Source organism: Conger conger, chromosome 10 (assembly GCF_963514075.1).
Source record: "Conger conger chromosome 10, fConCon1.1, whole genome shotgun sequence".
Classification (NCBI taxonomy): domain Eukaryota; kingdom Metazoa; phylum Chordata; class Actinopteri; order Anguilliformes; family Congridae; genus Conger; species Conger conger.
This window is the reverse complement of record NC_083769.1, coordinates 13,593,208-13,665,296: the sequence shown is the minus strand read 5'-3', so window position 1 is coordinate 13,665,296 and position 72,089 is coordinate 13,593,208. Positions and strand designations below refer to the sequence as shown.

Sequence of the window (72,089 nt, the reverse complement as noted above, 5' to 3'; positions counted from 1 at the left end):
TGTGGGCACAAACAGGTCTATGCATTTCACATAAAGGCACAACAGAACAGAGCAACATATCACACTACGTGCATGTGATTTTTCCAACTGGAGTGAAATATATTGATAATAAATTGATAATAAGTAACAATTTATAGTATCAAGCCAAAAATGTACTGTGCCAGATTATGGAATGCGTAATAATTATTTATTTATTTTTAAATGAGAAAGATGGTTAGTGTACCTTCAATGACTTCTGCAAACATTCACAGTTTTCGAGCCACTGTAAGACTGACACAGTCTCTACTCATTTAGGAATGGTCAGCGACTGAGCCAGTATGGAAAAACATATCAATATTATATAATAATATTATAAATAATAATAATAATAATACTTATTATTTTTGTTGTTATTGTTTACAAAAGTTGGCCAAAATGTCTGCTCCCATCAGTGTTAAAATAGCATAGGGGCTAATATTCTTTTCTCATTATTATTGAAAATCTGTATAAAAGTGTAGAAATGCCGCAGCGTGGCCTGATTTCTGCGCTGGTTTGGGAGGAAATCCTGTGAAGCACACGTCCCTAGGCCCACACTGCATTTTCCACATGGCTGTCTGACCGCGCTGCGTAGTGGAGGAATGTGTGGCTGCCAATAACTCATCCTCTACTGAGTGAGCGCAGACGATACTGTGTCTCACACACTCCTGTGGAAACCATGATGAATGCACCAGTGATCAGTGACCTGGGCCACAACCGCAATAATCCTTTCCCCTTTTCACTCGCTTCCTCTGAGTAACGTGACTCAAGGAAATTCACCCCCACCCCCCCCCCCCCCCGTGTCTTTCTCTCTCTCTCCGTCTCTCTCTCTCTCTCCCTCTCTCTCCCCGTCAGTCCCTCTCTCTCTCTCACCCAGTCAGTCTCTCTCTCTCTTTCTCTCTCTCCGTCTCTTTCTCTCTCTCTGTCCCTCCCTCTCTCTCTCCGTCAGTCCCTCTCTCTCTCTCTCCGTCTCTCTCTGTGTGAAGAAGGTGTTATGTGAACCTGCTGCTTTGGGGGAGCCTTGTGTTCGTGTACAGAGTGAGCTAAAGCGCGTTGCTGGATGGTGAGTCTGTATTAGAGCTCATAAGATACAGGATGGTGCTGGTGTGGAATCCCAATCCATTATCATAGAGTCCCTCTAATGCTGACTCTTTAGAGAGGGACCTCTCTCTCCCTCTTTCTATCTCTCTTCCCCTCTCTCTCCCTCTTTCTATCTCTCTCTTTCCCTCTCTCTCCCTCTTTCTATCTCTCTCTCTCCTCTTGCCAGGAGCTTGAAGATAGCTCAGGTGACTGGTGGACTGTAGATAATAACAATAATAATTAGTACACTACAGTACAAACTAATGCTAATGAAAATGAATGAAATAATAACAAATAAAAAATGACATCCAATCTATTAACAGCGGTTCTTATCTCTTCCTCTAGTCTAGGGCAGTTACCCAATGCCTGTAGTTCACACACGCACACACACACACACACACACACAAACATACACACACACACACACATACACATGCATCACACACACACACACACACACACACATGACAGACTCAGAACACACACGCATCACACACACACACACACACACACACGCACACATGCACACACACACTGCCGTGGAGATATGAGCAGGAATGGTTCTCCAGAGAGAGGCCAGGCAGCCTCACAGCGTCCCCACACCTGCTGCTGCACCCGCCTGCGTTTGGCAGAGAGTCAGTGTGTCTGTGTGTGACCGTGACTGCTGATATATGCTGATATAAGTGCTGACAGATTTTCCAGCGTTCACCACAAGCCGAGCCACAGACATAACATCTAACCACATGTTAACACATAACACATAGGTGTTTTATTACGAGTGGTGATAAAGTGCTTGTAAGACAAGTACAAGGCTGTGTGCCATCAACCACTATTTTTACCAAGCGCACAATGCGCCGTCGCCCCCGTGTGGACATATCGCGCAGTGAAACCTCAACGCTCAGTAACCACCAGCGATTCCGCAGCCACTGCCATAACGGCACATGAGAGCCCGAGACCGCAGCTCGTCTCAACGTGACAGACAGCAGATCCACAACATGAACTTGTATCGCGGAAACGCGGCGTTACTGTCCATGTTCAGTATTCCGTTCCGAATTTCGCATGGAAAATAAAATGGTAATCCATCAACCATGATGTCAGTGTTATCGCTTCACTCCTTCCTGAGTGTTTGTGGCATGGCTCTCAAGAGAATCAAAGCCCACATTCCAGTAAATCCCAGTTACCGTCGGCTTAGAGAACCTCCACGAACTAGTTAATGCATCCCACACTATCGCCTGACGCTGCCAGTCCTCTAGCCACTGTCATGCCAAGCGTATCGCGCGAGGGCAGCAGTCATCGCACGGTGTTTAATGTCGATAACGCCTTAGCTCCATCACATCCGTAATTAATTCGGGTAATTAACACACTCTGCGTGCTCACAAACCCAATTAGCATGCAGATTTACTGATCTCATTTACATAACCGTGCGGCGTGAGCGAAGAGCACATTTACCTTTCTGCTCAAAGACTGTCCAATATTGTTTCAATTACGAATGTGCAAAATTGGTTAGGCAGTTTGCCGATTTAAGTATTTTCTCATTACATTAAAAATTCCAAATAAGCCCATTGTCATTACTAGGCTACTTGTAGTTTCCACGATTTCTGTACTCTAGTGATTAGGCCCTATTCAGCTCTTTAGTGGTCTCATTTACGCTACCCCCGCACGACGTTTGTCAGTGGTAGTGTGATTGTTATTTGAGATTTTTATTAAGATTATGGTGTAAATTAGTATTTTACAAGCTGACCTGATGAATTATTAAAACGAATTCAAAAGAATTGAACCTAAACAGGCTAACGTGGCGGGCTAGGACACAGATGAAAGAGCGAATGATTAGAGGAGTACATATACCCACCACCAGAGGGCAGGGCGGCCACTAATTCTACTAACTCAATCGGTTCAGGGCCAGTTCAGTTATTTACATCGAATGGCTGGGCACAGGCTTCGCAAAAAAAAATTGTAATTACTTTTTTTTTTAAAGGTTTATTAAAAAGTATGCCTAAAGTATACCTTTTCTGAAATAAATCCCAGGTAGTGTAGGTCTAGCCTACTTAAAGTGCACTTTCACTTTGCTTTCCGGAAATAAAATTATATAGACTAAACGTTTTAAGTAGCTATAGCCTACCTATACTTTAAAATGTAGGCTAGTACCTTTTTGTAAGGGCAAGTACAGCTCACCTGCGACTGTGTGGAGAAAGCACCTTTACCTACTGGTATATAGAATTTACAGCGTGCGTCCTAGGGGAGGTGCAGTTGCATAGGTGCATAGGTGTCTTCCGGCCTGGTGTTTAATTGGAAGCAGAAACAGACTTTCCCAGCTATAGAGAATTTTAAACACGCGATAATTCAGAATCAAAACTCACACATTTAGGCCTACTTACGCTCAATAGTCAGACTCTGCATTTTAACTTTTCGAAGTAGGCTAAGGCTACCTTTGTTTACCTTCTTGATGCCCACCGTCTGTTTTTTTACCCTGTTCTGGCCAATGACCTTCAAGCTGATGAAATGGGCTCGACCTCAGGTACATTGCCACCATGTTATTTTTAAATTGCAAAGCGTTTGTGCGCGACGGCGCAGTTCGGTTCAGACCTGACGGTGCTCTAATCCACCCTGGACAATGAATCGCATGTATGGCCTCGAAACGGGCACTGATCGATTCTCCAGGCCCGTACAGGCTAATCACTTACTTTCTTGTATTATAAGTGGTCATTAAAAAACGCTTTGTTTACTTCATTTTTTACATTCATAACATACATTTCCCTTCCGCTGTTGTACGATAAACGGGAGTCCCGTGTACACGTTCTGTATGGATACTAGTCAAGATCATACAAATTAATTGTGCCTGAATGGTCAAAATATAAATGCCATTATATTATATCCAAATAACCACTACAAAACCCCCCTGTTGTGTACAGCAAAATGCCCAGTGTTAATTTAACTCAGAGTTTATATGAGTCGAATAAGGATAACTTAACTGTAAGAGTTGATTTAACACTGAACCTTTGAATGTGTGAGCAGTATAAGAATGTTGGTTTGTTTCAGAATAAAATAAAATAAAATTCTCTGCAATTTAAAATGTATACAATTAAACCATTTTAAATAATTCTATAAAATAATATAATATCATTGCATACTTGTGTTGTGGATCCAGCCGTTATTATGACCCAGATGCTTTTGGGAATCAAGAGCAGGAGCACAGCAGTAGACGTCGTACATATTAATGAAAAAAACAGGCTAGCTTTTCATTGTCGTTTCGTTTCCAATTACAAATAACTCCGTACTGCACAGCCTGTTTGCCATGCAACTTGGGGGAATTAGATGATTGCCTCCTATATTTTCATTACAGCACACGCACTTAAGTACACAATCAGTCAAATTACACCATTTTTTTTTTTAATTATTATTTTTTTGCTTTCAAATATCAAATTGTTTGATCACCGGTATAATTGCCTTAGGCATTACCACGAAAGCAGGCGGTTGCAGCTGGAGTTCCACATTCCATCCCTCTGTACTGTTCTAGCGCGTAAAGAGGCCACAGTCCGTTATCCAATCAGAACTGTACTAGTGTTGGCCAGCAGCCCAATCAGGGTGACGCAAACTTGGCGCAAGTGTGGCTCGTGTTGGAGCCTATTTGCCGACTACTGAGTACATGAGTTCAGTACACAGGATGAAAAGGTTGTGAAGTAGGTGTAATTCTCTCTAATTTTCTCTTTTAAGTCTCACTTAGTGTACTTAAAATCCCTAGGTGATATAATTATTTCAGAGGCTTTACTGGTTGTATGTGAGAGCACACTTTTCAGGAAGATAAGAGTCCAGGCATAGATATGATGCATAAACACGTGAGCATGGCCACATTAATGACACTTCCACAGAACGACTGGAAAATAGAATGGAAGATATTTTTTTATAATATAGCATAGTATGCAAGCTCAACAGTAGGCAGTATGCTGAGTAGGCAGTCCATTTTTTGAGGAGACAGTCGTTTGGAAGCTGTTTCGGATACAGGCCAGGATTACAGAATTTCACCGTTCAGTGCTGACCCCTGCTGGCTTGCCTGTGTAACCACATGAATGGTCTTCCTCCGACTCCTCACTGACCTGCAAGGTGTGGCGCGATGGGAAGTGGTGGCTGAGGTCACATGATGCAGGAGAGCGCGTGGCCGTCTGCGGTTACTGCAGCGGGCGCTGATACACGCCACTAGGGGGAGAACAGGGGGAAAAGCTATTATGGGGCCAAAATGTGCTTTTACTACAGGCCTGAGAGGAGAGCTAGCCCAGACTCTGCTGGACCTGGCCTGATTCAGCGCTGGAACGTGCCTCCAGCATCCGTGGGGGTGGGGGGGTGGGGGGGGGGATTTATGCAGTGGAACACAAAGCAGCAGGTGCTGCAAATCTAAGGAGCAGGAGAAGCTGGCAGGCAGCCGCAGCCCAGTGGAGAGGTAAGAGGCCACCGCGGGCAGTCTGTCATTTCATTTGATACACTCACACTCACACACACACTCATACACACACTCATACACACACTCACACACACACTCATACACACATTCATACACACACTCATACACACATTCATACACCACACACACACACTCAAAACAGCATATAAAAAAGGAAACAATAACAACAATAAAACAACCAACATGATAAGATACACATGGACACACACATACGCACAGTCTCTCTCTCTCTCTCTCTCTCTCTCACACACACACTCACACACACACACACACACACACACACACACCAGATGGGCTGTTTATTGAGAGTTAGGTCTTTATTGCCCTTCCAGTTGTCAGGGCAACACGTGTGACATGCATTCTTTTTAGAGAGAGAATGAGTGTGAAACTGAGAGAAAGGGAGAGAGAAAGAGAGGGTGAAAGAGAGAGAGAGAGATAGAAAGAGGGAGAGAGAGGTCCCTCTTTAAAGAGTCAGCATTAGAGGGACTCAATGATAATGGATTGGGATTCCACACCAGCACCATCCTGTATCTTATGAGCTCTAATCCAGACTCACCATCCAGCAACGCACTTTAGCTCACTCTGTACACGAACACAAGGCTCCCCCAAAGCAGCAGGTTCACATAACACCTTCTCCTTCACCATCCAGTAACACGCAAGACAGCTTTACGGCGTTTCACTGCTAAATCACATCGCCGTAGCGCAGCACGTATCTCTAAGGATTAAGGGCCGAGCGCTCTGTAATGTCTGACTGCCAAACACAGCGCTTTTATCGCGGGCGGCGCTTTGTTCTCTGCACACGGCGCCGTATTTTAACGTGCGCGGTACCTCGCGCCACCGATAAACCGGCAAATCAAAGCCCGGCTCCCGCCAGGCTCTGGGGCCAGCCGGGACTGCTCTCCGTCGCTTTCGGGATCGCGTTTCAGGTCTCCACTCCCGCAACTTAAACACTTAAACCCCTCCGCCGCCTCCCTCCGATACAGTCCACGTTTTAGCGGCCAGCTCAGAAAGACCAGGTGACGGTAGCAATAGGCAGCGCTCAGAAGGTCAAAGATGGAAGCAACCCCGCCCACCCACAGGGCTCAGCCAATCAAAGGCAATGTTCAAACCTGATAGACCACCTGGTAGATGTTTAAAAGGCATTCAAATAACAATGATGCCACCCGTTCATCCTGAATCTCTTGAGTTTGGAGACGAGGTGAGAAATGTAAGGAGAACATACTGGCGGATATTTGCACCCGTCGGGGAAAACCTGGTGGGACAGCCAGAATGCGAGTGAGTGAGTGAGCAAATTAAAGAGGGTATTGGGGTGTTGGGGAGAGAGAGTGAAAATTTTGGATGTAAAAAGGGAGGGGAGAGAAAGGGAGGAGAGGAGAGAGGGATACTGGAACATCAGGTAAACCATCTGTTCAGTGTGGGCTCCGAATTCTCTCACGGTTTCTAGAATCCCACCTGGTGTGTATTTCTGTCCATCCGAGGGGAGGAAGGAAAACCACTGTCGCACTGAAGTGTGTATGCGCGTGTGTGTGTGTGTGTGTGTGTGTGAGAGAGAGAGAGAGAGAGAGAAACAGGAGTTGTGGGGAAAACAGCTGTGGCACTGAAGCAGTGTGTGAGAGAGACCTGCTGTGAGACCTGCTTAGGGACCTGCTCAGTTCTGTTATAATCTTCAGGTCCTTAAGGGCAGCACCTTCTCATCCCATTATTTCATCACACAAAAATATATCATTGAACGTTCTACTCCACAGTTTTCCGAGCGGCCGTTTTATCTTCCAACTCAGGCCCAAAAATACGAAAAGGGGGTCGCACTGCTCCCGTGTCCCGCCTCCGAACGGCCGACAGAGCGGCCTCCCCCCGCCCAACCCCGCCTCCCCCGCCTTGCTGACACGCCTGTTTTTAGCACCTTCATTACCGCCACCTGATTTATCCTCAGACTCCATTACGGGAGTAACCTGAGCTTCACTAATGCGCATTCCGCGTTCCCGCGGTCGCGGCAGGCGGGCGAGCGGCGGGGGTCAGGCCCGCTCTGAGCAGGGTTTAACGGCGCCCCGCGCCCTCAGGGGCTAATTGGACAGGGGACTGCGCTCACAGATTAACATGAATCAAGGCGCATTCTGAGGTGCGGGGGGTGGTTGGTGGAAGGCTTCAACCTGCATGTTGTAAATAAGAATCAGTGTGGGGTAATTGAACCCCGCCTCTACGTGTGCGGTAATTAAACTCCGTCTCTAAGTGGGCGGTAATTGAAAGATAATTGGTTGATGGGAGGGACCTCTTCCATTCTAACAAGCTGCAGGCACAGAGGTGTTGGGAAAGGATGCCTCAGTGTTTCGCTCTTTGAACACTGTGTGTGTGTGTGTGTGTGTGTGTGTGTGTGTGTGTGTGTGTGTGTGTGTGTGTGTGTGTGTGTGTGTGTGACATGACCGTGTTCAGCAGCAGTAGCACCCAGACCTAATTGAGGAACATGGTGCTTGCTTTTGCAGTGGGGAGGAACAGGCAACCTTTGCAAAAAGTGGTCATGATGCTCAGTGACAACCACTGCCAGCCAGGTGACTGTAATCGGTCTTACCGGAGAAGTAAAAAAAGGCGACGTCACATTGCATGTTCATCATACTTATTGCTAATTCTTTTTCATTCCACATTTATGGGCTCCCAGGGCTCCAGGTTACACACACACCTGGAAGCCTGTGCTAGCTTCCGTTAGCATAATAGATGGTACATTTTTCTACTTCATACAGTTATTGCTGGTGTTCTTGTAAGTCATTTCCATAAGTTACTGGAGTGGTTGTTTTAAATTTCTTTTCCGGCTCAAGGTAGCTTTGACTAGTCTGGGAACCTTCCACACAAACCCGATATGGGTGATGTGAAGTATATAACACGGGTTGGGATGTTAGCTTTTCTCTGGCAGAATAATTCGGTTGGAAAGTGGCATTGGAATTCAGTGGACCCAGTGCCACTTAGGAGAGAAATGAGTCTAGATAAATATGTCCAAGTATTAAACACCAGACTGTGACAGAGACGCTTATGTGAAAATCCCATTCATTTTTTCCATAGAGAAATTGTACTTTTATCTGGAAATCCATAGATGGGCAAATGTTTTGTTCTTGCTTATGTCAGACTTCCAAGGCCTATTGGGCAACCAGACGGACAACACTACAGCCAATCACGCTGTAATACCTCTGGGCCCCACCCAGATCCAACCCCTCCCACAGCCCCCATTACTGAGCTAAACATTACTGTTACCATGCCATTAAACTACCAGCAGCATTACATCATCTTATAATTAGAAACAGCCCACTCCAGCCTGCCAGTAACGTACACTAGACCAGACAAAGGATCAGACAATTAAATCATTAAAGTATCTGACCATAAGAATGCTACATCAGGATCTTGGAAGGAACCGACCTCAGATGTTTAATAATAATCTGAAAAAAATGAAAGAAGAAATCTATTTTTTGTAATCTCTCCAAATCGGAGGGCTTAATGGCTCTGGAAGCTGTAATTCACAGAAGCCGTTAATTTTCCTGACTGAAGGTGTGAGTGAATGCAGGCGCGTTTGAACCAGTCGCTCATTACTTACACCGAGAGAGTGCCACTCTCAATCTCAGTGCGCAGGACTAAAGAAACTAATAACCGGCTCCATTATGAAAATATTTAATCTCAGGACCCACCGTTCATTTGAATTTCAAATGAATGGAAATATGTAGCAGAACATTTTTCTAATCAAACCAAACTAGGACAAAAAATATATTTGTTAGACCTGGTGAGTGATGTTTGTGCTTTGAAGGTATTAAAGTGTTGGTAATGGGAGAGCTTTCATTTCCAAGCCTTTTTCCTCAGATTCAGCGCTTCAGTGAATATTCTGGTTGGTGATTTCAGCAACTGAAAACTGAGCATGTATGTAATTAAAATATCTAATTTTATCTGTGATGTCTGGCTACCATGTGGAAGGCAGGCAGACAAGAGGACAGGCCCAGGTACATTTTACTGCTCCTACCTCTCACCTCTCCTCCATCTTTCCTCTCTCTCCTCCTCTGCCTCTTTCTGAAGCCGCAATCACCAGTCTTTATGTATATTGGCCTGGACATCTTAATTATTGTGCCAAATAAAGTATATATCCACCAAGCACCCTCAAAACAGGAACAATAACATATTTTATTAGTAATACCAGTTGTGGTATTAATATTATGAATGGTTGAAGTTTTACTACCAAAGGACTGCTTTTCACCACTCCCTCTACAGGTAGACGAGAAATTGCACACTCTAGGAAGAGAAACTACCGCAACATGAACCTTTCGTTTCCAATTATCATATAAAAAACCAGTAATAAATTACGCCACACCTCCATAGTGTTTTATTCGACTGCCACGTTACTCCACAAGACCTCATACATTTATTTTTATTCAACTTTTCGGTTCCTCACATCAAAAAAAGTGTTGGAATGACAAGCACTATATAGCAACTGCGGTTGGCCATGAGATACGGTTTTGTTTTGTTGTATTTTCTGGCGACTGGGAGCTGTTTCCTGGGAGAAATGAGTGCGTATGAGAAGGGAAAGATGCTGGCCTTTGGTCAGTTGAACACGGATGTGACGGGTGACAGCTGTGCGTGCTTGTTTACGTGTTCACTCGCCGCCTGTCTGTGCATATACGGACAAGAATGAACAGACCTGCTATTATACACCATGGATATGTTCTAAACCGCATACTAGCACACTACTCATACTAGCACACTACTCATACTAAAATTGAGGCTGATTTTCTAGTACGAGTAGTATGCCAAGTATGCAGTTTGGAAGACAGCCCATACGGTTGACAGCTTCAGCAGCTATGGAAAAGGGTCACAATTCACCTGGCTATATCCATGTGATTGACCACATGTTTTGGATGTCAACTACCACACACTCTGGACCCATAGGTATTCAGTTGTGAACAGACATCCAGCGTGTAGGATGTCAGAAACACGTGGTTGCAGGTGCCCTTAGAGTGTGGTGTCAGGTTAGGAGACATCCAAAATGTGTGGTCAAGCACACAGATATAGCCTGGCGAATTGTGACCCTTTTTGCCATTCCATAAGCAGCTGTTAGTGGTTAGCGTGTGTCAGTCAGAGAAAACTGACCAGCACTACAGGCAAAAGTGACACAGTAGACTGACTCAAAACCAGATACATATGAAGCACCTGCAGAATTCTGTGTCCTTCTTTTATTTCACCTGAAGAAAATATGCATTGAAATATATAGACCTATAGAGCAAGCGAGAGGCAGGCAGAGAGGGAGAGAGAGACAGGCAGAGAGGGAGAGAGAGATGGAGAGACAGGCAGAGAGGGAGAGAGAGAGAGAAAGAAAGAGACTACAATAACTTTGATCTTGTGTTCATAAAATATTCCTCCAGGAGTTTATGTTTTAGAATTGGCAGAGAAAGCACATGCACCTTAGAGGGCAGAATTTAAATCCTAATAAAAAACATATGACCAAACTATAAAATCAAACATTTCATAAATTATCCATTATTCAACACAGTTCGTAAAAAAAAAAGCTCAAGTGTTTAAATTAATTAAAAAATGTAAACTAGTGATCTCACCTCTTCCAAGAAGAGAGCACTATTAGCTTCACTTGATAAGCCTTTTATCCATCTTTCCCCCTCGTTCTTTCTTCTCCGCAAATTAATTTACGGTCTAATTACAGCTCTTGGACAAGTCACAGAATTATGATGGAACACAAATTATCCCTGGTTTGTAGAAGGTGGGAAATGGCGCAGGGGAATTGAAAACTAGCAGCTGGATCAATATTTAGAAGCCCCAGAAGGGTTAGACCAAGGGTGACAGCAATACGCTCTGGAAAAATATCACACGTTTAATTTAAGGCTAGTCATTACTCTTTTTTATTATTTTTTAAACTGGAGAGCTAACTGGGTTGATGAGATAAAAAAGAAAAACAAAACAAGTTTGAAAAAAAGAACTGGGCGAACGCCTGTGTGGCTGTGGAGTGCTTCTGCCTGACGGGTAAGCTCCAGTGAGAGACCAACGGAGCACCGCGCCCAAAATACCATGTCAAACCACCCAGCACCATTTTACCTCCCACTCCAGAGAGTGCCATCACTGTCGACAACCAGGTCATTGCACACAGCCACCGAACACCCCGCCCGTTTAAAGTTTCTTCTACCACATAATAAAAAACAAAAACGTAACATTTCCCCTTTATGTTTTGAAAAGTCATTTTTAAAGCAATTCTACAAAAAATAAAATCGTGAAAAACGACTTTCATCGGTGCGATCGTCTTTGAAGCAGATGCTTGTCGCTTCCTGGCTCGGCTTTCATCTGACGTCTGAAACATTATTTTGAGTAAATGTTTCATGCAACATCCCATAAATATTTGGGTGGTATTTATGGCTGCTGTTGTAGTTGTTGAGCGTTTGCCAGACGTTCTCAAGTCTTGGGGTGAAGCAATGCGCCCCTGGGCATATGGCATATGGTTTGGTGCTGCTGTTTGCCAATCCCAGGCGTAGGGATTCTGCACCCCCCCAACCCCCCCTACATTACGGTCCACCCCGGACCACCTCCCATACCTAACCGCCCCCACCTCCTGTCTGTAAAAAATGATATCAGCTCAAATTGAGGGCTAGCATTAGCATTTGCATTTTATTGCAGGCAAAGAGATTTAGAGCAAAGGATATATCAGCACTGAGCAGGCAGAATTAGTTAACAATGCATTATCCCGCTTTTATGGCAGCCATAAGTCTTCCCTGTGGTCGGCAGAGTGAGGGGAAGAGAGGGAGAGGGAGAGGGAGGGCGGGAGGGATTGAGGGAATGACAGAGGGAGGAGGGAGAGAGGGAAGGAAGGAATGAACAAGGTAGGAGGGAGAGATGGCCGAAGGATGCCCACCCTCAGAGTCCTGAAAAAGAGAAAAGAAAATCAACCTCAATTACATTACATTACATTATTGGCATTCATCCAGAGCGACACACAGTTGATTAGACTAAGCAGGAGACAATCCTCCCCTGGAGCAATGCAGGGTTAAGGGCCTTGCTCAAGGGCCCAATGGCTGTGCGGATCTTATTGTGGCTACACCGGGATTAGAACCACCGACCTTGCGTGTCCCAGTCATACACCTTAACCACTACACTACAGGCCACCCCTGTATCTAACCTGTGTGTGGATCCACTCTACCAAACCAGAGTGACCATGGCCCTGTCTCTAACCTGTGTGTGGATCCACTCTACCAAACCAGAGCTACCATGGCCCTGTCTCTAACCCTGTCTTTTTTGGTTCTGGCTCCATTGGAGCCCATTTTGGATTTCAGGAAGTTCACAGCTCATATAGAACCACTCAACAAGGCCTCAGGAACAACCTTCTGGCTAATGTCAGGAAAACAAGGAGATGTGAGTGCATGAGTGTGTCCATGTGTGTCTCTATGCATGTACTGTGTACTTAATGCATCTGTGTGATGTGTGTTTGTGTATGTACATGTATACACTCTGTGAGCACATTACTAGCTATTTATTAAACAGATTCTTTCAACTTATCAAGTCTTCTGCTGCTGTAGTCTATCCACCTAGAGTTATGATGTGTCGTGTGTTCTTCTGAGATGCTCTTCTGCATACCACTGTTGTAATGTGTGGTTATTTGCGTTACTGTCACCTTCCTGTCAGCTTTGACCAGCTTTCTAGCCCTTCTCTTCTGACGTCTCACATTAACAAAGCATTTCTGTCTGCAGAACTGCTACTCACTGGATGTTTTTTGTTTTTCACACCATTCTCTGCAAACTCTAGAGACTATTGTGCATGAAAATCCCCGGAGATAAGCAGTTCCTGAGATACTCAAAGCAACCTGTCTGTCACCAACAATCATTCCACGGTCAAAGTCACTTAGATCACATTTCTTCCTCATTCTGACATTTGGTCTGAAAAACAGCTGAACCTCTTGACCACGTCTGCATGCTTTTATGCATTTAAGTGCTGCCACATGCTTGGCTGATTAAATATTTGCATTAAGAAGCTGGTCTACAGTTCTACCTAATAAAGTGATCACTGCGTGTACACTCACAAAGCACTTCATTAGGAACATTTTTACTTTATTACACCTACTCATTCATGCAATTATCTAATCAGCCAATTGTGTAGCAGGAGTGCAATGCATATAATCATGTAGATACAGGTCAGGAGCTTCAGTTAATGTTCACATCAAACATCCGAATGGGGAACAAATGTGATCTAAGTGACTTTGACCGCGGAATGATTGTTGGTGGCAGACAGAGTATCTCAGAATTTTATTTTTCACGGCATGCATAGCAATATCTGACATAATGTGGCATACATAACCCCTCAAAACACAAAGTATGTAATTAAGCCAAATTAACTCCTTGTTAATTGAGTGTGAGAACCACTGCTTGTTCAAGGATTTCAGAACGAAGATGGTTTAATTCCACCAAGAAGGAGAAGGCTACAAAAACTCTCTGAATGTTTCAAACGATACTTCGACATATTTCAACTGTCAGAAACATTATTACAAAATGGATGATTAATGGGGTAAAATTCCAAAAGCAAGAACTGGAAGACTTTCTGGCAACAGGAAGCGGTTACAAACTGTCATAGTTGCCTGAGGAGTTACAAAGTAGTAACTGACAGGGCTCCCAAACTTTTGCACAGGGCCTTTTTACTTTTTCAAGTAAAACAATTTATTTAAAACATTTGCAGAAAAAAATTGTAATCTTGAAGAAATTTGAAGAAATGTTATGTTAAGAAATGGTTGTCATGTTAGAGGTCAGGTTCGCTTCTGTTCACTCAGATATTAACTGCAAAAAGGCTGTTTGACCAGGAGTGCCCAGATATTTGCACACTACTGTATATGGCGAGCAGAGTAGAGGGGCAAGACAAAAGTCAAAGTCGTCATCATTGTTAAACACAGACAATTCACTGTCAAAGTCAAATAGAACAAGGCAATGGTCCAACACAAAAATCCAATCGGCAAATAAATCAAAAGCATTTAGATGAGAATCACAAGGGTAAATTATGGAAAGTCAATGAATCGGCAAATCCACAAGGGAAGGTTCAAAGAGCTAGTCTCCAGGGCACACAGAGGGCCCACAGGACCGACGTGGGAACCACTGCCCTATGCACACCACAAATAATAAGATTTACAAGGTCATATTGTACCTAATGCAGACATTTTGCAGAAAAATTGCTTAAAAAGTGGTCAATTGTTTTTAACTGATCAAATTAAAGACTAAAGTGAATCGCCACCAAAATGAGCCGTTTAAGAATTCTAAGGTAAAGCAAGTGATAGCAAGGAAACCTGCATTGTGTTGATACATTTAAAGATGAACAAATGACGACAAATTAAATTAAACCCATGTTGAACTATGTAATTATGAGCCTATTAGTTTACCTCAGTCTTATGTGTTACCTCTTATATAATTGCTTGCAAAATGATGCTATAAGCACAATATGTACAGAGTAATTTTACTGTTCGTGCCGTTGCAAAGCTATTTCTGGTGTAATGTGGTTTAAGGTCATCTTATGATGAAACGAACCTAATTAAGAAAGAAAACAGCTTAGAATTATTGAATGGTAATTGGGGTTGGGAAAAACCCCCAGCATACACAGGGGTACTCTGTACGCTGCTTTTGAAGGCATGGAGTTACTTCAGAATATAAAGTTCAGCCCTGGAATTATACTCACCTGAATCACTGAAGCCCTAATGAGTAAATCACCTGGGTCTGGGCCTTTAGAGTTTTAGTATTGCTTGTAGGACAAAATAAGATAACCAGACCCTGATGATGTTAATCGGTCACATACATCAGGAAGTCGTGGCATGCAAATGATATGCAACAAAATACAAAGCATGACTACTTTCATTCACATAATATTGCTGTGTCCCACACATTATGGTGCCCTAAAATGGGGGGACTATGTATAAACACTCCTGTAATTTCTACGTGGCGAAACCAAAATGCATAAAAATGTCCTTTATGAAAATCTGACAATGTGCACTTTAACCAGATGTAATTTTTTAAAAATTACAAATCTCAAAGTGTGGAGTACAGAGACAAATAAATAAATGATGGGTCTTTGTCCCAAGCATTATGAAGGGCACTATATGTGATGGTGTGTGTGTGTGTGTGTGTGTTCAAGTCTCTGTGTGTGTTTGTGTACATGGGCATTTGTGCATGTGTTATGTGTTTCTCCTTAGGTTGAGGCAGGAGGACAACTGCCCATTACACACTATGAAGTGTGGCTTGACTGGGATCACACCCTTGCCCTTGTCTGCATGAAAACCCATCCTCCCTCCCCACCACTTGAACCCCCCCCCCCCACCCCCTCCCTGCCCTGGGCTCCCAGTGCTGCTTCAGGCTCCCAGTGCTGCCCTGGTCTCCCAGTGCTGCTTCAGGCTCCCAGTGCTGCCCTGCTGGCTCCTGGGGCTGGAAATTTACTGCTGACCCTGCATTCCATCTGCAGTGGAGCAGCTTTCTACCTCACATTCCAGCAGCTAAGATAGGTACAGACAGACAGAGCGAGAGAGAGAGAGAGAGAGAGAGAGAGAGAGAGAGAGAGAGAGAGAGAGAGGGTGGGGGGGAGACAGAGAGTGACAGAGAGAGATACACAGAGAGAAAGAAAAGGAGAGAAAGAGAGAGAGCACTTGGTCTTCCTTCCATCTGGCAGATTCTGGTAGATGCAGGGCAGTGCCATTTTCACCCTTTTAAACAGCAATGGTGGAAACAAACACACAGACACAGAGAAAGGGACAGAGAGGAGAGAGGGGGAGAGAGAAAGAGGGAGGGAGAGAGGGAGAGAAAGAGAGAGAGACAGAGAGAGAAAGGAGACCATCTTCTCTCATTCACTCGCTCAAAGAGTAAACTGCCCCCATGGGAGGGAACGTGCTGGCGTGTACTAACTCATCGCCTTGGAGAACAAATACATGGGGTGCCCCCTCTGTCCACACTGAGTTACTGGGCTGTTTCTGGAGCCGGAGCATGTTTGTCAAGTACAACAGTTATGAAAAGGGCTGGCAGTTTGGTAAAACACTGTTGTAGTCCCCACCGATGACACAGGTCGATGACACTTAACGTCGAGGTCACCAACTGTAGGAACCCCCAAAAGACACCAAAAGCGGAAGTCTTTGAGAGTCAGAGGAAACGTGTGTTGTTAAACAGGGTTAATTAAATGTGTTCTCGTTTATCTGACTTTAACTGCTCCTCTGTTCTAACAGTTCAACAAAAGGAACTGCAAATGTCCGCCAAGTGTGGCTCTATATGATCGCTATCTCTCTGTGTGGATGTGGACGTTCCTCTGGCCTGTATAGCCTACAATGATACACTTATATATCTTGTGACAGCACTGGTGTATAGGTGAGTGATCCTATGTACGGGGTGCAGGTATCCTACGTTAACTGTGTCTGGAAGGACTCTATACCTAACAGCCATATACCCAGGGTTTACAGGAAAACTAAACAATCATCAAATAAAGAGTCACAAGATGGCGGTAACAACAATAATCCTACTGATTTTATCTCTGTACATCTAACAAACTTGGCTAACCTTTGTAGCACAGCTGGATGCTGACTCACAGGTAACTTGCATTACCTGTGGTTTATTTCGAAATGGTATTTCAAGATCTTTCTTGAGCAACCAGTGTACTATACCACCAATGACACAACTATTTCCCACAACATTAGCTATCTAAAGACACCAAACACTGTATGTGGAAAACCCATGGTTTATACAGTACTATTTCAACTTAAAACAGTTCTGGGAGCATTCCACTGAGGTGGCAGCATTGCACAGAGGCATCACAATGATGGGACCAATAGTCCTGTATTGACGAGCACTGTCTTTTCATAAAACCATGCTGACCCTATGTTAACATGTCGTTTCCTTTGGGGGTCTGCAGAGAGGCACACTTATGTAAAATGCCCTAGACCTATTTCAGGAAAGGAAGAAATGACTTTTCAATCAATAAAACTCAGTAACCAATACCACTGCTCACTAAACTATAACACTGTTCACTAACCAATAACACTGCTCACAAACCAATAACACTACTCACTAATAACACTGCTCACAATGAAATAACACTGCTCACTATCCAATAACACTACTCACTAACCAGTAACACTGCTCACTATCCTATAACACTGCTCATTATCCAATAACACTGCTCACTAACCAGTAACACTGCTCACTATCCTATAACACTGCTCATTATCCAATAACACTGCTCATTAACCAGTAACACTGCTCACTATCCTATAACACTGCTCATTATCCAATAACACTGCTCACTAACCAGTAACACTGCTCACTAACCAATAACACTACTCACTAATAACACTGCTCACAATTAAATAACACTGCTCACTATCCTATAACACTGGTCTCTAAGCCAGTTCAGGGGTGTGAGTTATGTATCTGCCTGAATCTGGTTCTCACGTCTTAATTCGAAACACCCACCCCTTGTGGGTTAACCTTAACACCCCTGTCCTGATTGAGCCCTGACCACCCAACCACCGCCTTGTGAGGCAACCCCACCCCCGCTCCCCTCAGAGGGAAGAAGCACTGGGAGCACATCACCATTTCGAAGGAGTGAAGTGCTAGCCTACGTTGCACAAATCAATAAATAGATAAATAAAACAGAGACACAGAGCCAACATTAAACAACCCCGACGGCTGTTTTCCGAAAGAAAAACACACAGCTGTGAACGTCACTCACAACAATCACTCAAAACGTAGATCAAAGGTGGATAAGGGCCACTGGGCTGATATAATTTACTTGACGGCTAAAGTGTTTCCCTAATTCATAAGAACACAAAGTTTACCTCTCAATCTTCCTCTGTACTGACACCGGTGATGTCACCGCTGTTTCAGAATTCCTCGTAAGCGGTGTCAGGTGGTTCACAGAAGCGCGCTCCTCGTCAGACCCCCAGAGGAGAACAGAGAGTGTTTACGGCGCTGACAGGGAGACAGCCAGGTTTGATAAAGAGACCGAGCTAAACCTGTATGGATTTCGCCATTGCATTTGCATGAGCCTGCTCTGAAGCATGCCATTCGCTCGTCTCGTTTCCTATTTATATCACCAGCTCGTCCTTCCTCTTCCCTTTGTAAGAGCTGAACGGCACGGCAGTAAATAACAGGGCTTTCTTCTGTACATTCATCTCCCATCAACTACCCAGACAAATAAAACTGACATCCCCTCAATATGGAGTTTGAAATATTCTTGGGAGTGGAGTCTTGGATTTGAACACAATATATCCTATGAAAATAACTTCTAGGCTACTGGGATACAGTTTATTTGGTCCTTTGGCTTTTTTTCTATTGGGGAACCCATTGTAGATCCTTAATGAGCCATCTTTGGTTGGTGTGAAAAGTGTGAAAGCTCCCAAGTTGAACCTGAACTTGATAGTGTTTCTCGATGGGGACACAGAGGAATTGTTTGGAACCCTTTCTTCTTAAGAGCGTGGATGTTTGGAAGCATAGACAGAGTTGGCCTGTTCACAAAGTCAGAAGTGTTGTGTAACTCCATCCCCAACACTTTCCCCCGGTTACAATTTTCTCATAGAATCCCTGAGGTGGACATCTGTCTTCCCACTGGCCTGATAAGGTCAGAATATTCCGGGAATGCCCCCAATAATTTACGATGGTAACCAGACTTGACACAAAAATGCTGTTGGGACTGGTTGCTGATTGACAGTACGTCAAGGTCAAAAGCTGGGGCGAGAAAGGTAAGAGTTGATCGATTATGTTGATCCAGTTATGGGCCGGTGGAATGGGAGGGGCACTGGGCCCAGTGGAACAGGCTACGTTACAGACAGGCCCAGTGGAACAGGCTACGTTACAGACAGGCCCAGTGGAACAGGCTACGTTACAGACAGGCCCAGTGGAACAGGCTACGTTACAGACAGGCCCAGTGGAACAGGCTACGTTACAGACAGGCCCAGTGGAACAGGCTACGTTACAGACAGGCCCAGTGGAACAGGCTCCATTAGAGACAGGCCCAGTGGAACAGGCTATGTTACAGACAGGTCTAGTGGAACAGGCTAAATTACATACTGGCCCAGTGGAATAGGCTCCAGTGTGGTCAGTTATTCCCATTTGTTTCAGCCTTGGAACGTATGCTGTGAGCCATTCACAGACTTGTTTCAACTTCCTGTCTGAGTCAGGACCTTGTCAACTGTGTCATGTTTCAGCTCTTACCTTCTTTTTTGCACAGAGGTATACAGTCCAGCTGGCATGCGCACCGCTATCAAGGCTAAGATCCTCACTGACCCTTTCGGTACAGCAGAGGGGCCTGCTCCTCTTTGGGTTTAAAATGGTGGCATAGGACCTACGTACTACTGAAACGTCACACATAGGTCGACAATAAGCCTTCTATTTAGGCACAGCTGCGTATAGCCTTTTGTGCCGCAACATCCAGTACATGGCAGTGAAGAAGAGTGGAAGGAGGCTTGATGGCCCATTGTTGTCAAACCCTAAATACACTGGGGCTACTCCTACAGGGCTCATTACAGGGAGCCATGGATGTTCTGCATGTTGGCCTGCAGGTCCTTTAGAATCACCCGCAGGGCTATTTGAGCTGGGCCGTATAATATAGATGGCCTATGGTGCCCTCTGGGAGAAGAAAATGCTAAAACGATTATCTAGAGCGTTTTCTCAAAGTGGGGTTGTTTTCCTGCTGTATTTTCATTGGCCACACAGAGCCTTGTGCTCTCAGTAACATCTGCTGGTGGTTTTATTTTGCGTGCTCTCAAGCACTCGTGTCAGCCCAAGAAATGAGGCCTGAAAGCAGGGACAGATCTACGGATGAAGGTAACCTTCGAAAATCCGGTCGTGACATGGCGGTTTTCGAGGTTTAGCTTTTTTTTTTATTTCCGAAATTTCTAAATCATTTTTTTTTTTTTTACGTTTTAATTCAAATTAACTACTGCGTTGGGATCAACACTTCTTTGTTGTGATAAATTTGGCCAACCTGTCAGGGATACAGTTCTGAGGACGTTTCAGAGTGGCGACATGGCTCAGGCAGAAAGAGCAGTCGTCTGGTTGCCGGTTCGATCCCCCGCCTGGGCTGTGTTGAAGTGTCCCTGAGCAAGACACCTAACCCCCAAATGCTCCTGACGAGCTGGTCGGTGCCTTGCATGGCTGCCAATTGCCGTCGGTGTGTGAGTGTGTGTATGAATGGGTGAAAGAGAAGCATCAATTGTACAGTGCTTTGGATAAAGGCGCTATATAAATGGCAACCATTTAAGAGTGATTGGTGCTTGCATGTGAATGCTCCCACTGCTGCTCGCATCGACACAGGGTCCCAAAAACGCTTCTGAAACGCGTTTGGGGTTCAGGAGGAGACACCTTCAACTATACGGCACACAGAATCCTCACTCCACAGAGACGATTCGTCATCGGCCGAGAAAATAAAGAACTGGGTAATCAACCATGTCATATAAAGAATATACATTATGAATAGTGTGCAGCATAAATAGCATAGTACTGTATATATATGTAAGGTTATAAATAATTATACAGAAATCTACAACCATCCGCATACAGTCCGTGAACTTACCATTACCTGTCCTTTTTTGTTTTATGGCATGCGTAATCAGTTGTGGTTTAAATCAGTGACCTGAGCACTTAGCAGTACCTGCCATATTTTTGTTTTATGGCATAAATAAATAGGTTTGGTATAAACAGTTTTACAGTGTGCTGCTTCCTCTCGGGGCTTGTGATCGTATGAGTGGGTAAGGCCTTTGGTCCTTGCTTTGAGTTCATATTCTTTGCCTTTAATGCGCGATTCAGCCTTGGTGTCCTGCAGTATGACCTTCTGGCTTTGCCGAGGACACAGAGGCCTTTCCCAAAAAAGAGAACATCAGGCTGTGTAAAAAGGTATCTAACACACACACACACTAAATTAGACTACTTGGAATCCCTCTTATACATACAAACAACAGTGTTCCACCTAGGAGTGGAACCTGCAACACAGTTCCGTACCCACTCTACGACACTGCCAGCATACAGTAGCATGGTCACACACACACACACATCATCTGTCAGACACACAATCAAAACATCCTTCAGCCTAAAGCTCACTGCCAGGCGAGTGGCACTGGCCTTATCTTCACTCGTATAGGGTTTTACATGCTGTATGTATGCATATGGGGCATTCCCCAGTGGAGTCAGAAATCTATTCGTTTTTTACCCTCTTAGATTTTTTACATTCATAATTTATCGGAAAGCTTACAAACAAGTTTATCCACAATTACTTTTTTGTTGCCAAATGAAAAAAATATGCAAATTAGATTCTTTTTTGTCCTTGAACTGTTAATTTGCAAAAAACTGACTTGTTTATCATTCTCAAATATGTCATATGGTAGACACTTATTTACATCTGAAATTCTCATGTTTTTAATTCCAGCACACCAGTTGCCACTGGTTTTCTTTTTCACCTCAAATTTTACTTCAGCTTTCCCATTTGTTGAAATGGGAACTTTCTGTTCCCAGAAAGTTAAAATGAAATGACATAAGGAAGCCCAGGTCAGCAAAAATATGCACAATCCAAAGCTGAGTTCATGATGCTTCATGATGCTTCATGATGCTTTGTGATGCTTTATGATGCTATATGATGCAAGTACTTGTTAAAACTTAAAATGCATTAAGGACAAAACAAAATGCCCAATTTTCTTATTTTAATATTTTAGCCGAAAGGTTTTGAAATTGTGGATAACATTGTTTGTAAGCCTTCTGATATGACAACCATACTGTTATGTTTCTTTTTTAAGAAGATACCTGTGTCTTTAGGTAGGGCCAATATTGGTCAACTTTGAGGGCCCCTGTCTCCTGAATGGTTAATCAAGCCACATTCTAACACTCTCATACAGGTTAATATGTATGTGGTAAATGGTAAATGGTTGGCATTCATATAGCGCCTTTATCCAAAGCGCTGTACAATTGATGCTTCTCATTCACCAATTCATACACACACTCACACACACCAACAGCGATTGGCTGCTATGCAAGGCACCAACCAGCCCGTCAGGAGGAACTGGGGGTTAGGTATCAGGGACACTTCAACACACCCAGAGCAACCCTCCGACAGCCAGACGACTGCTCTTACCGCCTGAGCCAATGTCGCCCCAACAATACAAACAATATCCTTTAAAATAACGGATGGGGTCCAAAAGTGATTGATTTCAGGCGGATATATGGCAATAAGTTACTGCTGGAAGAGCACGACCACACATGAATATGCTATTCACCCAAAGACCAGAGGCTGCGATTTATACATTGCATATTATAGACCTATCAACATTATAGGCAGAGACAGCAAGGCAGGTGACACTCACAGCTGTCTAGTACTGTTTTGTCACTGGCTCCATTCTAGTGTATGTTTTTTTTAACGGTCTGAACACTGGCCCCCTCTGCTGTTTATGACTGGGTATTGCACCTTGCTCAAAATTATAACTCGGTCACGGGTGAACATGTTCTCCCTTAATTGAATTTAACAGGGGAATATAATACGATTTCATATTAATCATAAATTAATCATTTTCACTTTTACTTTGAGCCAGAACTGATTTTTTATTTAAGCAAAGTTGCTCAGCATGAAAGCGTGCAATATACTGGAATGCAAACCAATTTAAAATGAGAAAATCATATTTGTGAGCCAGTATACAAACCAAGTTCCTAAAGAACACAGGCTGTGTGTGTGTGTGTGTGTGTGCGTGTGCGTGTGCGCAAGGCATTGGTTGGTTTAGACTTCATACAATCACAACGTGGATTACGTTATTGATAACATGAATCAGCGCCAACAAAAGATGCCTTTAATGATGTGTACATCGATTTTGTTATGGAGTGACCATTAACGTACAGCCCATCCACACAGCAGTATTAATTATCGGTTTCCAAGCATACTGCACGGCCGAGCGGTAAAAGTTCGTGACATGGTAAAGAGTTGATGAAAGGAGTCTTCATACCGTTTTCCTTAAGCAAGGTAATCGATCATGGAAAAACAATCAAAATTTTCAGAACAAGTCCCACCTTAAAGGGGTTTTTCCGTATACTATATTTCACGGTCACATACAGCGGCCACTAATCATTTGTTTAAAAGGTGAAAACCTACCAGACAGTAGTCGAGTGAGCTCATTCCTTTCATACATGCCTATAAAGAGACACAAGAACAGTTCGGCAGACATGAACAACCGAACCGAACTATTTGGCCTGAGAGATCAGAAGACCTGGTCAAATATAATGGCGACGGACGAGCACTGCTGTAGCGCCCCCTGTTGTGCTGACGGTGACCCGTTTATCCTGCAGGTCATCAGGGCTAGCAGCTACGGCACGACCAACTGCATCCATGTTTGTTTATCTTCCATGCGAATGCGCATTTCCCAGTTGCTTTGGTAAAACACCATGCTTAAAAAAACAACTGCATTTGTAAATTGTGATTTCATTTCTTCTTTTTTACAGAATAGGGCAATCATGCAGTGTAGCATATTAGTAGTTCTGACTGACGATAAAATCTGCGTTTAGAATATGGGAGATTTATTCACAGCTCGCAGGGCCGCTTCTGATGTAGTCCGGCCTAAATCATGAGGGCAAATCATTCGATTACATATTATTCGCATCCAAATAACAACTGTAACACCTTGGCAGTAACTGTCGCTGGAATGAAAGGAGTGTTCAGACCTGTGACCCAAATTTGAGAAGCCCTGTTTATATTGCATCACTGGGATCTCCCACTCACAAGGGCAGCCAACTTCCACTTCCCAGAATTACACCCCCCTCCCCCCGGAAAAACAAAGTGCCTTCTGAAACAGATATTCAACGATGCAAATCTACATCAAGCCCTCCAGAAAAAAAGAGGCAAGAGCCAAAAGAAAAAGGCATTAGAAATGCATTCTTGTACATTTCAACAGGTCCACCACAAAAAAGACAAGTAGTATAGAATGTTCAAAACTAGGTTTACTACAATTTCATACAAGACATACAAAATTGAAAGCGCAGAGCGCCTTCCCAACAATATGGTGACAAACACTTATATCACATCTGAACACACTCATATATAATAAAAGTTTAAAAAAGAAAAAGAATAGATGTCTATTAGAGGTGTTGAAGGGGGATGTGTGAGGGAAAAGTATACAACAAAAAAGGAGAGAATTACAGTCAGGGTCACAAATCCGCAGATACCTGGTTTCACGGGTGGCCACTGGTAAATTCCTAAAACCCTGTGCGTCTTTGTGCCTTGGAGGGAGAGAGGGAACGAGAAGGAGAGAGGGCCATTTCCAATCGCTTATTTCTCACATCCTTCTTCCTTACCTTGCATTCTCTTGCTTCCTCGAGAGAGAAAATGAGGTGAAGACGGGGAAATTTGGGAAAACGTGAATTTGGAAAATGGAATGTCTTTGCCCCTTCAAACGTCACTGACGCCCACAATAGCGACAGACAGACAGACAGACAGACAGACACGGCAGACGGGCAGTAATGTACACTTCACACATTCTGAAATGTGCTTTCCTCGCTCAAGAAATCTTCGGGGAGCCTCCTAGCTCCTCGCTCCTTGAAGGAACATTTAACAAAATTGAATGACCTTAAAGATGACAGACCTCAAACCACTTTGTGGGTCGGGGGAGGATGGAGGACACCAGGTTGAAATAAGCGATCGGAATGAGCCCCACAGTTTCAGTCATAGGAGTGGGTGATGCGTGACAATATGCTTAAACTCCATTCCACCAGCGCCAAACAAACAATGCGCAAGTGGCGATTCGCTGCCATTGGTTACTGTCAATGCCCTACGCCCCGCCCACTGCCCTGAAGAGCCCGCCACGGATCCCCCTGGTAACCGTTTGGGCGGGGACACCGACCCGCCCACCCCGTGAGAACAATGCGAGTGGGGGCTGAGACACAGGCGTCAATCACAGCAAACAGCAGATTGTGAGCATGATGACATCATTTTACTCGCGTCTGTCGGGGGGAGGAAAAAAGGGTGAAACCTTTTCTTTAAGAGGTTATAAAAAAAAAAATAGAAAAAATAATAAAAATAAACATTTCAATTTAAATAACAGATGAGATATCCAAGCGCATAGAACCGTTTAACTTTGGTTCACAGGTGTTCTGCGGACACCGTTTCGGGTAACTCACATTAGCTGAAATAATTTCCACAAGCAATTTGGGCGATAGTGAGTAGCACAAGATGGAGTGTTATGCTAGTGAAGTACAGTGCAGGTGAATACTAGGGAGCTGCATAAACTGTAGATGGCTCCAATGATGGAACTACGCTCGTAGTAATATGCAACCAAAAAGCAAGGTAGTAGGGCTTTCCTCTGCTGGCTTAAGATCTGCAAAAGGCTATGGCAAGTCTTCCAGCCATGCTTCTCTCAAACAGGCGAATGTGTCCAAAACTGTGCCTGTTGGAATGTTTGTGTAGTCTTCCTCAGTTACCACAGCGACCAGCCTCCGCCGGTACACGGCTTTGCGTCAGCGAACGCGCTAGTGGGCATGACACCCTGCCCCATTCACCTGCGTTACCGTACCGCCGTGTTCTGACAAAACGCAACACTCTGGGTCAGTCTTAGTGGAGACCTTTTTGGACCGTGGTCCTTCAGAATTGCTAACACAGGTAAGAAAGAGCGCGCGTGTGTGTGTGTGTGTGTTGGGTGGTGATGGGTAGGGTGACAGCATTTTAATACCATTGTTTTGTGGGTGCGTGTGAGGATATGCTTACACTCTGTTACACCAACTCTGAACTGTACCCACCTCCCCTGCCTTCACGGTTCACATTTTCTGATAACAAATAACAAAGACAATGAAAGGCTTTTAGAAAGGCTGTACCCTGATTCACACACTGCAGGCAGACTCTGGCCATGTCGGCGGGAATCTGAGGGGGAACGCATTCCCAAAAGCAGACCAGCGTCATGTGACCAAACGGAGTGGAATTTCGGGAGAAAATTCTGGTTACGATTCTCCACATTGCAACCGGAAGTCAAAGCATGTTTTTTCATCTTTAGTACTTTTCTTTTTCGCCGTTACTAAACTCCACGCTTGTTACAATCTCACCACTTTCCAGCCTGCCAATTAAAATTTACATTGCATTTACATCATTTTCCAAAACAAAGAAGTAAAAAAACTGAAAGGGACAGGTTTTTCATCCTCCAGGTGAAGTTCAGCTGTTATCAACACTACATGAGCACTTGTCTGGACCTGCTACTTTCTCCTCCGGGCTGCCTGACACCAATCAAACTCCAGCTGGTCTGTCTACAGGGGAAATAAACATGTTGCTTATCATCATTTCTGATCAATCAAATAATAAAATAATACTTTTTTTTTTTTCTTTTTTAAAAGACGAAAACGCCGGCTTGCATTAAAAGTTCTGCACGGTCATTTTAGTCTTCTTGCAATAATCGGCATCCAAATCAAACCTCTTTTGCCTACCAGAATGAAATTGCCCCCAAACACCTAAAGGCTGTCCTGTCCCCTGGGTTTTACCCCAACCCAGCGGTGACCAATAGACCCCCAGCCCAGGAGCCGATGGGGGCAGCCCATATCATCGTGGTGAAGTTGTTTGACTGGCCCGGAAGGTTTGTTGTTGACACCCCAGTGTAGCCACAGCTGTCAGGCCTTTGAGCAAGGCCCTTAACCCTACATTGTTCCAGGGGGGGTTTGTCGCTTGCTTAGGCTAATCAGCTGTAAGTCACTTTGGACAAAAGCGTCCGCTCACTTAAATAACTGTAATGATAACGTCATGTAAAAACTACTCCAAGGCAGACCATTTCATTTAAAGGAACAAATCACCCAGAACTGTAAAAAAAGTGTTTACCATTCAAGTGCTACCGCTTGACACAACGGCGAATAAGAGTCTCATGAAAGTGACTGCGCTAACAGAATCGAGCATCTGTCAGTCAGAAGCTTATTTTGTTTTAGCATAAGTACACAGTGGCTCCTGCATCTTCCTTGCCCAAAGCTCCTACAGTTGACTGCAAGCCCAAAGTTCCCTCCTCACTGTGTCAATACTGTGTTGTGAAGACATCAGGAACTCTACAGAGCTCAGGGCCGACCAATCGCAGCACAGGTCAGGGCTCACCTGTAAAACACTGACCAATCACAACAGTTCTGCACGCCCTCTCCAGACACGATTATCATTTTCATAAGGGGTTGTGTTTGCATGATTGATTAACTCCAAGAACGGGTGTAAATCGAGAGGGGGGGGGGGATCTAAATGGCGAGCTCTCTGCTTTTGGGAGAAACAACTGAGTAGAACAGTAAAGCAGTTGGGGGGGGGGGGGCATGCTCTGTACCTGCACTGAGGAACAGTTCATCAACTAGTTTATCAACACAAACTGATGCACTTTAAAAACTTACCAGATCATCATCTCACCTCATGTGTTTACCACAAAAGCACAGAAGACAAAACAGGATTTTAAAAAATGAAAAAAAAAAACCGAAAAAAAAAAACGAAAAATAAAAATAACACATCGATAAAGTCCATCTCACTCCACCCCTTCCTCTCTCCTCTTCTTCTCTTCCATTTTGTTTCAGTTTCTTTATAAAAATGGGCCCAGGAAGCTGACGGCTGAGATTTGGCTGTACATAGGTGGGCAGCTTTGGGGCGGGGGCGGGGGCGGGGGGGGGGGAGGGGGGTAATGCAGGGAGGGGTCATGAAGTAGGCAGAGCCGTCCACAGCTGGTTGGTTGGGGTGTTTTTGCAGGAAGGGACAGGAAGCAGGAAGCGAAGTGGTGGTAAGGGTCTGTCTCTGAGTGGAGGCGGCGGGCTCCCCCCGGCCCCTCCCACACAGCGCTCACACGCTCACGCTGCCCTTCTCCTTCTTCTCTCCGTCTTCGTGCCAGGTCAGGCGCTCCTCATAAAACGCGATGACGATCTGTGGACACTTCTGATTGGCTTCCTTCGCCAGCACCAGGTCTGCTTCGTCAGAGTCCTTCCTGCAGAGCAAAGAGGGGTCCTGAGGATCAGACTTTACCACCTTTATGAGGACCTCTGGCTCAGACTTCATCACCGTTATGAGGACCTCTGGCTCAGAGTTTACCACCGTTATGAGGACCAGAGAACAGATCAGACTTTACCACCGTTATGAGGACCAGAGAACAGATCAGATTTTACCACCGTTATGAGGACCAGAGAACAGATCAGACTTTACTACCTTGATGAGGACCAGAGAACAGATCAGACTTTACTACCTTGACGAGGACCAGAGAACAGATCAGACTTTACTACCTTTGTGAGGACCAGAGAACAGATCAGACTTTACTACCTTGACGAGGACCAGAGAACAGATCAGACTTTACTACCTTGACGAGGACCAGAGAACAGATCAGACTTTACTACCTTTGTGAGGACCAGAGAACAGATCAGACTTTACTACCTTGACGAGGACCAGAGAACAGATCAGACTTTACTACCTTGACGAGGACCAGAGAACAGATCAGACTTTACTACCTTTGTGAGGACCAGAGAACAGATCAGACTTTACTACCTTTATGAGGACCAGAGAACAGATCAGACTTTACCACTGTTATGAGGATCAGAGAACAGATTATCAGCTTTACCTAATCAAACTTTAGGTAAAGGTAAAAGATTCTACACCAACAGTGCTGTAGAATTTCCCAACAGATGTAATCTGCTGTAGATGTGGGTGGCTTCTCTTTGAGGCTTCTGGCCAACTCATCCTACACTACCTTGCTTTTACTTCTGTTTGAAAATGGAAAGAATTCGTTCACCTGTTTATTTAGTGAAATATGTTTTTCTTTTTTTACTTTAAACTTTAGGGAACTATACTGCAAAGTTAAAGATTCCTTCTAACTTCTGAGTACTCCCATCTTCCCCAGTGCAATTTCAGGTCATTTACTACCTACAATGAGTATGGGTCTCTCACACACCATGTGTTAAACTTGGTGTCCTCCAAATGTATTGTAATGGCAGAATGAAATGTATTATTTTTTATATATACTTAATCCTGTACACAGGATCAAAAATGACCCTATTCTGAGTTTAACAGCCGTGAGTTATTTTCTGCCTTTTCTGATTTAATATTTTATTTTCTCTGTTTGTAATCAAATAATTCATACATGGTCAAAGCACAGACTCAGAGCTTTTATTAAAGGGTATTTCTATTTCTTTTGGTTTCAACATAGCAGTATTGACACTTGTTATAAGTAGTCATCCATTTCAATGGTTGAGACAAATTAACATAATGTCAAATTAGAGTCATGTTTTGCATTTGGTTGCACATCCTTTTCATGCCATAGCATCCTGATGTCTGTGACCCACTAACATTATCTGAGTCTGGATATCTTATTTTCAGGTTGTCCTACAAGCAATACTAAAACTTTGCATTTGAATGGATCTCTATGGGAATTGGGGGGTGGGACTAGATTCAGCTGTAAATTACGCTGATACAGTGTGGAACAAACTTGGGAGCTAAATGGTTTTAAGTCATCAAGGGTGCAAGGTATCAAATGAGCCTCAAACCACTGTGCTACTGTCAGCAGCATATTGATCTCATACATTTGTGTTTGCTAGGTTGTCCTTGGCCAATGAGAACTCACCATTTCATGAGGAACATGAGGTCACCGCAGGAGTCGGTCGCCCCGATGATCTTCTCCGGCTCGAGCCCTCGCTCAAAGCCCCGCGCAATGAGGATGTCATCCTGAGAGGAGACCGGCCATTACACTCTCACCATGAGAGTAAAACAAGAGCGAACACACACGCACATGCACACACACACTCCCTCCCTCCCCACCTCCCTCTCCCTAACACACACACACTCCCTCTCCCTTTCCCTTTCCCTTTCCCTCTCTCTCTCTCTCTCTATCCCGCTCCCTAACACACACACACTCCCTCTCCCTCTGTTTCCCTCGCTCTCTCTATCCCTCTCCCTCTCTCTCTCTCTCTAACACACACACACACACACTCACTCCCTCCCTCCCTCCCTCCCTCCCTAACACACACAAACTCCCTCTTTCCCTCTCTCTCTCTATCCCTCTCCCTAACACATACACTCCCTCTCCCTCTGCCTCTGTCCCTCTCCCTCTCTCTAACACACACACACACACACACACACACTCTGCCCCTGAGAGAGTAAAACAAGAGCACACACAAACCCTCTCCAGCTAAGACACACACACACACACACAGACCCCACCTCCTTCTTCCTCTTGGCCTTGCTGCCTCCCTCCTCTTCCTCCTCCTCCTCGTCTGAGGAGTTTTTCCTCTTGGTGGGGTCCTTGGAGCGCCCCCCAGAGGAGGCAGAGCTGGGGGCGCTGCTGGGCTTCTTGTAGGTCTTCATGAACTCTGAGATCAGCTCGGGGCAGTCCAGGTTCTTCTCTGGCTCCCAGGTGTTGTGTTTACTGCAGACAGCAGGAAGAAGGTCACCAACACCAAACGATAAGGGCACTTCCTGACCATTCCCCACTGGGGAATAACCAGGCCAGGATAACTACTCTGTGGCTGGATGAGGCATATCATAACCCTGATGCACAGACCCTAACTCATACATGGGGCATGTCTTAATACACCAGCTCGCACCATCTCTGGGACTGAAAGGCATGTTTGGTCTCTGCCTACAATACTGAATTGGTGGGCAAGTACATCCATTTTAGGGTGGTCGAGAGCCCTGAGAAACTGGGTTAGAGGATTAAATGCAAATTGGGTTTTGGTACAGGCTGGGGTGGGGTGAGGTAAATGTTGTGGTGGGATCTGAGAAGCGGGGGAGGTGTTAGGAGAGGTCAGTTCAGGTCATAATCTGTTCCCAGCGGAAATGAACGGAGGAGTTTGTTTTTTTTCATAGGACAGTGTGAAAAAGTCAATGTATAAGGGTCACGTTTATTACACTACATCAAACTCACACTTGCATTCATGGGTATAAACATACACACGTACATTTATTCATTTCTTTCTTTCTTTAGTAAATGGCTATTGAGGGGCCATCTACTGGACATTCCCGGGTCAGCCAAAGAACTCGGAAACGTCCCGCCCCGAAAACAAAGACATCGGTCTTCAGAGACTCCAGAGCTGGAGAGGTGAAGGCAGGGGACGGCCTGTTAGACTCTTACTCTGTGAAGCCTTTCCACTTGAGGAAGTACTCTACTCGGCCCTTCACCATCCTCCTGTCCAGCACCTTCTCCACCACGTACTCCTCCTCCTCCGACGAAGACTGGTCGTCCTCGGGGCGGCGCTGGTTCTTCTTTCCCATGGCTGCCAAGTGCTCTGCTCAACCGCTTAGAGAGGCGCCCTCTGGTGGTAGGAGGGATAACCCACACTCTCTGCCGCCAAGACAAAAGAAAAGCAATGCGTTTACATTTTTATTCAATTTTAAATGTTTCTTTTCCCTTTTCGAAGGGATAGTTCACCTTCTGGAGTTTCTCTGGTATCATTTCCGTTTTAATGTGTGCAGTTGGCAAGTCTAAAGGCACGTGTGCTTAATTAAATTCAATAAAGCAAGCCACATTTGACATCATCAGTAAACAAATGTTCAAAAATAAACGGCACCATGAACCATGCACCAAAATGTCCCACAAATCCTCCTTTCCTCAGCTCAAAAGCTCAATTACTGTAAACATTTAGCCAGGTCTGTGGAAGGTCCTCCTACGATTGTAAAGTCACAGATTTACGGAGATAGGGATGTACATTTTCTGTGAAATAAAAGCTGAGGCACGTGGGATGCCACGTCAGAGGGAGCAGGAAGGGTTCCAGATGACATTTCTGACCCCTTCTGCGCACTCCGGGATCTGGGAGATCGGAAACGTCCACAGACGGTTACACACAGTGGCACTCAAACTAGCCCCCGTAGAAAAGATCTGAGTTACAGCACTTTTACTGCGGTCTCTGAGGGTCACATTCTTCCTCTCACAAAGTCAAAGTTTAACACATGGGGGCCAGAGGGAGTCTGTTTGGGCTTAGGACAGCACAGCAGTCCGCTCAACACCCCTTACCCATCATTCGGACCGGGATACCGCATTTAAACTACACAGCACACCAACGTCAAACAGAGAAAAGCACGCGTCTCCATTTGGCAGTCCAACCAGATCAACAGCATTCCAGCGGAAGTGGTCATTCTGTGAAGCCGATAAGAGCAAACTTGAGCCCTTTCAGCTGCAGACCACTGCAGCCAGAGCCACACTTACACATGCAAACTTACACACGCAAACTTACACACAACCGCGCAAACGACTCCTATAAAATCATGACATGAACTTATGATTCAGAATATGGGAGTAAAACGATATTCTTTGACCACATTCAAAGTTTATGGCGGAAGTATAAATGTACTCATTATGGCACGGAGCTGATGCCAGTTTTTGCCACCATTTCTCTTTTTATTATTAACTGAAGGATTGTGAGCCGATCGGAGATCTGTGCTGAAGGACAACCGTTACCAAGAGCACAATATCCTGCTACTGGAAATAATGATTGTTAGTAGTTCTTCGCCCACAATTACTCATGGTAGACACAATCCTATACCTTGATCAATTGTTAAGCAAAAGGTGCTTATTCAATACTTTCTAAACTACCAAATCCTCTTTTTGTTTTGTACATTCGATTCTCATGGAATTGCAAATCTTGTAAAAGTCTAGTTGTGGTCAAATCAGATTTTTCTTTGCTCCAATATTTGGAATCATTAGTTCATGTCCTGAATATTGGAAAATCTTTTCCAGGACCCTTGAATGAAAGATGTGTCTAAATAGCTGAAAAGGACAGCACGCGTCCAGACGGCAAAACATAAACGGCACGCGTGAAGTGAAGACTAACAAGGTGAGTTGACAGCTGCTTGCAGGCGTGGTCAGCGCCCGGGAGAGCGCTGAGGTGGAATATGAAAGAAATGTAATGAAAGGAATAGGCACCTCTGGAAGAGGCGAGTAACTGCTCCAATCCCACCGTCCTTTGTGCGTCGACGACTTGGCAGTTTTATGCTAATCCGGGTACTCTTTTCTGAGAAGCTCTTTTAGATTGGGCACCTTTTCAACTGCAAACAGGCCCGCTGATTGGGATTATCTGCATAAAGCCACACAGCCCCCCCCCACCCCCTGAAAAAGGTGAGAGTCCTACTGAATATTCAGTCAGATGGGGCGGTTCTGTTTAACCTGCTTCTCTGGGTGCTTAGAAGATACGTCCACTTAACACTGATTTCTATGCAGCTACAGATATGCCATCACACTGCTGAAATTAGATCCGTATGAGACCTTTGTGAAACAGCGTCATGACCATGACTTTACAGTGCTAAGACTGTGCCTGTGGTAGGAATACTTCACATAGGGCTAAGACTGTGCCTATGGCAGGACTACTTCACATAGGGCTAAGACTGTGCCTATGGTAGGACTACTTCACATAGGGCTAAGACTGTGCCTATGGCAGGACTACTTCACATAGGGCTAAGACTGTGCCTATGGTAGGACTACTTCACATAGGGCTAAGACTGTGCCTATGGCAGGACTACTTCACATAGGGCTAAGACTGTGCCTATGGTAGGACTACTTCACATAGGGCTAAGACTGTGCCTATGGCAGGACTACTTCACATAGGGCTAAGACTGTGCCTATGGCAGGACTACTTCACATAGTGCTAAGACTGTGCCTATGGTAGGACTACTTTACACAGTGTTAAGACTGTGACTTTAACCCGACACCGCTACAGGTCATCTAGATTTAACCGGACGCAGCTACAGGAACCAGGAAACACAGCCAGATTATGAAATTAGAGAAATGACTGAGCATATAACACTCCCAAAATCCCACGTGCAGTGATGAGCAAACTCGTGGTGTTGCCCTCAGCTTTGAGACTCACCCAAAAATGACTGCCATAACTTGACAAAAAAGCCATCTGCTAAGCACATTTTCCAAAGATACATATATAGATAGATAGAAAAATGTATATATAGAAAGATAGATAGATAGATAGAAAAATGTATAGATAGATAGATAGATAGATAGATAGATAGATAGAAAGATAATTGGGGGTGTGCGGTAGGGTGAGGTAAACAGGTGTGTATGCCATCTCTCTGCCTGCCAGCCCAGGTCCCTGGGGGATAATGCACCAGACAAGCAGTCTGGCCCCTCCGGCCCCCAGCGGGGCTCAGAGCAGGCAGAGACACAGGGAGGCAGACAATGTCCCAGGGGAACGGTGGGTGCTTCACACATACATCCCGTTAAACCCGTCAGTCTCCCCCCAAAAACAAACAAACAAACACACACACACACAATATGCCATCCCTTTCAGTCCCAAGTGCAATGCACTGCACATCCAAAAAACAGTTTCGAGGAAAAATGGTCTGCAAGAACAGTGAATGCACGTAAGGCTAGCATTGCTAGATGACACTCCAGCGTTTGTTAGTTTGTAGTTTTAAGTCTCAACTTGAAACTTAACTTTATCTTTGGCTTCTGATCATTTTATTTAATCGATCCTAGATTTTTACTGATGGGCTTTAATATACCAAACTTTCATCTTTTATTTATGACTGGCATTAGATATTTTTGGGGTACCCCCACACCCTAAAGCTGCCAGAGGAGGATGGGCCCCCATGATTCTGCTTCTGCCCATGGTTTCTTAATGCATGCCATCCAGGGAGATGTCCTTTCCCCTCCACCCGCCCCGGTCTGGCTTAATGGGAGGTTAGGCCAGGGTAAACTGGCAAGTGTCACAAATCCTTCGTAAAATGCGCGATCCAAATAAAAATCGATTGATCAATCATTTACTTTGACTTAAATAAAATGTATATAATAAAGCAACTAACTGAAGATTATTGTAGTTCTCTGACTCTTATGCCTATGGAGGAGTGGGGGGCAATGCGGGTTTTATACAAAAGGTGCTATATGTATTCTTGCGCTTATCGCCAAAGTCCAAAAGCAATGAGCCTATGTACGTGCAGCTGGCACTCAAAACTGCATGTGATACATTACATTACATAATTACATAATGAACTGACAGTGCCTTCCAACTCACACAGACATGGGGTTCATTTGGAAGTTCACCATGTTTATAAAACACAAGCTGATACCTTAATAGCGACTTTCAATTTATGTCAAACCAATCGCAACCGCATCACTTCGAGAAACTATGCTTTTCCATCACCAAAATTATAATCAGCCAAGAAGGCAACAGCATTCCAAGATGGCCGAGTGACTTAGAAGCTCCTATGAGATCTAAGATTTACCTAAACCCAGACGGAATCCGCTGCAGTGAAGCAAACGGAGTCGTGTGTTGGGACAATAGCCACACTCCGGTTCTTCCCAGGCTGGGAATTCCCATGATATTCCCACAACTGCGGTCAGTTCTTTAACGTCACCTGCCTGCTTCTCAGAGGGACCCATAACTGTTCATACAGACACCATGAAATTAAATTCAAGGTCTTTTTCCAAGCAGCATTTCCCGATTTTTAATGACCTAGAAAAAAAACAAGCAACTGAAATGTGTGACGGGTCTGAAAAAGGAAAACAGCATTTGAAACATTTCTAGGTATTACTTTTTGCAATTGAAACCATGATAACAAATGGTCTAAATCTCAACCTACAACTAGTAAAAAAATGCTACACAAACCAGAAATAAGTGCAATCTTCCTGATTCACAAAGCTCATAAGGCATCAATTTTTCTATTTATCTTTTTCCATGTACTTAACAATATAAATACTACTAAATAGACAATAATGACAGACAAATGGCCTTGTAATGGCACTACCTGGGAACATTAGGGGTAATGTAGGGGCTCAGGCGGTAAGAGCGGTCGTCTGGCAGTCGGAGGGTTGCAGGTTCGATCCCACCCTGGGTGGGTCAAACCCCCGATCCCACCCTGGGTGGGTCAAACCCCCGATCCCACCCTGGGTGGGTCAAACCCCCAAATGCTCCCGACGAGCGGGTTGGTGCCTTGCATTCCAGCCAATCACCATTGGTGCGTGAGTGTATGGGTGAATGAGAAGCATCAATTGTACAGCGCTTTGTATAAAGGCGCTATATAAATGCCGACCATTAAAGTAGAGGTTTTATTTTTTATTTTGAAGAAGCAATGTGAATGCACCATTACTTGGAAATCATGTTAGCTACCCGGACCAATGAAACAAAACAACGACTGATCCATGATAATTTCACTATGTAATAGGGTTGAAGTGATGAGAAGATAATTCCTATATCAAAATGCGATTTTCATTATCCGAGCATAATCATCATATTTATCTTAAACACAAGGTAACTGAAAGTATATTGTAGTTACCCAACACTATTGTTTTCTAGGCTATACAAACAGTGAAGCACTAAACTACCGGTTTGTGTATAAAACATGATGATTATTCTCAGGTAAAGAAACACAGAACGGAAATCTTTCTTTTTTTCTTTCGAAAAATATTTCTGGGCAACGCCTCTTCCCAAGCTTACTATGCGAAACAATGGTGCTGGTCACATGACCACACACCCTGTGACACATTGGTGCTGTGGTCACATGGGCAGCTACGCAACAGCTGGAGAAAAGGCTCAATTGATACTGATGATCTTCTCTTAACAAATTGCTGGGAAATAGCCACACGCAACATTCTTTGTTAAAAAATTGTTTTTTTTAAGTTCATTTTGGAGGCTATCATTTTCAAGTACTTCATGAAAAAGGCTGTTTTTATTTTCTTTTTTTAACACATATTCCAGAACTTGTATTTCTGATCGTCAATCTTAAACACCTTATAGAACCCCGATAACCTCACAACCTGAGACACAACCACTGCCACTGTCAAGGCCCCGCCTCCATCAGGTGTGAAGGTGGTCGTTCTGTCTGTCCCTGTGTGAGTGAGGTTCCAATGTTCACAACAAGCCTCAGATGCCCTGCATTAAGTGTGTAACCCCAATCCCCCCGGTACACGCCCGTCACATTAAACCTGAATGCACACCAGCACTACAGAAGAAGGTCTCCTGTCAATCAGTCAGCCGGCCACAATCCAGAATGTTCTAAAAGCCAGGGCCAAAGCCACTTACGTACCAAACTGCTCCGGGAGAGGCCATTTTTTTAATGACTGAAAGGGCTCTTTCCAATCGCTTATTTTTCACAATTTTTCACATTTTTCCTTGCTTCTACTCCTAGCTCCACCCATCGGGAGAGGCTAGAAAAAGAGGCGAGAGAAAGAAGTGAAGAGGGGGAAATCAAGAAAACGGGAATTAGGCGAATGGAACGTCCTTGCTCCTTCAAACGTCAGTTCGAAATCACGTCAGTTGCAGACGTGGCATAGCGTGGAAGATGGGGAGAGGTGGACGGACAGGTCAATCATTTATACGTCATGCTTTACGAGAAAATACTTCCACAAATACGCGCTGCTCATGTTTCCTGGCTGAAAGGAAAGTTTAGGATTGTTCCTAACTTCTACTTCTAGCTCCTAGAAGGAACACTTAACAGGTTGGAAAGTCCTTAAAGACGGCGGATCTCGATCGATTTCCGGGTCAGGCGCAAGGAAAAAAGAGAGGAGAAACATATGCGATTATGATGAGCCCAGAGTGTGGTAGTAAGTCGACTCTGCCCCCGTGTGAGGCTGTGTCCGCACAGGGCCTGCGCTGGCAGTACTCACTGCTGATGGTTCAGTCCAGGTGGTTGTCAAGACACAGATGATCTAAAGGTGAAAACGTTGAGCTCAATCTCCTCGCCAACGGCCACTCAGAAGCCCAATGCCCTCGGTTCACCCCTAAAACAGACATAAAACATTTTTAATACAAATCTATACCCATAATACAATTCCTGTAGTGTAAGGAACTGTTCTTTGTCTTTAATTACACATTTATAATGTCTAATGGAGGACAATTTACCCTGTCATGTGAGAAACATATATGCTTGTTACTAAATTAACATTCCACATTAATTTGTTGTTGCATATAATTCAAGTTTTACGGCACATTTGTGCTTGGCAGACAGTTTTGCAGGATGTAATGCAGGATATTTTTTTTATTCATACGGAACTTGACGACGGTGGTATTAGGGCATAATTGTATTTGGGCATAATAGTATCTCCAAAGAAGAAAGTGACAGCATGCTAGTACAGGTACATGGGTACAGCATGCAATTATTCTTCAAGAAATTACCTTTAATCTAATTTCAGTCTGAAAAATCTCTGAAAATGAATGCACCCCAACACTACTGCACTAAATTGTGGTGCAGTATCTAATAGATAGATCTAATATTATGATATGGGCCTTTTGGAGTCTCAACTTTGGAAACAAAGATGGAAAGCCCCAGTGTGATATGAAAACTGGCATTTATAATTGTGGCTGCGAATGAGGTGCTATAAAATCAATACGCTTGCTCATTTGTACAGCTTCTGAAACAAGCTTGAGCTGCTTTCGAGTTAACTGAAGTGCATTTTCTTTAGACCACAATACTGTGAAAATCAGGACACAAATCGGTGCTCTATGAATGGGGTTGGATGTTTACTACTGTCGAGAAAACATTCTGTGAAGGGTCTCATCTTTAGAGACACTGGAACGTTAACGGACCTCAAGCCAGATCCTTGTATTAGGGTAGGATAACACCACACACCTCCGTGCCACACAGTAGCGTTATGAGGGCCGCTGGTTGTACCTTTTGCCGCGGTGAGAGATGCCACAGGTCCCCAACAACGCGCCCACACCCCGCGCTGCCTGATAGCGGAATTTGGGAGTCTTACAGGCCGCCTATCTGACTCCCCAACCCCCACTTCCGCGTGGTAGCTAGTCATTATTTGTTAATGGACTTCTTCTCTATCCTTCAATTGCAAACAGGCATGATCATCTAAATTCACAGCCCGAGATAGCCAATTACATAATCAAATATAAGCAATTATGTTCGCACAAGTCCCCAAAACAAACCCACCAGTAATTACTGGACATAGTAGCTATCCATCTCTCATGTTTACACATTACCTAGTTTTCAGCTATTAGGACTCGTCTTTAATGTTACCGACTACTTTGGAGGTTGACTTGCCTATATGCGTTTGGTTTGTCGACAGGTCTCATCATTGTGGTCCTTTTGCTCAGACAAGAAATCACACCCATGAATGTGGCTTTGCTAGCCCAAACGGACAGTAACGAAGTAGCCAACGGAAACCAATCATAGTGTTCCCTACCTCTAATTACACTTATTGTAACTCCAAAGCAAATGTTGACACCACAGCAACTTACTTTTCATTTAGCTCATCATTTCAGGAATATAGCTATCTAGCATTTTCACCACTTGCAGTCGCCGGTCACCAACAAGCGGTCTTCAACACTTTCGATTCAAGTTAGCTAGCTTCCATTGATGGCTAGAAGAGTGAAAAATGTTTCTGGTCTGCGTATTGCTGAAAAATAACTTGGTGATAGCTAAGTTACCAGGTTTTATCGCAACCTAGCTAACCTTATGACTGTCGCGAGATAGCTAAACTAGGAAATCAAATGAATAGCTCCTTAGCTAGCTAACCATCAGCAAGATAAACAATCCAAATAAATTATATTAATTGTGGTAATAACAGCATGCATGATATTGGTGTAAATGGAAGGGTACATGTCGTGAATGCATTTGCTATGGGTTCCAGCTCGGAGACTTGCCGGTAAGATGTAAGATACGTTTCCATTCCCGGCATCAAATCAAAAACTGAGCTAACCAACTACCGTTAGCTGGCTGGCTAGAGCGCGGGGTGTACTGAGGAACGCAGACCTCGGCCCTGTTTTGGTCGTGTGCAAGACTGTTTTCCGATTTCAGCAACCACAGCTCGAATACCTTATTTCGGCCACGTCTCAAATATTTTCCATTACATGCTATATCACTGTTCGTTTACATAGAATGCATGAGGCGAGTTATATTTTGTGCAAATTAGCTAGCTGCACAGCACGCATGGCAGTAACGAAAACGATTCTTCCAGGAAATCACTCCTCCACCATCTTCGCCGATTAGACAGCGCAGAACGACTTCAAAACCGTCCAGAGCATTTAAGCACACCGATTCGTCCATACGGCTGTCAGTCATCCTCCATCTTTCTAGCTTCCATTCCCAGCCACTACATAGCCCGAGCTAGCTATATTTCCTGAAACCATATAGACTAGTCTACAGCAACAATTAACATGTATTTAAACGTTGTCGCCAAGTGGAGAGTATTACTGAAAACTCCATCCTCCCTCGCCTTTGTGTTCTGTATGCCATTCTTGTCTTTTTCGTGACGGACAAGAATTCTACTTACCCGCAGTATTTTGTGTCTGTATGCCCCGCTTCGTCGCTGCTTCCCCTCAGCGCCCTGCGCTTCTCTCTCCCCTCCTGGCTGCGTTGATGCGCGCGCCAAAACACACAATGGCGGATCGCGCACGCGCAAGGTTATTTCGTGTTGTGGTCAAATACACATAAAGAAAGCAGTACTTTTCTGAAAGCAGAAATTTCACATTCAAATATTAAATGACATTCTTTATGTTTAAAAAATTAAATTTTTTATCAACCAACCAGCGTATGTATTTACCCAAACAATTAATCACGGCTTAAACGGCAAAATATGTAATGTACAGGTATGTTCGACATAACGCTTAGGACTGTATGTCACTAACGTTAAGGAAATTAACAAAATGGTCAGTGCCCACTTATGCTATTAATTGCATTTCACATTATGATAAAATATAAATATGACACATTTACAGGGGAATGTGGGCGTGCCCTGTGCAGCATCACAGCTCTTTAACATTTCTTGATCCACTGGAAGAGGGGCGCAATTTTTTAAAGGACAGTTAGAGCCACCTATCAAAGTACAGTATGGACGCTAATTCCGTTTAAAAGTATATTGCTATTGGTTATCAAACCAAGAGTCTTGTAATCGACGTTTTTTCAGCCAATCACATTCAATCTAGACATCCCAATACGAGTGTAGCGGGAATGTATAACCAATTGCTGCAGTGGCTGGGCGGACCATTCCCTCCTACTTAATCTACTCTTTTGGTTGTTCGCAACACGCCACACTCACCGCGACCTTTATTTTGCGTAGGTTTGTTTCTAGCAAGGTGAACGAACCACACGATGTCGAAGGAGGTAAGTTTATTGTTATTTGTGCATATATTCTTAAAATTTTTTTTTTTTTTTTAAATCATCATTTGCTACGTCTTATTTTACATTTCGGTAACGTTAGCGGGCGAAAGAATGATCGACTCCATAGCTTGCATGCTTGTGAACGTTTAGAACTAAAGCACGGCCATTTTGTAGGCCGCATGATCTGAAACCGGCCGGGATTGTTACTTTGCCTGTGAGCTTTCCTCCGTGGTTCATGAGGAAGGCTTGCAGTACCCGGTCTATGGATTATTATTAATGCAATCTGTGGTGTTTAATAGGTTCTTGTTAAGTCATGATGGTTGTATTCATTTCACAAACAGTGCTTTGTGCGGACGCTCATGTTCGGGAACATGGCGTCCCCACAGAGAAAGTCTTTGTTGGGTAAGCTAACGTTAGCCTGCCCAGGATCGAATCTTCTCTGAAAACGTCACGATTGAAAAGCGAACTACATTATCTTTAAGTTGCTAGACCAGTCATTGCCTCCCCTGTTTTTACTGCAATTTTAATGTTTTTAGTGTGGTCACATGCGTTCTTAAACTGGTTAACATTCTCTGCCGTTGCCTGATCGCTTCCTTGAAGACAATCGCGCGGGTCCATTGATGACGTTACTAATTTGATTATTTTTCCTCAAATGTCCTATTCTACTACAGGCCCCCCGTGAACCAGAACAGCTCCGCAAGCTGTTTATTGGAGGGCTTAGCTTTGAAACGACGGACGAAAGCTTGCGGGCCCACTTCGAACAATGGGGTGCGCTTACAGATTGCGTGGTGAGTATCGTTGACGTTTAGGGTACAGTATTCTGTGCCCTTTTGCTCCCGAGTGTATAACCGTATCTTCGTGGCATTTAATTCGGATGTGGTGGATTTGTGTGCAGGTAATGAGGGATCCCAACACAAAGCGATCGCGCGGGTTCGGGTTCGTGACGTACTCTTCTGTGAACGAGGTCGACGCAGCCATGGAGGCGCGTCCACACAAGGTGGACGGCAGGGTAGTGGAGCCGAAAAGGGCGGTCTCTAGGGAGGTGAGTCGGATTCGCTTTTGGAAGTGCTTCGTTTTGGTCTGAAGATGTTAATTAAAAGCGCACACCCTTCTGCTAACTCTGGACTAATTTTGGCTTTTTGTACTCCAGGATTCAAATAGACCAGGTGCACACATGACTGTGAAAAAGATCTTTGTTGGTGGCATCAAAGAAGACACGGAAGAGTGCCACCTGCGAGACTACTTTGAACAGTTTGGCAGGATCGAGGTGATCGAGATCATGACCGACAGGGCCAGTGGAAAGAAAAGGGGCTTTGCCTTCGTAACATTTGACGACCACGACGCGGTGGACAGGATAGTTAGTAAGTCTTGGCTCGGATCATCTGGTCCTGCCTGATTGCATTAAAACTGCTATTTTTATTTCAATTTTCAGATGCAGTGTTACTATGTGCATGTACGGTCTGCTGGTATTTCAGAATGTAATTCCCTTTTTCCCCCTCCAGTTCAGAAGTACCACACCTTGAACGGACACAACTGCGAAGTCAGGAAAGCACTTTCCAAGCAGGAAATGGCCAGCTCTGGTACGAGTATGAGGGGTAAGAACTTTGGGTGTGACAACCCCCTCCATTCCCACCAAAGTCACTTTTAAAAAGCTTAACTCTTTCAATGTCCCCCCCCCCCCTCTCTCTGTTCCCAGGGCGAGGCGGTGGTAATTTTGGACGAGGTGGGGGTTATGGAGGTAATGATTTTGTCCAGGGTGGATACTTCGGTGACCGTGGTATGTGGTGCAGCACCACCTCTTTCCAGTTGATTCTCTTTTATATCAGAAATAATGCAGTGTGACTGTTGTGAATGTCACTGACCCTCCCCCTCCGTGTTATTGTTTCAGGTGGAAGAGGTGGCTATGGCGGGGGTGATGGATACAATAACGGAGGTGGCTTTGGAGGAGGAGATGGTAAGCGCTTCAGCTGTCAACTCATTCTAAAGAAATTCCTGCAAATAAATTCTATCAATTCTCAGGAAGTGATTAGTTATTTCTGTATGTGTGTATCTCCATTGTGTATGTAAAGCGTTGTATTATACCTTTACCTAGAATTTGCCATAAAGGCTAATGTATCAATCAACTAATCTGAATGCCTGCTGAACTGAAATGTTGCCGTTAGTGATTACATGTTTGACATGAACCCCTCTGACCACAATATGGCCAATACCAGGATCAGGGGTGCCTGTTTTCTGCAAGGCCTTTGCAAATTTCTTGCCAAAATATTCTAATTCAATTGTACAGTCCCTTATTTGGGCTGGCGCTTTGATATGCACAGTGCTGCTGAAGTCAGTTTCCCGGACTAAAATCAACCGGCGAACTGCTGTTGGTGCAGGTGAAGAGGAAGTGGAAATGGATTTTGTGCCTGTTTTACAGTATTTTTCTGCTTCCGTTTACTTAAGGTGGTTATGGTGGTGGTCCTGGATACGGGGGTAACCGTGGATACGGCGGTGGGCAGGGGGGGGGTTACGGTGGTAACCAAGGCGGTGGCGGAGGCGGCTATGGCGGGAATGGAGGATATAACGGCTACAACAACGGAGGTGGTGGCGGTGGAGGAGGAGGTGGCGGAAACTTTGGTGGTGGTGAGTCGCTGTTTTTCAGCCTGATCAATGAACTGCTGCAGGCAGGTCAACTTATTAGTGACCTACCTATAAATGGAGGCTTTAATTGGGAGTTTTTATCTAATCTTATCCTAAAAGGGCTGGCGTGGGTGCAGGTTTTTGTTTTAACCCAGCAGTAACACCTGATTATACGAATGAACTAATCGTGGTCTTTAATCAAGACCTTGAGTAGAATCAGCTGTCTTAGTCCTGTGCTAAAACGACAACCTGCACACACACCGGCCCTTTCTGGATAAGATTGGACTCCCCTGTCTTAACATGAACATTGACTGCAACTGCTGAATTCCTCAAGTCTTTGGATCTGCAGCCCAAATGGCTGAAATGTAGGACCGTAGTTTTCCTTGGCTTTACGAAGGCCAGGGCACCTGAGTGACGAGCTCTGTCCTGGCTCGTTTATAGGAAACTTTGGGGGCAACAGCTACAATGACTTTGGCAACTACAACAGCCAGGGCTCCTCCAACTACGGCCCGATGAAGGGGGGGGGCAACTTCGGGGGCGGAGCCAGGAACAGCGGAGGCCCGTACGGTGGAGGTGAGTGCCTGGGCAGAGTCGTGCAGATTGGTTAACCTGGGGCCTAGGCCTGTGCTGATTGGCTGCCTGCTCAGCAGGTGGATATGGCGGAGGCTCCAGCAGTGGTGGATATGGCGGCAGTGGAGGTGGGGGACGGCGGTTCTAGGCACTTCCGGGGAGGTAAGCGTCGCCATTTCCACCACAGCAGCCAGCTCCCAGCCCAGTCTAGCGCTACTCCAGTCCTACTCAGATCAGTGTCTGAGGGCCAGCAGTTTAAGAGAAACCCATAGGGCTGACTGGCTTTAGGATCGATATGTTTACTTGGTAAAGTTAAGCAGTGTGAGGAGCCAGTGGTGAACCTTAACCTTTCACCTAATGGTTGTGGGGGTAATGAACCTCGTTTAGCGAACGGTCCTGTTCCAGTTCTGTTGCTTTCAAGAGTGAAGGCTTACTCCTGGTAACTTTTCATCCTCAATTCTTAAATGTAGTAGATGCGTTTTATTATTTTTTTTTAAAGCCAGTTGCACAGTTTAACCATGTTCCGTATTGTTCAACAGGGTACAGTACTTAGGAGGGAGGAGAGAGGAGAGGAGAGCCAGAGAGGGGACAGGGAAGCGTCAGGCTTAACGCCATAGATCTGCTCAGCCAAACGGTGGTGGGGTATTACAGCAGCAGCGCCCACAGATGCACAGTAGCAGGGAAGAAACGTGTTTGTTTCCTGCCGCCATGCGGGAATATTTTATATAGATGCCCTTTTTGTTTCTGTGAAAAGCATTCCGATGTTTTATGTAAATTTTAGTTTGGTGCCCATTAGGGTGTTTTTGTTTGATTATTTTTTAAATGTAACTGCAACAAATCATGTGTTTTTGAAATAAAACCATCTTTCAGTTCCTTTTTTAAAGGAAAGTGTTGTCTGAGTGTCTTGTAGGAGTGTATGTATCGGTTCTTCCCTGCTTTCGCTTGTTTGCTGGACAACAGTTCTAGTTGAAGTCTTGTTCCCTCTTAATACTGTGAAGGTCATTAGACCTTCAACACGGTAACCGGTTGAGCGAAGCAGCGGCTGAGTTGGAGGAGCAGCTGTACGTGCTAATGGTACGGGCGCTAATGGGTCTACCTCTCCTGTAGAGCAGGGACAGGTAGAGGCTGTTGCACAAACTCCAGAGCTGCTTCTGATCGGTGAATGGGAACACACGCAAATCACATGCCATACAGCACTCAAACTCCTGTGAGTTTTTTCGGGTAAAAGCAGCTGGTGTTTGCCAGAACGCTTACTAATGGTTGCTGAGGGGAAGGTCCTAGGTGTGCAGGACTCATACCGGCAGACTGCTGTGAACTCGTTAACTAATCTGTCAATAGCCATGCTTTTTAGTTATATTCGATGTGCACCGTGGTCAAACTTTAGAAACCTCCTTGTTCAGAGCACAGCAAATGCTTTGGGCCTGCTACCAATTCCCTGCTGCAGCTGTGACCGACAGAGCTAATCCTACACTCGTTTCTAAAGGTGACCTCGGTCTGTATTGGATACTTGTTCCATATGAACTGTCAGTCAGCTCTTCAGCCATCCTGTCACACTTCTATAGTCACTGCCTTGCAGTTCTGACCTGAATAGAATGAACCTCTCCCCCGGGCTTCTGGTGTGATGAGGAACAGGCCCTCTGGCTTGCAGTCCGTACTGAAGCCTACTGTCCTGCCAGGCCCCTGCTTAGTCCAGTGCTCTCTGTATGATCTTCTCTGAATGGGCTGACCTCACCTCTACCCTGCTCCTCAAGCAGTCTGAGCTCCCCTCTGCAGTCAGGACTGCTTGTCTGTCCCTCGGCTGCTGTCTAACATCCTGCGCTCAACTCTTGGTGTACTAGCTGTACCAACCCAATTCTAGAACTGTATCTGAACTAATTTCTTAATACATTAATTTACCTCGTGCACCTTTTGACCTGGCCTAAATGTACCATCGACCCAGTCTTTAGAGTGGACAGTGCATAAAATTTGAACCTGTTTCCGACTCCATGCCCCTCACAATCTTAGGCCCCGATCTTTAAAAGGCCCATTCGCACTGCCTGGAAACTTTCTTTTTTCTTTTTTCGTTTTTTTGGTTTAATGGAGGAAAGGAATTGCTTGATTGTAGTGTTTCTGCGTCACGTCTTCCTATTGGAGAGTAGCAGACGAGAGACTAGCTTGGAGTAGCAAGACCAGCAACCAGGAGCCAGAAGCAGGAGGCAGGTGAGACAGCAGGTTGAGACTAGCAGCTACGAAAAGGTGGTGCTTTTATACCTTGCAAAGTAGGTAAGATTTCCCTTCCCGAATTTTGCTTTGCTTGTGTTTATGAATGTAGCATAGCACATCTTAGTCGGCATGTTAATCTGTCAATAGTCCATGACACCCTCTCTTGCTGAAAAGCTGTTTATTTATTTTTTGCAACTTCTGGGGGAAATTTGCCATTTGGTTCTTACCCATAGTTAAATACGATGGTCAGTGCGCAAAATATTAGACCATGATATTTAGTGAAAATGACTAAATGGGTTTTGGTGTTGATTATTAGTGATAAGTAGCTGTGCTGCTTGAAGCGTGTGGTGTTGCCAGGTGTGCACTGTTGGCTGCATTTGGCGCAGAAGCGGGAGAGCGAGTTTAGTCAGTGACTCATACCTGGCAACCCCCAACTTGCATTTATTTCCATCACTTGGCAAAACTAAAGTTCATTCCGTTCAAATGCAGCCTGTAAATATTGTAATTTTTTTTGTACTGGATGCGCATGAATGAAATTGATGGCAATCTACTCTTAACTATGGGTAAGAGCCAAAACGTTGGAGTTTGAGGTTTGTGATGCCAACATTTGAGCTTCTGCATCATGACCACAAGTTTCTTCCTGGTTAATTGAAATAAAAGTTGATGAGTTTAAATTTTCACTACATTCATTGCTTGTGTGGCTCAATGCTGTCCTGAAATTTGGTCCAGACTTTATAATCCCTACTGTTTATAATTTTGTCCACTTCATTGGTGTTGTAGTGCCTGTAAACACATGGGGAGGTTTTTTTTGTTTGTACTTGTAGATCAAGCATACTCAAATCTGGCCAACAGTCAGTTGTACTGCTAGTTTTTCTATCTGACTTGCATTGATTCATGTTGCCGACTGGCCAGAGACCCCACACACATGGTGTCCTGTCTTAAAGGGGGAATGAGAGTGGTAGTCTACTGTCCTTCAGGGTCAGCGTTGAGGATCTCTACTGTAGACAATTTTATGCACTAAATATTTTCCAAGTTTGATGTTGCCTTTCCCCCCTCTCCATTAAATCTCCTTTTTAGGAAACTGAATCAACAGACTGGACCCCCACACCTGCACAGGTGGCTGCCGCACGGTCTGCTCGGCGATTGTTTCTACACAGGTGTGCATTTTCTGACCGTCCTCAGGCCAAACAGTTAATGCTGTAACACTCCCTGGCACTGTGCTGCCTGAAATTACCCAGATAGGTGGTTATGAGAGCATGTTGTAACGTTAATTTGATTGGGAGATATGTCCCACTGAGCTTTTCATTGGTCGGCACAATGCCTGTTGCAGTGAAAGGATTGATGGGGGTGGGGATGGGTGCTGGCTACGTCAAATGAGCTCTTTTCGTTGACAAACCTTTTTTGGTCTTACCTTCAAGGATGACAGAAGAGGAATGCGTATTTTCTACACTGAAGGCTGCTGGACAGTTTCATTTTGTAAAATTTATTTTATTTTTCAATAAAAAAATCTTTAAAAACAAATGTCTCATTCATAAACATATACTCAGAATTGGATTTGATGCTACAGTTATCCGGAGGATTTGCTGATCATCAAATGAGAATGTGGTGGTCAATATACAATAGGAGTTTTCACCTTATTTCAGTAAAAAAAACAAAAACAAACCTGAATTCCAGCTTGTCCCCAAACAAAAGTAATTCATTTAACATTAAGCAGCGTCAGTCTTTGCAGTTTAACATTACTATGCTCAAATACTTGATGTGGAGGGTTTCTGAGCCCTTTCCCTGGGTGGGCTTGTTCCAGTCCTGGGGAAATCCTGAAGGGCATCCAGCCTTGTGCGCCCCCGTTCACTGCGTCAAAATGGCCGCCAACACTGAACACATGAGCTTTAACAGCTATAACACACCCATCTGGAGATAAATGGGTTAGTGGCAGGAAAACCTTCAGACTTTCAGTCCAGTTTCATTACATATTGGAAATACTGTTGCCTTTATTTAGCCTGTTGGGTTCTAGCACAGGCTTGCTGGTTGTAATCCCAGTTTTGGCTGCTTAAGGGCCAATTCTGACCCTGGGGGTCACAGTATCTGCAGGTTTTTGTGGTTTCCATGTAGGCCTTTGTGATGAGGCATGATGGACTGAAATGAATGCCTTACATGTTGAGAGATACTGCAGGCTTCCCGGATTTGCTGAAGACGCTTTGTCTGCTAAGATGGTGGTCAGGTTCGGCCCTGGTCCTGACATAGAATCATGTATGTATCTGGTGTTCTTTAAAACTGTCGACATCTCAATCAAGCCCCCTTATGTGGGGCACGTGGGCCCTGGGGACAGGCCCCCTCACAGACATTTGGGACTTTTACAAACTGGTAATACACACAGCCTATTATGTTTTATTAAGAGAGGATGTCATGTATATGCAGGGTCACGGAAACATAATGGGACAACTAAACCGGCTTTTTAGACACGGCTGCAGCAGGGTTAACTCCAGGAGCAGGTTTTGACAGGCAGCTTTGTACTGGCTCTCACACCAGGGGTTAAACCAAGCCAGGTATCGGAAGAACATTGTTCCAGAACCTTCTGTCGGCTGAGAAATTTAGCTTCGCTTGAATGGTTAGTGGTTTTACTCATTTAAATGGAAAAGGCCAAAATCCAGCCCAAGGTTCCTCCATACCTTGTAATTCTCAGTTTCACCTGGAGTAATTCTCACCCATAACCATCCTGAACCATCACCTGTGGTTCAGGTAAAAGGTCTATCAAACTTGACAGAGGCAAATGAAAACCAGCACATATGGGGAAGCGCAAGCACTGGGTTTATGAAATATACACTCACTGAGCACTTTTTAGGAACAACTGTACACCAACTTATTAATGCGATTATCTAATCAGCCAATCGTGTGGCAGCAGTGCAATGTATAAAATCAGGCAGATACAGGTCAGGAGATTCAGTAAATGTTCACATCAATCATCAGAATGAAGAAAAAAATGTGATCTCAGTGACTTTGAATGTAGATTGATTGTTGGTGCCAGACAGGGTGGTTTCAGAAACTGCTGATCTCCTGGGATTTCCATGCATGTCTCTAGAGTTTGCAGAGAATAGTGCAAATAACCCACCCACATCCAGTGAGTAGCAGTTCTGCCTTGTTAATTAGAAGTCAGAAGAGAAGACTGGTCAGAGCTGACAGGAAGATGACAGTAACACAAATAACCACACATTACAACAGTGGTATGCAGAAGAGCATCTCTGAACACACATCCTCTTAAGTGGATAGGCTACAGCAGCAGAAGACCAATAAGTCTAATAAATCCCTAATAAAGTGCTCACTGAGTGTATATAGGTAACAGGGAGGGAAGCAACTGCTACATTGTGAGTGTAGTTGCTTTAAGGGTGAAATTGCTTTAAGGCTGTAGCTGTTGTAAAGGTGTAGCTACTTTAAGGCTGTAGCTACTTTAAGGCTGTAGCTGTTTTAAGGCTGTAGCTGCTGTAAAGGTGTAGCTGCTGTAATGGTGTAGCTGTTTTAATGACGTAGCTGCTTTAAGGCTGTAGCGGCTGTAAGGCCCTGAAGAGCAGCCCCAGGTCTGTGTTCATGTTCTCAGAACCAGGGCAGAAGCTGAACTGAATGGAGCCGGTAATGCAGCGATACAGAGCTCTGTGGAAGGATAGCGAGCGGCTTTCAGAACCCCCCCCCCCCCAGACCGCAGGAGGGGGACGAGTCTGGGACCGGGCCTCACGTCAGTGCGCCGCGAAGCTCTGTGTCTTAAGCTCCGCCTCTCCGTCCCCGCCGCTCCGGGGCACCAGGAAGAAGCCCCCGTCTCTGGCCTGCTGCAGGGAGTACTGGAGCGGGGAGTAGGGCTGGCCCCGGTCGTCCCGCAGCGCGGAGAACACCTGGGCGTGGAGGTCGGAGAGCCGGCCGCGGGCCAGGCTGAGGCCCCGCTGGAACTCGGCCCGCTGGCGGGAGAGCTGCTCGCGCCGGCCCCGGAGCTGGCCCAGCTCCGCCTCCAGCAGGGCGATGCTCTCCAGCTTGCGCTTGCGGCAGTTCTGCGCCGCCACCTTGTTCTTGCCGCGCCGCCGGATGTCACGCACCAGGGCCAGCTGAGCCTCGCCCAGCGAGTACTTGCTCAGGAGCTCGTTGAAGTCGTCCACGGGGAGGTTGACGATCTTCTCCAGCTGGAAGGGGATCTTCAGGGCCAGGGCCCGCCTCTGGTCGCGGCTGAGCGGGGCATCCGCCGGGCCCCTGGGCCTCCCGTACGGGTCCTGGGGGCCCGGGGGGCCCGGCCCTTTATGGTGCGAGTCGTGCGGGGGCAGGGCAAAGGCCTGGGGGTGTTTGGGCGGGGCAGGCTGGGGCTGGATGGGGGGCAGTGGGGGGTAGTAAGCGGAGGGGGGTGCTGGGTAAGCGTAGGGGTTGGCTCCATGCTGGGGGTCTGACAGATAAAAACGCTCAGGCCTCCCTCTCGACGGCCCGCACAGATTGGCCCCGCCCTCTGGCGGGTTCCCGCCGCAGTACCCAAGGGCCCCCCCCTCGGCGCAGCCGTAGGGAGGGGCGCCCGGATTGGCCATGTTCCCGGGGGAAGCCAGAGGGGGGCTGGAGCCTAGTGACAGGCCTGAGTCTGACTCCAGGTCATCAGAGGCGACCTGCTGCTTGTATGGCCCGAACCCCAGGGTGGGGCCATGGGGGATGCCCAAAAGGTCTGTGAGGGGCCCGTCTCCGGGGCCCACGTGCTCCAGCAGGCTGGGGAGGCCAGGCTGCAGGGGGTGGGGGGTGGGGGGGAACAGCCGGCCGGTGGGGTGGGGCCGGAGGGTCCCGTATTGGGCCTCTGAAGGGTGCTGGCATGCTGACATCACCTCAGGGTAGTGCCCCGCAAAATCGCTGGTGGGATTAGCGCCACAGCCGTGAAGGAGGGTCTGTGGGGCCGGCTGGCCCCCTCCGAAACTATCGAAGGCCGCCATGGCCTCACAGGGCGGGTACGTGGTCGGCTGGAACGTGCTGTCATTGGGCACCTCCAACTCCTGTAGGGAGGGGGTTTGGGATGGGTTAATGCCTGTCGTGCCTGTCTGTCCTTTATCTCAGAATCAGCAGACGGAAATGATGACTGAACTGTATTCTTGCACACATCACATCCTTAACCTGTTCCACCCTGCAGCCATTTTACGGCCTCTCCACACAGGGCCGTTCTGCCATCCCATTCAATATGGCTGCTCTCACATACGCAATGTGTGAACTGTGACACGCACAGTAAAATGCTTAGTGTTGAATTTGCTCTTACAGTGTACACATGGCCCCTCTTTGGGAGTTTCAAGTAGCATTCACAGGACTGTGACTTCGGGAGTTTAAAGTCGTATTCACAGGACTGTGACTTTGGGAGTTTAAAGTCACATTCACAGGACTGCGACTTTGAGGGTTTAAAGTAGTGTTCACAGGACTGTGACTTTGGGAGTTTAAAGTCGTATTCACAGGACTGTGACTTTGGGAGTTTAAAGTCGTATTCACAGGACTGTGACTTTGGGAGTTTAAAGTCGTGTTCACAGGACTGTGACTTTGGGAGTTTAAAGTCACATTCACAGGACTGTGACTTTGGGAGTTTAAAGTCACATTCACAGGACTGTGACTTTGGGAGTTTAAAGTCGTATTCACAGGACTGTGACTTTGGGAGTTTAAAGTCGTATTCACAGGACTGTGACTTTGGGAGTTTAAAGTCACATTCACAGGACTGTGACTTTGGGAGTTTAAAGTCACATTCACAGGACTGTGACTTTGGGAGTTTAAAGTAGTGTTCACAGGACTGTGACTTTGGGAGTTTAAAGTCACATTCACAGGACTGTGACTTTGGGAGTTTAAAGTAGCATTCACAGCACTTTGACTTTTGGAGAAGCTGGTATGAATCATTTAAGTGAGCCAGGAGGCGAATGGGAGGGGGACCCCCCTAATCCAGCAGTCACCTGCTGATCGTATAACACCCACGCCCCACACACCCACAAACAGACACGTACACACTCCACACACACACACACACACACACACACACACACACACACACACACACATATATGAATATACACACATGTATACAGACACACACACACATACACATACACTCACACACACATGCATACACGCACACATATGCGTAGACATGTATACTCACACACCCATGCCCCACACACCCACAAACACACACCTACACACTCCACACACACGCATGCACTCACTCATACACATACGCATATACACACTCGTATACAGACACACACATACACTCACTCACTTACTCATACACACACATGCACACACATGCACACACGCATGCACTCACTCATACACACACACACACACACACACACCCCACTCCACACAGCTCCTCTCAGGTCTGGTCAGGTTTCTTGTGGAAACAGATGGCCATTGTGCCTGGCAGGGGGGCAGTCTGCAGCTTACAACACCCACCCCCTCCCCTCCCCTCCCCACCCACCCCCTCCCCTCCTCTCTCCTCTCCTCTCCTTATCCTCCCATCACTCAATCGGCCCATTGTTGCATCGTTTATCTGAGTTTCTTCCTTTTTGCTTTTTTTTTTTCACAAGGAGCAGTATGCATGTTGCTGCTAGCTTACACTGGGAAGTCTTTGGGAAACTGCTTTGGTCCCATTGGTCAGTAATGTAGTGTCTGTCTGTGATGTCTTTGCATTTGCCGTGGCCACCTTTGCATTCACCTTCAACAGGCAACCGTTCACGATTCTATGCAATAAATGATAGTGCCCTTAACTTCTCATTATAGGTGATGCAGGAGTCCTTGACTTAACCAGCTTTACAAAATATCTGTACTCCTTTAAAATGGAGACTGTAAATGTGCATGTAAATACCATTAAAAGAGAGCTGATTGTCTGTTCCTTTTGATCTCAAATCCAAATGCCCTAAATATATGCAAAAATGACAGCTTCCACATTGCCTTCCCCATACCTCTGAAGGACACTCTATAAGGCTCTCTGTGGCATTGCACAGAAATTCTCATGTCAATTTTAGGAACTTGAGGAACACAGCAACCCTTTCTCAGAGTCCGTTCTGGAGCACTGAAATGTACCCTTTGTTTTCTGACCTGGAGTTCGGTGATAGCCATCAGCTCCTGCCAGGTTAACTCCATGTCGTTGACCTGGGGTGTTCGATGTACCCAGGACCCAGGGGTACTTTGGGAGGCTGGGACCCTGCCATGGGTCCTTGCAGGGCTGCCCAGTCCCTGGAGGTAGGGTGGGGGGGGAGAGAAGGCTTGCTTTAGGTCATACAGAATACATTTATTCAACATTTATACCTGATCACTCCCTGACTGAAAGTAGCTAGATATATCATTGCATTTCTATAGCGCTTTTCTGGGCACTCAAGGGGAGAACATCAACCACAACCAATGTGTGGCATCCACCTGGGTGACGCATGACTACGATTTAGTGCCAGAATGCTCACTGCACACCAGCTGAGGTGAGGAGGGCGAGAACAATGTTTTTTCCAATTGAATCAGGGAATGACTAGGTGGCTGGTTGAGAATTTTGACCCTGGGTATGAATTTAGCCAGGACACCGGGGAACCCCCTAATCTTTGTAAAGTGGCATGGGATCTGGGTTTAACGTCTCATCTAAAAGATGATATCTCCTACAGCACAGTGTCCTCATCACTGCACTGGGGCATTGGGGGTCATTTCACCAGTACTGACCCACCAACACCACTTCCAGCAGCAACTTGGTTTTCCCAGGAGGTCTCCCATCCCAGTACTGACAAAGCCCACACTCACTAAGCTTCAGTGAGAAGGGAACTGCACTGCTGAGGTTGCTAGTGTCATTCCCAGGCAAAGCACAGCCGTTGTGCCCTCTAGCAAGGGTACCTGATTTGCTTCAGTAAAATATCTAGCTGTATAAATATGTAAAAATGTAAGCTGTGAAAGTTCCGCTGGATAAGAGTGACGGCTAACTGTCAAAAAGTGATGTTTGGGTGCTGGTGTACAGTTAGGTGGAGTAACAGAAACCTCCCCAGAACAGCCTAAAGGCTCACACACAGCAGGGATACAGAGTCATTACATTCTAATCAGACCTAATAACACGTACTATCATGTACCATACTGAAGGTCTGTCCATATCTTTCTCAATGTGGACACACATAGGGGAAAACACACTAAAAAACCAAAACTAATCAACCTGAACAAGTATTGTAGTCTTATATTCAAATGTTAAATTGTATTTATTAAACTTATTTGCTAAATAAAAGTAGAACATATTGAAAATTACATGAGACATTTTTCAAAATGCGCCAATGGGCTACGAAAATGTGACATGTCAAGTGAACAAGCTCATTTTCCACTAAAAAATAAATCTGATTTTAAGTCTCATTAACACACCTACACCAACAAGACACCTGCGGATCCTGGTATGCAGTACGGGCGACATTGTGCTTCAGTTGTGAGGGACCTGTTAAGTTAGCTTAGCATATTAGCCCCCGCGTTCACATTCAGTTACGTTTAACACAGAGCGACACGCTAATGCTAATGACTGCCCGTGTGCAATCAGGAACAACAAGCAGCTGCACAGATGTTGTCCTTAGTAAAGGTCAAAAGTAATAACCTCACAATCCACAGCTTTGCTCTTTGGGTTTTATCTTCAGTTGCCACTAGAGGATGTTCTTCCTGTTTTGTACACCAGTGTTATAGGGTTATTACTTCTGTGTGTTTGTTTGTGTGTGTGTGTGTGAGTGTATGTGTGTGAATGTGTTTAACCTCTAGAAGAGTATATACTATATACTTAATATTGTTTAAATTCAGTAATGTAATATCTTAGTGAACATATAGTGCCGTTTTCCGGTGGGATATTAATTGTATATATGTAATATGGCCTGTGCATCCAACTGTTTCATGGTGCTACATTGTGGGCCCCCGATGGCTTTCATTTCTGAAGCCACACACACACACACACACACACACACACACACACATACACACTCATACAATGACACACACATACACACACACACTCATACAGTGACACACACACACACACACACACATACACACACACTCATACAGTGACACACACATACACACACACACTCATACAGTGACACACACATACACACACACATACTCATACAGTGACACTCACATACACACACACTCATACAGTGACACACACATACACACACACACACTCATACAGTGACACACACATACACACACACACTCATACAGTGACACACAGATACACACACACACACTCATACAGTGACACACACATACACACATACACACACACACACACCCACACACACACACACACATACACACACACACTCATACAGTGACACACACATACACACACACACTCATACAGTGACACACACACACTCATAAAGTGACACACATACACACATACACACATATACACACCCCCACACACATACACACACACTCATACAGTCACACACACACACACACACACTCACCTCACAGCTTAGCAGCTGAGGCAGCACACACTCGGCGGCTGAACACATTCAGGACAGGGCCTTGTGGCAGGGAGCGCTCCTGGGGGGAACAGACAGACACACAGACAGACGGACAGCGTTATCGGTGATCGCCTCCCCACCCCTGGACTCGTTACTCCCAGCCCCACCCGGGACTCCCACCCCACACAGGGAAAGGAGAGGACAGGAGCAGAAATGTACTCTACTGTGCCAAGATCACTCAGTACATTTCTTTCACTGCTGTAGTCGGCACGTGTGGCTTGACCTTTAACCTTCTGTGCTAACCTGAGCTACAGGAGCTTCATAGATCCCACTAGCACTGAGTGTGTGTGAGGGTGTGTGTGTTTGAGTGCATGGTCTGGGTGCAGTTGAGCATTTTGAGTTTTGAGTTGTCCTTGTATGCCTGACTATGAGGACAGATGAAGAGAGTGATGGAGGGAAGGATCGAGAGAGGGAGAGAGAAGGAGGGAGGGAGAGAAGGAGAGAGAGAGAAGGAGGGAGAGTGAGAGAGAGAGAAGGAGGGAGAGAGGGAGGGGAGACAGCGAGAGAGGGAGGGGAAGAGTGAGGGAGAGAAGGAGGGAGAGTGAGGAGAGAAGGAGGGAGACTGAAGGAGACTGGGAGGGAGAGAAGGAGGCAGAGAATGAGGGAAAGGGAGGGAGAAAAGGAGGGAGAGAGGGAGGGGAGACGGAAGGGCGGGATGAGGGTTGGGAGAGGCTCAGTTCCGCTGCCTCGGTCTCTCTCTATCAGACGCTCTGTGGGTCGGCCGTGTCCTCAGCTGATAAGCCAATCTGCCGCTCCGCAGCTGTCTCCCCGGCAACGGAGACTAAGAGGCCGCGACCACAAAACTCAGCCCGCACTTCTCTACCAACGTCAAGCTCACACACAGCCCAACACACCGAGAGCCTTACTGAACCTCACACAGCCCAACACACTGAACCTCACACACAGCCCAACACACTGAGACAGAACCTCACACACAGCCGATCTCATGCATCCCCGTACTGATAAATGTTGTCAGTTCCACATCTGTTCCTACTTTGTTGTTGTTGTTTTTGGTGCATACACTCTCGGAAAGAAAAAGGTACAAATGCTTGTTGCTGGGGCTGCCCCCTATAGTTGCATAAAATTGTATTCCTAGCCAGCAATATACAGTGAGCACGATAATTCATTGAACAGTAACATTTTGGTTCTTTACTCCAACACATTGCATTTGAAAAGATACAATGACAATAAGTGCAGTCTGTCAGCTTTAATTTGAGGGTATTTTCATCCATATCGGAAGAACCATTTAGAAATGACCTCACCAATTTGAAGGTACTACAAGTATTTGTTAAATTGGCTTCAGAGATGTGTTTCATTAAGCAGGTGTATTCATTTGTGTTGTTAATGAATGCAGACGAGAGCTGTTGATGTCTAGTCTTGATTCTAGACTTTGTAATTGCCCTCGGTGTTGCTGAGGTGTGACAACATTAGGAAGACAGCAATGTCAACGCAAATTAAGCTGGCCGTTATAAGGCTCAGAAATGAAAATCAATCAGGAACATTGCAAAAACCCTGGGCATGCCAAAGTCAACAGTTTGTTCCATTATGAACAAGAAAACAAAACAGGTGAACCCAGTAGACCGAGGAAGACCACTGTAGTGGATGACTGGATAATACTCTCTATGGTGAGCCCAACGGATCAAAAACACTCTCCTGGATGCAGGTGTAGATGTAGCAAAGTCTACCATACATAGAAGACTACACCAGCATGACTACACAGGATACACTACAAGATGCAAACCACTGATGAGACACAGATTAACCAGGGGTGTACCAGGGTGATGGAAAGAGGAAAGTTTGGAGAAAAAAAGGAAATTCCCATTATCCAAAGCAGACCACCTCATCCGTGAAACATGGTGGAGGGGGTGTTATGGCTTGGACTCACATGTCTTCATCGATGATGTGACTGCAGACAGAAGTAGAACAATGAATTATGAAGTCGACAAATCTTATCTGCTACAGATTCAGATCTCCTCAGATGAAACTAAATGCCGCCAAATGCAACAAGACAATGAGCTGAAACATACTGGTAGAACAACAAAGCGGTTTTTGACTACCAAAAAGTGGAAAATCCTTGACTGGAGTCAATCGCCGGATCTGAATCCAAACGAACATGCATTTCGCAGGCTGTAGACGAGACTGAAGTCAAAAAGTCCCTGAAACAAGCAGGAAGTGAAGATGGCTGCAGTACAGGCCTGGCACAGCATCAGGAAAGATAACTCGTGTGCGGCGATGTCTGTGCGGCACAAACTTCAAGCAATCATTGTATGCAAAGGATATGTGACCTAAAATATTATTCTACATTATGTTAAACTGTCCAATATATTCAAAAGATTATATCATTTTTAAAGGGTTCAATTGATATGCACGAATACCCTCAAATTAAAGCTGACAGCACTTCAGGCTCATTGTCATTGTATCCTTTCAAACTCAAAATGCTAGAGTACAGAAGCAGAATAACAAAGAAATGTGGCACTGTCCAATGAATTGTGGTGTTCACTGTATAACCTTTTTTTGCTTGGAAAACATACTCATTTGTAGCCAAAGAGAACAAAAATGTACGTCTATTGTCACATTATTTCTGAGCACGTGTTCTTTGCCTGTCCTGTTGCTGTCCTGTTGCTGTCCTGATGCTGTCCTGATGCTGCTGCCCTGTGCGTGTCTGTCTGAGACGGAGCACTCTCCCGTGCCTGTGCCCCTGCTCTCAATCCCCCGTCCTCTCATTTCCACTTTTATTTATTTTGTGTCCCTTCGTTTACCGTCAGACATGGGTTGTTCGGCTACAGAGCGATTACTCTCAGACCTCAGCGACTGTTTATTTACACGAAGCTGCTTTCTTTCTGCCCGGTTTACTCTTTCGCAGAAATTCCCCGTCGTCGACCAGCGCTTTCTGCAGTTTGTTGAACGGAGGACGGATGACCACTTAATTCACCCCATGCCACGCCCTGCGGGGCCAGTCCTCGCACAATGATTGGCCCAATCATGACGTCAAGAAGGACTGAATAGGCACAAATGTAACAGGCCGGCCAGAGAGCATATTCCCCCGAAATGTGTGTCACACGGCACAGTTTTTAGAGATGAGGGCCCATATTGATCTCGTGTCAGTTTGGATTTTGATCTGGGATCAGTTTTCACCCTGTTTTTCTGTGCATGTGTCTCTTCATGCTCCTGCATTTTGAGTAAGGCTGAGTGTTTGTCACAGAAGTCACAGATTCCGTGAATTTTTGCCATAAATTTGATAGTTAACAGCACTTGACCTTCAGCATAGTGACAGCACTTGACCTTCATATAGCCTACAGTGTTAGCTGAATACACTTGACCTTGATATAGACTACAGTGTTAGCTGAATACACTTGACCTTCATATAGCCTACAGTGTTAGCTGAATACATTTGACCTTCATATAGGCTACAGTGTTAGCTGAATACACTTGACCTCATATAGCCTACAGTGTTAGCTGAATACACTTGACCTTCATATAGCCTACAGTGTTAGCTGAATACACTTGACCTTCATATAGCCTACAGTGTTAGCTGAATACACTTGACCTTCATATAGCCTACAGTGTTAGCTGAATACACTTGACCTTCATATAGCCTACAGTGTTAGCTGAATACACTTGACCTTCATATAGCCTACAGTGTTAGTTGAATAGTTGTTAGGTGATTTGAATACATGTACGCATTTGAACAACACTGCCAAAGGCTAGGAAAACAAAGTGCAACAACCAGTAGAGATATTTGAAATGCGCTGTGATCAAGATTTCCATCTTTGTCAGTCGGATGTTTACTCTGATTTTCTCCACTTTTTTTCTGGTTTTCCATCATTTTCAACAACTTGACTGCTCCATGATTTCTGTCAATACTTTCCAGCACAAACACCCAGCCTTCATGATAAGCTAAAAGGCCCAAATGATCCTAGACCACCCCTCCTCCTCTGAAACGACCAGGCCTGGCATATGCACACAGGCAATAGACTATGGGCTCCTTCCAATCACTTATTTTTCTCCTCATTTTTCTTTTCCTTGCTCGTTTTTCTACTCCTAATTCCACCCATTGGGAGAGGCTACAAAAAGAGGTGAGAAAAAGACGTGATTTATGTCCTTGCTCCTTCAAACATCAGTTCGAAGCCACATCAGTTACACATCAGATATGGCAGATGCAGGGCAGATGGAGAGAGGTGGACCCACAGTTCGACCATTTATCCATCATGCTTTCCAAAAAAATACTTCCGTACATAAGGATGCGCTCATGTTTTCTAGCTCAAAGGCAAGATCAGAAGTTCCTAACTTCCACTTCTCCTCGGAACATTTAACATTTGAACATCTGGTAGGTGCCGTTCAAACCAGCTGTGAGCACTCCAGTGCCCCTTACCTGTGTGGTGGTGTTACTGCAGGAACTGCTGTCTGACTCAGAAGGAGTCAGTGAGGTGAGTCACAGTACAGTCTAAGGCTGCTTCTCTCAGTCACCCCTACAGAACTGTAGATTAATTCAGAAAACCTCCACCACTAACAAATTAGGCAAAAATGCTCATATACATGCAAAAGCCATGAGGGTGATTTCATAACCGTTGGAGTTAAATATACCGGATGTATCTGTTGCACAACTGGGACCCCTCAACCTTTAAATCTCCCACAGCAGATTCCCTCAGCTCATTGTGACAGAGGACTTTTTTAACACATAGAGAACATCTGTTATCCCTTATATAAACACTTAGCATTGAATTAACAACACAATTTTAATGTTTTACTGTGTACTGTGGTTCCAAGGTGACATAGCACTAGGGTGAAACAACCTGATACATTTTTATACTCATTTTAGGCACCTCTATATGCTGCCCATCCTGCTTCCCCCAGTCTGGTATGCAGGGGCTTATGGGAATTGTAGTGCATTGTGATGCAAAGTATAGAAATGTATTTTTGTATTACAGTAACTGACTGCAAGAGAATATGTGACTGTGCGTGTGTTTTCCTGCTTCCTGGCTGATGTGGATGATTGCATGCACCATTAAAGTCAAGTTTCAAATCACAGAAAACCACGTTTAGCTGAAATCAAACAAAATGTAATACTGTATATTGATAAGGAAACCCTTTGAACCTAGATTAAGCAGAGATTAAAGGGCAAGTTTTTTTAGATAAACTAATTGATTCATGTTTTTACAAGCCATAGGCCACATATCTCATTAGTCTACTAATTGTTCACTGAATAAGCCAGCCTGCTATATTCATTCAGTCATAGAGTAAGTATCATAATCCAATGTCTATAAATACAGCATGTTTATATCTATTTAGCCTCAGGCTTATATGTACTGTACATGGGCTAATGGCTTGATAAAGTTGTCATTCCGTTTCTACTCAGTTTAGTTTCATTTTCAACAGAAATGGGGAAAGGCACTAACTGAACTGAACTGAGTTTTTATGAAATGGGTTTTAACCCCTTAAGCTTTTTATCCATTCATCCCTTTTTTCAGTCTGCAATTTTCAATCACTATGGTAACAGCATATACCGTTTGAAAGCGTTAAAACGCTAAAGGTAATGTCAGTGTCCAGCGGACCAAATGCATAATAGGTTCTCATTCGAAAAATGTGCTAACTCGGAAAAAACATTGATAGAATGCTTATTGTTTACTTGTAATTTAACTGGAGGAATTATCATTGTTACATTACATTACATGGCATTTAGCAGACGTTCTTATCCAGAGCGACGTACAACGAAGTGTAGATCAAACGCAAGTACAAGTGTGAAGAGGACCTGAGAGGACAGTACAATTCCGAGTCCTAGTGTAACCATACAGATATAAACGGAACCCTTGAAGAATACATCAACTTCCAAACTAGCATACCACAGTTGGCAGCTAGAATACCCCGAGTACAACAATACAATAACTAATACAAAAAACAACAATATCTATATAACTATATAAGTAAGTCTATGGCATATATAAGGCTAATCATGGTGGTGATTTAGTGAGGGAAAGGTGCAGCCTGAAGAGATGAGTCTTCAGTCTGCGCTTGAAAGAGGTCAGAGACTCTGCCGTTCTGACATCCACCGGGAGGTCATTCCACCACCGTGGCACCAGGACAGACAGCAGTCATTGTTGTTGTCTGTTTCGCCGTTGTATACTTGTACAAAAGTACTTGTACATAGAAATGCTATTATATATGTTTTGTATAGGCGCTCTCGAACACGATCAACCTAAGTACAACCGTCTGTGAGCAGTATTTGTAATTTAGTTGCAGAGAAAATGTGTACCCCCCTCCATGTGTAAGAAAATTCTGTATAACTTTAGCTCATCCGACTATGGGCATGTATTTGAAGTGAGGACTAAAAAGCATAGCTAATGACATTGGGTTTCCAATGCTGTATAGTTTGTTAGGCTTGCATAGAACAACACAGCATTTTTTCGGCTGCGTAACAAAACTTTCAATAATAAATAGCATGTGAAATTATGGGATGCGTTTGACTTGTTGGAGTGGGTTTGTTATTTGACAAAACTTCAATCAATGGACCCCAATGAATATATTCATATACAAGATGGTATTATTGTGATTATTGTACTTATTTTTTATAAACTACTTTACCTGTTGCTGCCTGATAGCTGCAAGGAGAGGGAGTTTGGGACAGAGAGGTAGGGGAGGGTGACAGGTGGAGGGAAGCATTTTTTTCAGGATAAAAGGTGTTTTATATAGTTAAGTAAGCAAAATGCAGTATTTGACATCCCATAAGACCCATAATATCATTTAGTTTCCATGTGTCCTTTTGGAGTCTCTAAATGCCTAGACATAACTGCCTTGGCATAGATTAGAAAAAACAATACAGAATGCTCATTTTTTATATTGTCCTCAAATTTGAAAAGGGATTTGTGCAGTGTTGTGACTTGGCTTCATTGTGTTTCTAAGTGCACAAGCCACAGCTACAATAATCTGTATCCAGTCAAAAACAAAAAACCTTTTTAGTGAGCTTCTGTAACTTTGTTTCACAAATATTTGGAGTAATTCGTCAAAAGGGTTCAAGAGTAGTAACTATTTTATTTTGGCTATGTCATTTAAGCCTGTGTCTAGAAAAGTGGTCATACTTAAGAGGTTAACATGACAAGCAGACCACCTCTCATCAACTCAATATCTGAGAGGACTGCAGAAAAAGAATGTTGTTTGTGGTTTTAATTGCAAATTTGCATACAAGCACAAACCGTACATTCATTAATTCTTTAACACAGGGTTCAACTGAGGAGAATTAACTTTAAATATGAATTCCCATAATTCACTCATAGAAATTGAATGCAATGTATATTGAAATACAACATGTCAAGATATTGCAATGTATTTTTCATACACATATACACTGTGTATAACTATATTTTCCCAAAAGTTCACGTTTACAATATAATGCAGTATATTGTAAGAATTATTCACAGAACTGTCTGGTTGGCTTAAAGAGGACCCTTATCCTCAAAAGCTATGACAGGTCATATAAGAACATGTATAATAAGATTATATTTATAATGTTGAGTGACCTGAACTTCCCATTCAGCCCTTCTATTCTACTATTTCTTTACCCGCTCAGTGATAAATAAATAAAAACCTGGTTTTCACAATCTCAGACACTGAGAAATGTTTGCATTTTACACATTGTCCTTGTCAAAAAATAAAATAAAACAAAAACTCTGTGCTGAAAACAATATCGCCGTCGAGCCAGTCTGACATGTATGACAAAATAAACAAAGTGCATCTGGAGCCCAGCTTCCCTCAAAAACACTGCCTTTATTTTAGTTCCCATTTTACTGGGCAGAGTAACGGTAAATATATTACACATATAGTTTTAAATGTTCTTTTCTTGAGGTTTGTGAATCGATCAGTGTGTTTCTGTGATGGTAATTTAACTATGATACATGAATGCCTGCAGTATTTGGAGTTGAAACATTCTTTTCCCCATCATTAAAGAGAATTACAATGAACAATAATGACATTTTTACAACAAATGTCATATGTATACAAACAACAGAATGTCAGCAAGACTAAATGACACTGGTGTACCTTGAAAATGTTTTATGACGGACTGTTTGGAATTTCTTAGAATATTAGTAGTATGGTAATGCGAAAGAATATTAGTCCTTTATTGTGCAACTGTGCACATTTTTGTCACACGGCCCCTTCTGTCACTGCGTGTGATGGAACGAGCGAGCAACAGCTTCCCCGCGGCGCTACATGCACTGTTAGTGGCGCGAGAAAGAAAGACTAAAACGTTCAGAAACTATTTTACTGGAAATTAAAACCCAGATGTTAACGTCATCCAAATATCACACCGCGTATAACGCGAAGCCGAAGATCTGTCGCGCGGGGGACATACCTTAGCTGCATTTCGCTGGAAGTCTTCAACAGGTGTTTTTTGGGGAAAAAAACTTTTCGGTGGCCTCGCGTGGCGCGTAATCCCAGCAAAGTCTCTTAGAACAGGGGTGGTCGACGGAGGTCCAGATGCACACAAGTTATTTGAACTTATTTTAAAGTTGCCTGTCTGAATATGAAAGTTCTGCGGCTTGCACCCTCTAGTTATATGCCATGAGTACATGTGCTCTCTCTCTCTCTCTCTCTCTCTCTCTCTCTCTCTCTCTCTCTCTCTCTCTCTCTCTCTCTATCTCTCTCTCTCTCTCTCTCTCTCTCTCATTGGGTAATCTTGCATAAATGCTCAGCCCACCTACAGGACGCGCATGCCACACTTCCTCAGATTAAATTCTGTGTGGTTGATTCACCCTCAACCCCTCCGTCCAACCTCCTGAACCCTCCCCCACCCCCCACAACCCTCACCTCCTACTGAAGATTGCAGCCTTAGAAACCTGCCACATGCATATTCATTCATATGCATTCGTATGCCTACATTCATGTGGCATTCTTGTATAGGTGTGTAAGGAATTGTGACGGCTTCACTCTCTGCTTCTTCAGTTGTCCTGCATGGAAAACTTGTCTGCAGAAGGGGCTTCCATGAATCTGTGACAATGTGTGTGTTTGCATAAATGCATGTGTATGTGTGTGTGTGTGTGTGCATTTGTGCATGTGTGTGCTTTTGTGTATGGGCGTATTTGCATTGTGCATAATGTGTGTGTGTGTGTGTGTGTGTGTGCCTTTGTGTGTGAACGTACATGTGTGTGTATGTGTGTGTGTGTGTGCATTTGTGTATGTACGTACATGTGCATGTGTGTGTGTGTGTGTGTACGTGTGTATATGTGTATATGTTTATATGTGTATGTATGTGTGTATGTGTGTGTGTATGTATGTGTGTGTGTGTGTGTTTGTGTGTATGTACATGTGTGTATATGTGTATGTATGTGTCTATATGTGTGTGTGTGTGTGTGTATGTATGTGTGTGTGTGTATGTATGTGTGAGTGTGAGTGTGTGTGTGTGTGTGTGTGTGTGTGTGTGTGTGTATGTGTGAGAGAGAGAGAGCAGCACTCTCTAGCAGGGTTGGAATGTACACCTTGTGCAGGTAAGAAAGAGCACATTGTTCCTTTCCCTGGCAGGACAGCCGCTCCAGCAGCGAGGGGGGGGGGGGGTGGCGGGGGGGGGGGGGCGGAGCGTGTCTTGCATTGCGTGTGACCATCAGAGCCTTAACCTGTGAGAACCCCCACCCCACCCCCCTTTCACACAATACACCCCCTTCATATCCCTCATTTAACTCTCTTCATTATTCGCTTATAAACACACTCACCGCACCACGCTTTCAATGCCTCTTTCTGCCAAGGAAAGATGTATGGGATGCAAACAAATACACTGATGTTTTCCACTTCCATAACTTGCTCTGGAAAGGTCATGAGTTAAATGACTGGAAAGTTATGCAATGTGAATGTTTGGAAAAGAAGTCGTGTGAAATTATGTTTTTCATCATCATTTTGTTTCTTCTTATTCAGCTTTCTAATGAATGAAGAGCCCATTGCTTCCTGTCACTAATGAAGTCACCCTGTGTCTCTGTCCATCTAACCAAAGGCTAGAGTGCTCTTACAGCACAACAACATTTTAAACTGTGGTTTTTATTTTTAAAATATTTTTTTATTTACAAGGGTCTTGACGACAAATATGTGAGAGTGAAAATATTTTCTAATGTATTTCTGTTTTATTTTTTGTTGTGTAGGTTTCAGCAGAGTAAAATATACACCGACATGTTATAAGATGCAAGACAGTACCATACATATGGGCGACATGGCTCAGGCAGTAAGCGCAGTTGTCTGGCAGTCGGAGGGTTGCCGGTTCGATCCCCCACCCGGGCTGTGTCGCTGAGCAAGACACCTAACCCCTAAATGCTCCCGACGAGCTGGTCGGTGCCTTGCATGGCAGCCAATCGCCGTTGGTGTGTGAGTGTGTATGAATGGGTGAATGAGAAGCATCAATTGTACAGCGCTTTGGATAAAGGCGCTATATGAATGCCAACCATTTATGAGATGCAGGGCAGATACAGGGGTACAGCAGGGCAGATACAGGGGCAGTAGGGGTAGTTGGAGGTATTGATAGTATGCAGTTGGTAGGTAATTGTGCCAGTAGGGGTGGATGCTACCAGGAATCAGAGAGGGGATTTCTCCTGACTCCCAATTCCAAGCAGTCACCCCCGACTCGCCCACCGACCGTAGAGCCAGGAAGCCAAGCCTTTCATTACCACTGCCGCTGTGGTTTCTGGTCTGACCACCACACACGCCCAGCGCCCACTCCCACTTTGTCCCTCTCCCTGTTCTCCCATCACTGTCTCTCTCTCCTCTCATTCCCCTGTTCCTTTTCTTGAGTCCATTCATTTTCTTTTCTCTATTCCTCTCATCCATCTCTTTTTATTTTTCTTTCTCAGTTTTTAACTTTTTTTCTAACTTTCCTTCTCCTTCTATAGCTTTCGCTGATGTGATGGATATCTCTGAACTCTTCTCCTCGCTCTCCCTCTCCCTGCTGCAGACTCTAATCATTGTTGTTTTCTAGCTGCCAACTGTGGTATGCTAGTTTGAAAGTTGTACTCTTCAAGGGTTCTGAATTTCTGTATGTTTACACTAGGACTCTGAACTGTACTGTCCTCTCAGGTCCACTTTTGCACTTGTTCTTGTGTTTGATTTGCACTGTTGTACGTCGCTCTGGATAAGAGCGTCTGCTAAATGCCATGTAATGTAATGTAATGTTGTAAGAGTGCGAGGGTAATAGGGAATGGTCACAGTACCACAAATGCTGCCACACTTAAGAGCTACAACCTTTGGCAATGCTCATAACCTGATTTAGTAACACACTGGTGTATCACGTAAACTACAGTACAAGAGTTTCAACTATGCATTAGACTGTGATAGGGCAATGATGTACACATTAGACTGTGATAGGGTAATGATGTACACATTAGACTGTGATAGGGTAATGATGTACAGATTAGACTGTGATAGGGTAATGATGTACAGATTAGACTGTGATAGGGTAATGATGTAAAGATTAGACTGTGATAGGGTAATGATGTACACATTAGAATGTGATAGGGTAATGATGTACACATTAGACTCTGATAGGTGTGTGTGTGGGTAAACAATGGTTTTAGAAAGTATACAGAACCCCTCAATTTTTGCTTTATTGTATCTTAGATTACATTTTAAATGGACATAATCGCATTCATTCATATAAGTATTCAGCCCTTTGGCATTACAGCTTTAAGTCTTCTTAGGTAAGACTCTACAAGCTTTGCACACCTGGATTTGGGCAGTTTATCCTCCTGCTCCATCAGATTGGATGGGAAGCGTCTCTGAGCTGCCATCTTCAGGTCTCTCCACAGATGTTCTATGGGGTTTAACTCTAGGCTTTGGCTGGGCCACTCAAGGACAGTTAGAGATTTGTCCCGAAGCCACTCCAGCATTTTCTTGGCTGTATGCTTCAAGTCATTGTTGTGTTGAAAGCTGAACAGTCACCTGAGGTCGCCTGCATTCTGGGGAAGGTTCTCTTCAAGGATCTCTCTGTATTTGGCAGCATTCATTCTTCCCTCAATTCTTACCAGTCTCCCTGACCCTTTCGCTGAGAAGCACCTCCATAACATGATGCTGCCACCACCACACTTCACTATAGGGATGGTATTAGCCAGGTAATGAGCAGTCCCTGGTGTTCCAGACATAGTACTTGGAGTTCTGCCCAGAGTTCAAATTTTGTCAAATTGTGTCTCATCAGACCAGACAATCTTTTTCCTCATACTCTCAGAGTCCATTAAATGCCATTTGGCAAACCTTTACTCAAGAGTGGCTCCCATCTAGACACTTTAACCTAAAGACCTGATTGATGGAGTGCTGCTGAGCTAGTTGTCCTTCCGGCAGGTTCTCCCATCACTGCAGAGGATTTATGAAGCTCTGTTAGAGTGACCATTGATTTCTTGGTCATCTCTCTGACCAAGGCCCTTCTTGCCTGGTTACTCAGTTTGACCAGATGACCAAGTCTAGGAAGACTCCTGGTGGTTCCAAACTTCTTCCATTTCATAATTATTTAAGTCACTGTGCTCCTGGGAACACTGAAAGCATGGGAAATGGTTTTATACCCTTTCCCTGATCTAGGCCTCACCACAATTTTATCTTGGAGGTCTACAGAGAGTTTCTTGGACTTCATGGTGAATTCATACAATTTGTGTGAATTGTGAATACAAATATGTGTGCCTTTCTAAACTATGTCCAATCAATTAAATTTGCCACAGGTGGACAGTTTTAGACACTTAAAGATAATTAAAGCAAACAGGATGCACCTGACCACAATTTGGAGTGCCACAGCAAAGGGTCTGAATACTTATGCAAATGACAGATTTCAGTTAAAAAATTTAAACACATTTGCAAAAATGTCTAAAAACATGTTTTCATTCTGTTATGAGTTATTGAGTGTAGATTGATGGGCAAAAATGGCAATTTTATCCATTGAAATGAAATCTACAACACAATAAAGTGTGCAAAAAGTGTCTGAATACTTTCTGAAAGCTTTGTATGTGTGCGCATATGTTCGTATGATTGTGTGTCCTTGCGTACGTGTGTGTATGAGTGTGAATGTGTGTGTGTATGAGTCTATGTATTTCTGTGTACGTGTGTGTGTGTCAGTGTGTGTGTGTGACTCCTGACAGTATTGTGTAACATTGCAGATCACGAAGAATTGAGTGGGTTGAGATACAGTAGTCTTCTGCCCTTGCCAAAAACCACAGCAGTTAGCAGCTCTTTCTGAGCATCTATGGCTGCGTTATCAGTCTCCAACAGAGCTTCCGCCACCCAGACCCCTACCCCCCCTCACACACACACAAACTCACACACACCCTCCCTTCCTCCAGACACACACCCTCTTAGCACAAGGATGCAGACACAGGCACAGCACAGGCACAGCACTATATCCTTATACTCCCTGGTGGAGATGGACATGTTGCAGTGGGTGAGCTGCTTAACCCTTTCAAGCCTAATCATGCATTTTGCATCAAAATACTCCCTCTAATCTCCATCAAATAACTCTCTTATTTCTGAACACATTTTCTTCTTCTTTTTTGTGATGCAGGAGGACTTAAAACTCTCAAATCTGTTGAATTGAAGGACAGTAAAAACAATATCATTAAAAATATAATAAATATAAAAAGTAATTTTTCTGCCTGGTACTCTGCTGATGTTTCTATATATTATAAAGCAATGGCATGTCCTACTGATATTACTCTATAATGTGGTTTCTCCATATAGCGTATTCTTTTAATGTAGGATGATATACCTGAACTGATATCTTTTGGAGATATACTCAAGTGAACATATTGTGTTAGTAAGTGTGAATGATTTCTTTCTCACAAACTAAACCATTTCACATCCAGGTCTTTCACAAAATGATGGGTCGCAGAAGGGGTTATCTATTACCTAAACTTGTTTAATCTGTAAAAAAAAACACTGAGAATAGTGACAAAGCCACCCTAGGGTTAAAAGGGTCAAAGGGTTAAAAACATCACCTTCAAGTCCTCGGCCTCTGTATTGTGCAGGTCCATGTGCATGGTGTTATGGTGCGGTCCATGTAATCAGAGGATCTTATCTTCAGGTTGGTTGAGACATTTCTGCTGTACTGTACGCAATACAACCGTAGCTCTGTAGCCACCGGCTCCAGGTACAATGTGTGGGGCGATGACAAACACTTTACCCAACCGCCCAACCGAGAAAGACCTAGAGATGGTCAGCGCTTATCAAAACACAAACCTGCTGTTTCATTCGCCCTGATGGCCTCCAGATAAGGTAGTGGCGTAATTCAGTTTGAGTTGAGTTTTCATATTTAACACACAGACTGTCTAGCGCCTAATACATCACTTAATACATTGTCTGCAGCTAACCCCTCATTAACATTCTCCCAAATTCATATTCAAATATGGACATACATTTCAACATAAACATTCAGCCCAACTTAAGTTGTCATTTCCATGTTTGTTCTGTGTTTAAAAAAAAAATGTATTTAAAGGAATGAACTATATAAGACGTGTAACAATAAAACCAATAAAACCAGTAAGAACAATTAAACAAACAAAATACATAAAATGTATGAATAAAAATGTGCTTAAAAATGCTGTAATATGTACCCAGGGAAACTAAAATGTACAAAAACACCCAGTTAATTAATTTACCTAAAACTAAAATATGTCTCGTACCGTATTGAAAGCCCCCAGAGTTTCTGCCTGCGTAACATGGACCTGGCAATCTATCCTACACAGTGGTCACTCTATGCAAAAACTATACTTCCTAATGTCTGTGCGAAATGTATCTTTTGCTGGTTTCCATTTAAGGCCCCTAGTCCTGCAAACAGAACTCAACTTAACCCTGGTGTACAATCCAGCTATGACGAGCAGGAAATATCAGCTTCCAGCTGTTTCAAAACCTAACTAGAGCTGGTCAAACTATGTTACATTTACATTTTACATTTGCATTTTACATAATGTAAAATGTTCCATTTTATGCTCACTAAGATTTTTGTAAATATATTTTTCTAGATATCAGGAATGAATCAAACTGGTTTACAGACCCCCTGAAGTCTTTATATGTGTTTTTTGCTTTTAATACTTTCTCTGCACAATAGCCAGTTCAAACTGTTTCAAGTTGACTGTTGCAACCTGTTTAAACAAAGAAGGAAAAACTCTGCAAGCTCTCAGGACTAATTCTGCAGCCCAAGGAGAAAGGAGCTGTCTTTGAGCTTCAGAGAACTGTAGGTACTCCACACAGGAAGACCAGAAGCCCTGAAAAGCAGTTAAGCTTTTTTTTAAAATGTGTTAGTGGGTGGACTTTTCTTCATTGGAAGCAGCCTCCTTAAATAATATTCCATATCATGGCTTTTCTGATCTTACCTGGAAGGCCATCAGTTCTGATAGTTAGACAGCTGATTGATGTCACTGTTTGGACAGAGATTCCACTTACCTGGAGTCCCAGGTCAAAATGAGTCCCTGATTACAGTGAGAGAAGAATGAAAACCAGCAGCACTACTGACATCAGGAACCTGACTTAAGTATCCCTCTGCCACAGAGAATAGCTATTATGAAATTGACATATAGTATACACATAGCCAGAGCTGGTCAAACCACATAACATTTGGTCAAACCATGTTGAGTATGGAGCTGGTCTAATTTGTCAACCTGCTGTTTCAAAACGTAGCTTGAGCTGTTTTTTTCAGTAGGGAAACAATCTCTTGTGGTTCACTTAGTTAATACGCAAAGCCTTAA

At 44.4% G+C, this 72,089-nt stretch overlaps 3 protein-coding genes across 10 annotated transcripts; 1 reads left to right on the top strand and 2 right to left on the bottom strand.

Annotated features, from left to right (window-relative positions):
- Nucleotides 1-24,460: 24,460 nt before the first annotated feature.
- Nucleotides 24,461-40,808, bottom strand: LOC133139179 (chromobox protein homolog 5-like). The gene is made up of 6 exons (XM_061258550.1): nt 40,671-40,808; nt 38,055-38,168; nt 31,581-31,790; nt 30,671-30,875; nt 30,075-30,175; nt 24,461-28,451 (listed from the first exon to the last, which is right to left on the bottom strand). The coding sequence occupies exons 3-6, from the start codon at nt 31,718-31,720 to the stop codon at nt 28,310-28,312; spliced, it is 588 nt and encodes a 195-aa protein (XP_061114534.1). The 5' UTR covers nt 31,721-31,790; nt 38,055-38,168; nt 40,671-40,808; the 3' UTR covers nt 24,461-28,309.
- Nucleotides 40,809-41,380: 572 nt separating this feature from the next.
- LOC133138299 (heterogeneous nuclear ribonucleoprotein A1-like) lies at nt 41,381-48,409 on the top strand. 8 transcript variants are annotated; one of them, XR_009709712.1, is made up of 12 exons: nt 41,381-41,500; nt 42,169-42,285; nt 42,393-42,539; nt 42,648-42,858; nt 43,000-43,092; nt 43,194-43,274; nt 43,386-43,451; nt 43,940-44,119; nt 44,558-44,689; nt 44,767-44,848; nt 47,966-48,045; nt 48,307-48,409. XR_009709712.1 is itself a non-coding variant. In XM_061256927.1 (11 exons), exons 1-10 carry the CDS (start codon nt 41,489-41,491, stop codon nt 44,832-44,834), a joined length of 1,056 nt encoding a protein of 351 aa, XP_061112911.1. In that variant the 5' UTR covers nt 41,381-41,488; the 3' UTR covers nt 44,835-44,848; nt 45,226-45,574. The 8 variants fall into 8 exon arrangements, 6 of the variants coding, with proteins under 6 accessions (XP_061112911.1, XP_061112908.1, XP_061112909.1 ...); XR_009709711.1 differs by having other exon boundaries at nt 44,764-44,848; XM_061256927.1 differs by lacking the exons at nt 47,966-48,045; nt 48,307-48,409 and adding an exon at nt 45,226-45,574 and having other exon boundaries at nt 43,000-43,077; nt 43,194-43,235; nt 44,764-44,848.
- nfe2 (nuclear factor, erythroid 2) lies at nt 45,191-64,890 on the bottom strand. Its single transcript, XM_061257637.1, has 4 exons — nt 64,751-64,890; nt 56,347-56,425; nt 53,966-54,103; nt 45,191-51,888 (listed from the first exon to the last, which is right to left on the bottom strand). The coding sequence occupies exons 2-4, from the start codon at nt 56,392-56,394 to the stop codon at nt 50,614-50,616; spliced, it is 1,461 nt and encodes a 486-aa protein (XP_061113621.1). The 5' UTR covers nt 56,395-56,425; nt 64,751-64,890; the 3' UTR covers nt 45,191-50,613.
- Between the last annotated feature and the right edge of the window lie 7,199 nt (nt 64,891-72,089).

Excerpts from the sequence above, each read along its gene's own strand:
- nfe2 (XM_061257637.1), bottom strand. The coding sequence starts at position 56,394 with ATGTGTTCAGCCGCCGAGTGTGTGCTGCCTCAGCTGCTAAGCTGTGAG. Across the intron at positions 54,104-56,346 it reads CTCAGCTGCTAAGCTGTGAG|GGACTGGGCAGCCCTGCAAG; the intron begins GTGAGTGTGTGT and ends CCCTACCTCCAG. Across the intron at positions 51,889-53,965 it reads TGGCTATCACCGAACTCCAG|GAGTTGGAGGTGCCCAATGA; the intron begins GTCAGAAAACAA and ends CCCTCCCTACAG.
- LOC133138299 (XM_061256922.1), top strand. Across the intron at positions 43,452-43,939 it reads TGGCTTTGGAGGAGGAGATG|GTGGTTATGGTGGTGGTCCT; the intron begins GTAAGCGCTTCA and ends CGTTTACTTAAG. Across the intron at positions 44,690-44,763 it reads CGGAGGCCCGTACGGTGGAG|CAGGTGGATATGGCGGAGGC; the intron begins GTGAGTGCCTGG and ends CTGCCTGCTCAG.
- LOC133139179 (XM_061258550.1), bottom strand. The coding sequence starts at position 31,720 with ATGGGAAAGAAGAACCAGCGCCGCCCCGAGGACGACCAGTCTTCGTCG. Across the intron at positions 30,176-30,670 it reads AGGCCAAGAGGAAGAAGGAG|GATGACATCCTCATTGCGCG; the intron begins GTGGGGTCTGTG and ends GTCTCCTCTCAG. Across the intron at positions 28,452-30,074 it reads CTCATGTTCCTCATGAAATG|GAAGGACTCTGACGAAGCAG; the intron begins GTGAGTTCTCAT and ends TTTGCTCTGCAG.